The 72,089-nt window shown below is 43.5% G+C and overlaps 2 protein-coding genes across 2 annotated transcripts; one reads left to right on the plus strand and one right to left on the minus strand.

Moving 5' to 3' along the window:
• The first annotated feature begins 2,554 nt into the window (after positions 1 to 2,554).
• On the plus strand, positions 2,555 to 4,717 carry LOC147886602 (uncharacterized). The gene is made up of 8 exons (XM_087395676.1): positions 2,555 to 2,954; positions 3,122 to 3,242; positions 3,373 to 3,560; positions 3,644 to 3,721; positions 3,905 to 3,980; positions 4,067 to 4,168; positions 4,393 to 4,434; positions 4,571 to 4,717. The coding sequence occupies exons 1-8, from the start codon at positions 2,646 to 2,648 to the stop codon at positions 4,615 to 4,617; spliced, it is 963 nt and encodes a 320-aa protein (XP_087251802.1). The 5' UTR covers positions 2,555 to 2,645; the 3' UTR covers positions 4,618 to 4,717.
• A 5,223-nt stretch (positions 4,718 to 9,940) lies between these two features.
• Positions 9,941 to 44,224, minus strand: LOC147886603 (MOB kinase activator-like 1A). Its single transcript, XM_087395364.1, has 7 exons — positions 43,921 to 44,224; positions 26,802 to 26,850; positions 26,127 to 26,235; positions 17,937 to 18,030; positions 10,922 to 11,055; positions 10,526 to 10,689; positions 9,941 to 10,387 (listed from the first exon to the last, which is right to left on the minus strand). The coding sequence occupies exons 1-7, from the start codon at positions 43,941 to 43,943 to the stop codon at positions 10,307 to 10,309; spliced, it is 654 nt and encodes a 217-aa protein (XP_087251490.1). The 5' UTR covers positions 43,944 to 44,224; the 3' UTR covers positions 9,941 to 10,306.
• Between the last annotated feature and the right edge of the window lie 27,865 nt (positions 44,225 to 72,089).

Here is a 72,089-nt window from a genome sequence, read left to right on the forward strand (position 1 = left end):
AGGAGGAGGTGCAGGTTGCGTTGTGTTTCACAATAATTTCAAGGGAGAACTTATACTTAAAGAAAGTGATTTCGATGACATAAAAGGAGCAATGGTGGGGAGTGAAGGAGCTATGAAGATCACAACCCAAACTCAAGAAAATTGTAGAAATGCAAAAAGTTGACAGAAGCACTTCATGCGATGACTACGAGAACGAAAGGTAGAGGGGGAGGAGGGTCTTATTGGGAGGGGAAGAGCTAGCAATTCGACCTATGCCAAGAGCTACAAAATCCCAAAACAGAAATCAAACGAGTTGGTAAGCATTACACAAGAATCACCGGTTCACGGCTGTCACCCACATCCATCACGCGCTTCTAGCTACATCCACCTGTTGTTTGCAAGCAAGCTCTAAGCAAGGCTATGGAATGAGAAAGGAGGCACTAAAAGTTGAGATTTTGTTAGTTGACCTTGGAAGAAGCGTGCTGGTGGATGGAGTTGGCAAAGTGCGATAGAAGTAAGTAGAAGAAGAGAAAAACATCAGAATTAATGGCTGCGAAATAAGAGGAAGAAGAAGTAGAAGAGGACGAAGTGTCAAGACAAAGTCGTTAAGAGCAAAGTAGAGTAGGATCCTAGTTGAGGAGATGGAGGGCACGAAGGCACAATTGGTTGTGAGACATGAAAGAAGATGAAGAAGAAGAGCCTGGGGATATGAAGAGTCGAGAGCTCAAAGCACCTGATTACAAACCAATAGCAGCACTGCCACATGGGGGAATTATATTTCATGAACAACAGGAGGCAGAAGAGCTGGAGTCCGTCGATTAGGGTTTAGAGAAGCAATGATCGTGGATGGATCAAGATATAAGTACGAGCAAGATTGTAGAGCAGAGGCACATGTGAGTTCTGCAAGCAAACTTCAAAGCAAGCCTACAACAACCAATGAAAATAATTCTTATTTTTATGGTTGGTAGCGTAGAGGAAAGTTTTCCTTTTCTTAGCCCTCATGAAACCACGTGTCACAATTGTAGATGCTGGTCTAACAAGCTATATTTCTTTTCTATAAATATGCTTCTCCATACTAAAGCTTGACTAATGGTAGAGCAAGAGAATTGCAGTGAAAGCAAGAGATGATCTCTTAGGTCATAGCAGAGGTCAACCATCATCCTCAATCATTCAGTGCTCCTCCCCTCCTTGTCCACTTCCTTTACCTTAGAATCCACCCTTTCTCCTTAGGACACCTCTTCTCCTTGCCCCTTTCAATACCTTCTCATTTCCATCACTTTCCAAAACCAATTGTCCAGGTGCAATGTCTTGGCGAGCTCTAGCAACTTCAAGAGTGGCAAAATTTGGAGATCAAAAGTATTCTCCAGACTAAGGATCTAACCAAGAATCCTTTACTGCTCTGATAAGCACATTTAATACTTGGTTTGGTGGACAATCTATCTTTGAATTGTTTTGGAGTTGAGGGAGACCAGTCGTCCAATTGGTTCATCATTTGAAGCTGGAACCTCACAATCAGTGCTACGGACCTCCATGTTGAGATGCCAAAAACCATAGAGATATCTCTTCTTCTGCACTCTTCTACAATTTGAGCGAAACCTCTTCACTCTTTTGCCAGTACTGCCCATGCTCAAACACTCTACAAACTCTTTGGCAGCCTCTTGTTCTTCCCTTCACACTTCTACTCAGCCTTCACATCCACGCACAGCTTCTAGGCTCTGTTTCTTTTGTAGCCAATGACCTCTTGAGGCAGGCCTCTTTAATGATTACATCATTCACCTTGTTTTTCTCATACTGAAATTGAAAGTACCAATGGTGCCTCCATACGGGGTAACCAAGATAAAATCCTCAGCTGCCCCTGGGACTTGAACTCAAGACCAACACATACACACGTTTACTGCCTTGCACCCATCTCTCTCTTTTGGAAAAGGCCATTTTCACCCTCCCTAAACGTAAAGGTCCCAGGTCATCTTAGATCAAATCTCAACCTCTGATCAAGCCATTTTCAGAATAGGAATATGGCTGGTCTTATGACTGGCAAGTACCTCCCAAACTCTCAGAACACAATTTTTTTAAATTCCAACTGCCTCCCTGGGACACTCTATGTGGGGGAATGGCTCATGGTTGGCCATTTCCGGGTCGGAAAGTATAGGGGAATGGGTTGGGGGAGGACTTTCCGAACAATGGAGATTGACGGCCGCGAGCCATTGGCTGGGCACTTTCGTTCTAAGGAAAGGCCGACTCTGACCCCAACCATTCCCCCACGTGAAAGGCCTCCAACTCAAGGTAAAATTGTTCTCTAAATGAACTAAGATCCTAATTGTGGACTAGTTAAATTAATTGTGGGCTGGTGAGTCATTCGGAGGGAGATTCCGATTCCTGATCTGACGGCTTGCTAGTAGATCATGGCAGACCGGGGACTTTTATGGTGCTCGACGACGAATGGCTCGTGGCGACCACTCGCCGGGCACTTTCCTTTCTTTCCCATTCTCTCTCTTTCGGAAAAAGCCACTCTCTCTCTCTCTCTCTCTCTCTCTAGACTTTCTCTCTCTTTCCCAAAAGGCCATTTTGACACGGGCTAGCTCATTTTAAATTTCATTTCGACACTTGCCCTCTGAAGCTCATCTCTCTCAAGGCATTGTCTCTGCTCTGTTTCCTGTGAATCCAGCATGCATCCGGGCGATCGCCCCGGCTATGGCCGCCGACGCCCCCCTGGCTTCCCCGCAGGTTTCCCTGATTTCCCCAACCCCTTCGGAAACTCGGGCATCTTCGGAAGCTCCGGTTTCTTCGATGATTTCTTCTCTCGTGACCCTTTCGACGATCCCTTCTTCAATCGCCCCTTCGGTAGCATGTTTGGGTCCTCTGCACGCCTCTTCGGTCCCGGCGGTTTCACGGGCATGGGTCTCGGGGGCGGTGGCCTCTTCGGCCGCCCTGATGATGGCTTGCTCGATGAGAGACCCTTCCAGCCACCTCAAATTGTAACCTTGTTGCTCCATATAATTTTGCAAATGAAGCTAGATGGGAAGCTCTTGTACACAATGACTTTCTTATTGTGCGTCTTTGGGTGTGTACTAGTACTCATTTGAATTTGTGCAGATGGTTTTGGTTTTACACACTCAAACCCTGCGTTTGGCCTTATGTACAGGAAGGCAGAAGGGGTCCTGTGATTGAAGAACTTCCAGATGATCATGAAGAAACTCCTGAAAGCAACCCTAGAGACAGGCAGCAGCCCATTGTTGAACATCCTGACGATGACGTTGGGTCAGGTATTTTGAATAGGTTCAAATCGATCATCATGGAAGCTGCCGTTTATAGGAATCCGTGATTTATGATGTTTCATGTCTTTGGGCGCTTCTCAGAATGACAATTTTACTTGGTGATTATCTCGTTGCATAGGGGGCACAACACGCCATTCAAGAAACCAACCACGCCAGGGCCAGCTTTTTCAGAGCCCGTCCAACAGCGGCTACCAACCGAATAATGGCTATCAAAGTTTTAGCTTTCAAAGCTCTTCGATGACGTATGGTGGATCGGGGGGAGCTTATTATACTTCATCCTCATCCCGCAGAGTAGCACCAGATGGGGTAACAGCATTCACTCATAATCAACATTCCTTTGTATGATTCTTTCTGAGGATCTAGACTCAAAAGATGTGCATGCGCCGCAGGTGATGGAAGAGGAACATTTTGAGAAAGACTCATCTGGAAAAGAGAGCAGGAGTACAGTAAGGGGACTTCGTGAAAAGGTCAGACGGGGCTTGATCCCCTAGAGTATCCTCTTCTCATGTATTATTTCAGTGCTGATACCAGGCCATTTTTTTGGAGTACGATTTACAGTTCTGATATTTTTTTCCAGTAGGCTATCCTTTCTTCCTGTAGGAGTTTCAGTTTTGAAACTTCTGTATACAAATGCTTGTGATGTCATATAGGTGCATGCAATTACAAAAAAACGAAATGCAACTTCTCCAGAGACAACATTGGAGACCCTCCACAATTTAACTCCAGGTATGTTGTGCGCAACATCTCTGTTTCAATATGTTTATCTCGATGCTCCATTTTCTAATCCGTGCTCCGGTTTTAATTTTGGGCAGAGGAAGCCGCTCATTTTGATGCCCAGTGGGAAGGTCATGCAGCGAGAAGCCTTCCGGGTTGGAACAGAGGTCGTTCACAGATGTTGGAAGGTGGCAGCACTAGTAAGTGAAACCTTTTGCTGCTATTTTCTGAGAAATTGCACCTTGACTAATCGTGCTGTGTAACATTTCAACTGAGGAATCGGTACTGTCATTTCGGTCTGTTCGTAGGATGCATGAGTGAGCTATACTTCGCTCAATCAAACAGCAACTTGTAAACGTAATCATGTCTTTCAAGTTGCGTGAACTTATTGTACGTCTTCATATTTGCTTTATTGATATTGCAGGGTCAACTTATCAACCATCACCAGCTTTGCTCTACAATGAAGGTTCTTAACATACATATGGCCTGGAGCTAAAAGAGCTTTAGGTTCTTTTGAAGTTTTGTCCATTGTACATGTGCATTGGTGCAATGCAACACAGGGTGTGGCCTGTATAACAATCTTGACTTTGCTTTGTGTGCAGACTATCACGATGGGAACCAGCCACCAAAGAAGCAGATTAGAAATTAATTAGTATCCTGTGTATTTTTGACAACCATGTAATAAACTGAGCTGTATAGTTGATTGCTTTCGACAATTTGTCTAAAGGTCCTTTAAAAGAAATTGTCTTAAGCAACTCAATTCTTTGTCTTTGGTCTGTTAATATGTTGTATTGCGTGTATCTTAAATCTAGTAGAACTTGTGTGATGTATAGTGCAACTCGGGAGAGAGGAATGGATAGTGCATGTAGTTCAACTTTGTGGTGTGGGAGGTGGTACTCTTCCATGGTGATGTGTTGGGCAAGGTAACTTAGTGAAATGAGAAAATATTTCAAATTTTAAGATTTCATGTAAAGATCTGTATTCTTTTGGTAGATTAATATATACTCCTAAATTTTTTGTGAATGTAATTGTACAAAAGGCAAGTCGCAGTATTATTGATATTATTGATCCTTATTTAGGTATAGCTATGATAAATAGCAACAGCCACCTTGAACATCAGAAGAATACCTCACATTAACTCAAGTATTTCTAAAAGTGCTCAACATGGACGGAGTGCTTATTTCCCAATTTATAGGTTGTCTCATCTTTGTGCAAGTAGGGGTGATCTCATCTTTTAATTGTCATTGAATCTTCAAACTCTTTGCAGGTTGGGGGTTTGAGGGGTGCATACATGCACACATGTATGTTGTGCATGCACATACAAGAGTGGGGAGGCAAGCGGGAAATGCATCCAAGTACATGTGTGCACATATGCCCATTCACGTTTATCATGATGTACATGCACATACAAATGCGTTATGTGCACACACGGGGTTCGGTGTGTAGGTGTGCAGGAAGGTGTGCATATTTAAGAAAGTCGAATAAGAATGCGACAATTTTGGTCCTACAGTGGTGTTCATGGGCTGTCTTCCCATTTACAATGGAAATGAGTAAAGCTAATTAAGTATGTGGTATGTACAATGATTAAGGTAGCATATAAGCATCCAATACATGATTTATAATATATTTAACATTCACAATGCAATAATTTTCCATGTGCATAGGCTCATCCCTCTAAAGCTTATCTACTAATGCGGCATATCTTAGGCAACCATTGTGGTGTATACAACCATTAATATATTAGCATCAAAATATCTTGTAGTGCTTTATGTAACATGTAGCTAAAAAGTGTCTTTTTACATGTGCAATGTGGTACAACTTCGAGGCATGGGAAAATTTCCTTGTGTACAAACCACATGGTATCTTAAAGTGGGGCTCATCCCATTGAGCTTGGGGGACCTAAATATTATATGTGTTGATGTGGTGGAACTTAGGTAGCATGTGAAGCTTGAATCTTGTCTCTTATCCATCTATTGGAGACCCTCTTACCTCCAAAAATTTTGTTAAAGGATGTGAATTCATTTTGCAATTCATCATGGATCAATTACCACCTATCGAGTTGGGCCCAAAACTGAGAATGGGCATTGTGATGAAATGTAAAACCTTTGTCATGGGGGTTTGATAGAACCCAAATATCAGAAGCATGGAGGACAGACAGCATAGCAGGCCAAGAGGTGTGTTCCATAGTTAGCATGCCAAATTGATGCATTGTTTTGTCATCAAAACTTGGAGCATTATTGAAATCCCCACAAAGCAAAGCATTTTCAAGTCATAGGTAAGCTACAATCTCCGACCACATACGTGTTCTATGAGCAAAGTTTTGTGGGGCATAAACAAACACAAACTCATGTTTCAGGCATTGCATTACTAGCGATCTTCCCACTAGGATGATTGAAAGATAGGCACGAATTGAGATCCAGTTTAACATTAGCAAAGTGCCAAAATATCCATCTAAACCAACATAATATATACCGTAGTATGCAAAATGCCCATGCTTTCTTACAAGCATGTGTTGATTATGCTCTTGTAAAGACACTCCATGCGGTTGTGTTTTATATACATAAGGCCAAAAAAGCCTCTATTTTTTTGGGTCATAGAGACCCTATAGAAGACAAGCACTTAAGAGGTATATACATGGAGGAAAATATTATATTGTATGACAGAAAAAATAAAAACATCAAGCACATCATGTTCAAGCTGACGAGTGCTAACCATATTGTGCTTCTCTTTAATGATGTCAATCCATAGGGCACCAACTACAATAACATCACGGAGTGTAGCAGATTGACCCTATGAAACTTCACACTTGTCCCATGCTCTTGATATTTGGAGACCTCATAGATGTCGAAGTTGGTTTTTCAAGGTTGTGCACCCTACCTGGTTGCAGTTTTTATTTTCCCTTTTCTTTACTATTGTCTCTAACATTGAGCATTTGCTCAAGTGGTGGCCAAAGGTGACATGCATTAGCGATTTCTCCTTTGCCCTTCTCGTTAGACACCTCAATAGTCACTTCATTGAATGGAGGCAAATCAAATTGCAGCACTGCCACGGGAGGAGGCAGATGCAACAAAAGAGAGAACTTTGCAGACACATGGCCTAACTTTTGACATTTGTTACATGCTCTTGCAAATCCCTATTTAAGCTAAAAATACTTGCCACCCATGTTTACGTTTTCAACCTCTATAGCAATAGTAGGCTTATCTATGTCCCATAAAATGCAAAATCTGTTCCAACTCTGTCAGACAAGGATGGATAAACCACTTTGCCGTGATGCTGCAATGAAAGGGAGATCCTTTTGCATATATTCAAGGAGATTGACCATCTCCACCCACACTTGGCATCTATGGCATATGAGATCCTAATAATCTTTGGTAGGAGATGCCTCAAGTAATACATTCCAATTTTGAGGCTCAGTAAGGATCAATTCATCAAACCCTCGGTGTAGCAAAATACATGTCCTCAACTGCATGTCTCTATAAGAGAGCTTTTATCCATTTTGCAACATCATCTGTTGAAGGCATCTTCCCTAGGAAAAAATATGATAATTGCATTCTCTAAGTACTTTGAACACGAGAAACAATAGAATGCAAAGCAATCTTGAAGGTCAAATTTGGTACAAGCTTGTCCCATCGCATACGAGCATGAGGCGCATGATTCTCACTTTCAACATCCATATGCAGAAAGTTTTCACTTGAATCAACATGTCTGCGTTTAGGTTCTTGAGAAAGATCATGACGATCGTGTACATGGTCAATCAATAATTGGCAACTATAGAGGAGGAGACCATAATGTCACACTTGTAGAAAAGATCACATAGTAGAGATAGGGAGCATGCAAGGGGCCCAAAACCAAAAAAAAAACCTAGGACAAGGGATACACGCAAGACATCAAGGAAATATTTGAAGAGCTAAAAACCATCAAGGAAAAGCTTAGGAGAAGGATCACAATGAAAAGGGGAGGGTAAGAAAGCCAATCACTGCTCTTGTGGATAGGAAGCTAATCATTGCTCTTATGCATACCATACATGTGTTCACAAAGCCTATGAAAGAAACCCAATGGAGCAATGACAAACAAGTGAGGCCAAAACACCAGAATCCGCACCACACTGCAATTAGCAAAATCCACCAACAAAACCCAAAAGGACAAGCCCGCTATTCTTATGGAAATCAAAAGGCCATGCCAAAATGAAAAAACCCACACTGCACGGCAATCAACAAAACAGAAAGCGCTCAGCAAAACAAAAGCTACACTGTGACAACCAAGCCACCGGTGCCTCCTGCACCTCCGTCAATGAGCAAGTTGCTCTCCTCCACACGCACAAATCCAAGTGGTTATGTACAATATGTAATAGTAGCAGTCATAATGCAAGAACCAAAAATGATTGAGAATACTTTGATTGGCGCATCCAAAGGTGTGAACTAAGAACTTCTATTGCAAAGATCAATGCCACAGGGGTTGGATTTCAAACATTGATTTGGGCAGTACAAAAGTTTGCCGAATATCTGAAGATTGATTGCTTGAAATTTTCACCTTGTATTTTAAGGATGGGGTCAGAGATGGTGCACTTCAATTTTGGTAAACAAAGTTGATTTAAACTTGTGAGACCCTCGAGCCTTAAGAAAAATGTGCCTTTGCCCAACTAATGCAATCAAGGAAATGATGAAAATAATGCAAAAACCACATCATAAAACACATTTAGGGAGAATAGAGACATCCACCTAGCTAGAGTCGGTCAAAGCAACTTAGGAAGCCAATAGCAAAGATGTGGAGTGGAACAATTGAGGGCAAAAATGTTGACATCATGTGATAATGCTAGGATCCAATAGTGCAAAGTAATTTATAATGTTGCATTACCAAAAAAGTGAAAGTGGTAAAGCAAAGTTTAGAAACCAAAGCTACAAATGCTTTCATCAATTGTTATTCTTAGGAGATGTTGGTTACATATATGAAATAAAAAAACAAAAAAAACACACCATGAAAACATCTAGCTTGTCCATGGTTCAACAAAAATTTAGGCATCTTGCTTGACACAAGAATACCATTTTACGCAAACCAAAACATTGCTTGGAAAAAATCTACTGCCAATTATTCATTCCAATTAAAAAGTGACAACTGCACATAATGCCAAATATGTGGACAACTAAGAATATGTGCATCTCTTGAATTCATCATCTTGATTTTGCAAGGATCAATTCTTTAACCTTTTGAGTTTGAATGCCTTGTACATAATGCTTAATATTCCCACGTGGTCTATCTCGAAGAGGGTCATATAATTGTTACTTTGTGTTTATACACTAACCATAGGTTTGCCATGATCCAGGCTGGCCAAGACCTAAGCAATCAAAGGTAGGTTTTATCACACGTCATCAGCTTGGAGCTATTTTGCTCTTTGTTGAACTTTTTTCTACTACAAAGAAACTTCTTTCTATGTTTGCTTTAGTAAGGCTCATTATCCTTAAAGATAACAATGAGAAGAAAGAAATATAGCAATGAGGATGAGGGAAACGTAAAGATACACTACTTTTTACAACCAAAAGCACAAACAAAACACCTAAGTGACGAGTTGCGACTCTATTTCACAAAAATAACATACTAAACAAGACAGACCAAACAAAAACGGGAGCTCTATAAGTCCAAGACTTGAGAACGATTTACAATGGAAGAGGTTAAGTCTCTATAGTCTTGGACTGCTTTCATCCAAAAGAAAAAAGTCATCTACCTAAGCCAGAGCTAGGTTGCAAGGTAGTATATCCCTAATAGTCCACCCAAAACCTCAAGGTATCCCATAATTCACAGAGTGCATTCTTATTTTCAGGAAGATGATCTGATAGGCATATTTCATCGATAATAAATGGGATCAAACATTTTTGGACAGATATATCATGTTTAGGATAACAACTGAAACTGGCAGCATACTTTATGTTTCTTGCCTCTCAATTTCACAGGAAAAGGTCATTTAGATATTATGCACCTCCCTAAAAATTTAAAACTTAGAGCCAGTCATTTGACAAGGCCTATCAAAAAGAAGAAGACACGACTGCTTTTAACTGGTTACATAAATTGTTTTCACGGAATAGATGAATACCTGGAATACATATCCCTACTCTGTTTCTAAAACTTTGTCTCCTGAACTTTAAACCAAAGGCTTGGGACCACAAAGCAAGGTGCCTCTACTTATTCCGCAAGACCATACACAACTTATTTTTACAAAGCCTAAGCCATATCCAGAGGCAAGACGCATTTTAGGGGAGTGTTATTTGAATTCTTCTTGTATAATAGAATTGTCATTTGAAGTACTTATTGTGTAACAGAATCAGTCGGAACCAGTTATGCTTGAATTAGATTTGATATGACACCATGATGGAGTCAATCAGCTCCTGCAGGGGCGCAAGCTCTTTCTTGTCTACCAATCCAAACTCCTGCACAAGCAATGACTAAAAGCATCAGAAATGGAGACCGGAGCTTGTTTTCTTACAGCTTTCCTTGCTCAGTTTTCCTGTATCCTCATAAACGAGTCCCTTACTTCATATAAATTGAAGTTTGAAAGCCAAACTTACATAGGTGAAGAGGATGAAGTGTTTGAAGCATGTGTTAAGGTGTGCTTCTTCATTGAGGCTGACAATCTTCTGGAAATGTGAATGATAAATATGAGCATAAACTCGAAATAATCTCTTGAAGATAGTTTTAACAACATCCCTGAAGTTTTGAGGAAATGGTGCACCTGCAAGATAGTAAACATTGCTGCGTTTTCAATTTGTGGAAACCAAGAGGATCAAGGCAATAAACCATAAGAAGGAATTCATAGAGAAACAAGGAGTAGAACAGGGAAGTAGGCCACAAAGGGATGGCAAGAATTAGCCTTCTTTGAGCTACGTTTAGCGCCTTTTATCTTGCATACTATCATGTTTCCCCAAGTGAGTACTACAAAGATTGTCAGATAGTAAGGAAGGTACCGAGCCTTTGTGGAAATACTGACTCGTCGTCCAGCTGAGCCTCTATCCATCCCATTAAGTACTCCACATACTTTGGAGCAGAGACCTCTATAGGTTTCTTGATCTGTACACCATCAGCCCATCTGTATTCATACCTATAACATACAGAAATATTCAATAAAAGACCACTCTTATTTCTACTGTCTATTAGTCGCAATCAGCATGACATAAACATGAATCACGAAGAGCTTCCCGTCTTTAATATTTAATTGTTATAAGACAGTAGCTGGATGAAAGTGAATGTGTATGATTCATGTGGCATGAAGAAAGAATTGAGAGAGGACCGAAGAGGGGGAGGGACAAACGAACTTGGCAAATGTGTTTTGGGGTGAGGTTAGACAACCTTGCAGACTCATAAGCACCTACGAAGTTTAATGTCCCAAGTATGCATAACAAGTCAATGAAGTGGCCTGTAGGTCACAGTCATCTTACTCAGCGAACCTACGAAGTTTAATGTCCCAAGTATGCATAACAAGTCAATGAAGTGGCCTGTAGGTCACAGACATCTTACTCAGCGAAAATTTGTAGTTGCATGTTACAGCGTGAGCTGACTGTTTTCAGTCCAACCAGTCCCTATTCGCTTCGTCGTATTTTGATGCGAGTCAATATTCCAATTGAAAAAATTGTACTTCAATCTCAAGAATTCGTTTTTATATTGCTTCTCTGTGCAGGTGTATTTTGTTCTAGTTTGGTGGAAATTTTACGTATATTTGTTGCTTATGATTCAAGGTACAAGAAAAATATCTTGAATGCATTTAGAAAGCCATTTCATGGAACTTTTATAAGAAATTTGGCCATTACTTGTGGAACTACTGTGTTTAAACACGCATATTGTTATGGCAAGTGTTTCCAATGATGATTATCATAGTGATCACGAATCTAATAGTGAGTTGTGGTATTCCAAAGTACTACCACAGCTAGCCATAAGAAATCCCACTAAAATTCGGACTCTCAATCCCGTGGAATATAAAATGACATATATGAGAAGATTATAGTATCATTTTCTAATGGGTTCCATTTATATTGTCCATTGTGGCAATGATCATGGCTTATAATTGGGGAGGCCATCATCGTGGCTTACAATTGGGGAGGCTGTCACTCCCAAATCCATCAGCAAGCTGGCCAAAAAGAATTGAATTAAATTCAATTAATAAAAAAAGAGTTGCATAACAAGAGTGTCAGAGAAACCGGCATTCCACCTCATACTTCAACTGGGTGTCCAGTTGGCTGGTCATTATCCCCAAACTCCAACCCAACGGGCTCAACTGACCAGCTGCCAATTTGGTTGGCAAGTGGTAATCCGTTGGTCAGCTACTTAACGACCTAGATCTGCCGACAAGTGAGCTGGTTGGCCATATGATGGAGTGCATGATCAGCGTAGGTAACCAACCTATAGTCAGCCATAGGCAGCCTCCTGGCTTTCTAGACAGGTAACTACCACATGTGTAACTAGTAGGCTACATGCAGAGAGTGGCAGGCTCTATATACAAGGGCCAAGACCCCTACCTACTCCAAGGAATTTTGAAGCTCAATGAAGGATGTATGGCAGTTTTGGACTGCCTTGGTATCTCACAAATTTAGAAAGAGTGGTCCTACCTAGAATCTTTCTTGTGCACACAGATAATCTTCTATGTGACATATGACCAAGAAAGTCTCTAAAGGACACTCAGATCTTAGACAGTGAACAGCAGTAAAGGACGGCACAATACCTCAATGTATATTGCACCAAAATGCAGCAGACCTGCTGCCAAAACACCTCATTATAAGCCTTAAATATAGCACCTGCTCAGCTATGTGCTCCCTTGTGAAGTGTCAGTGACCTCTGCAGTGAATTAATGGCAAGGGCAAGGGGCTAGTGCCCCTATTGAGTAAGGGGACCAAGTCTTCCTCCCTTGTAGAGCAGGATCGACCAGGCCACTAGCCCTACGCTCAGCCTGTCCCCAGGTCCTGGCCCACCACCCAGCCCCTTTACCCTGGCCAACCAGGTTCTTACGTCGACCAGGAGACCCATGTGGTATTTCTGCCCCGTCCCAAGCCCTTTTATTGCCACCATTGTTGGCCTTTAGTCTCTGCCTACATTGCCCTATGATCTGTCCATCTCTCTGCCACTCCTGCAGTAGATCTGCTAGCCCTCCATGCAGCGCATGATCCAAACTATGCTTCCCATGTTGCAGTCTTTCTAATTACAAGGTGACAGCCCTAAGCTGCTACACACTCCTTCATGCTGCCCAATAGACAGCCATGTAAACATATCAATATGCTGCTCATATGTCATCCACTAGCCCTCCATGTAGCCCATGATCCAAACTATGCTTCCCATGTTGCAGTCAGTGACAGCCCTGAGCTGCTCAATACTCCTTCTATAGACAGCCATGTAAACATATCAATATGCTGCTCATATGTCATCCTTGGTGCTGACCATATCAGCCCACATAGGTATCCTCCAGTTCTTTTTTGGGCAAAAAAAAATAGTTTTTTATATTATGTCTCAAGAGACTGATAATCACATAGGTATCCTCCACTTCGATCTGCTTGTGTGGGTATCCTCCACTTTGATCTGCTTGTGTGGCAGACATACTTTGCGCCTACATGGCAGTGTCTCATTCCTCCCAATCCTACACGGGTGTCATGTCCCTCTGCTCCTCATCATATGGGGCTAGGTGGGACAATGACTTTTCAATTCCGACAGCTTGGACAACCTTGAAGGATCGATATGAGACAATTACCCAACAAGAATCATAAAAAGTTGGAATCAGCTGATGTCAATGTAGACAGGAGAAGATGAGGCCAGAGGACTTCTTAACAAAGTTGAAGGTTTCAAAGACGAACTTCTTGCTGTTGATAAGCAGTTTGATACAAAAGCTCTTGCATTGATGGCGCTTAGCAAATATCCTTTGAGTAATCAACCGCTCTTATGATAGGGCAATGAAACGTTCCAATCACACTACTGGAGAGTGTGGGGGAACACATTTCAGGAGGAGCTAGCCTGAAGATATACAATGGTGAGAATGATGAGATTAAGGGTGGGGAGAACCCTTCAAAGCTCAATCAAAGGGCAACAGGGAACAACATGGAAAAAGGAAAAGGCAGAGCAAGATTGGCAAACCCAATAATAACACTTCAAGTTCTTTTGACAGTAATGATGTCAAGAAAATGAAAAAGTGAAAAATCTTTAACTGCAAAAGGCAAGGCCCTATGCCAACAATTGCAAGAAGGCAGCGCCTTATGCCAAAAATTGCAACAAGGTGGCCAGCAAAAGAAGCACTAATGCTAATATAGCACAAGTTGACCAACACTTATTGGATGTTAGATGGGAGCACTTTGACCAATGCAAAGAAGACACCCTATAAAAGAATGAGAATTACCACAAAGATACACTAGGATAGGCATTGAGAGCAGATCATGTTTGATCGAGCTAAAGGCATGGGTCGACTACAGGAGCCGCACTAAGAACAACCAAAGTACCGGTGTCAATGTGGCAAGCTAGGATCGTAAAGGTTCAAGATAGATCCAGTGTAACTGCTATTGGAGTTATAGAGCAAAAAACGCAAGGGGGAAGGATTGTTACATCACCTAAACTTGGAAACTTCACAGATTAGCTACCACACTCACCACCTAACCTACCATATTTCTTCTTCCCTCTTCTGTCAAGCTAGAAGTAAACCTAGAACCTTAGTTATGTACCATACAGCATGCGTGCCGCATGACCCCATACAACCATGCAGATTTTAAGGCTCACCATTTATTTTTTTTGCTGCTTTTCTGCAGCTTCCTGTTTGCATCTCCTCTCCCTAGGCTCTCCTCTCCTATCCTCTCCCAAGGCTCGCCATTCCCAAAAGCAATCCACTCCCTTTCTTCACCGCTCCACTCCCAAGGCCAACTTTTTGAGGATCCGGTCTCCCCATCCCCCACTCTTTATCCTCAGCCCCTTTCCTTCTACCAACACCCCCCCTTCTTTGCATCCCCTTCTCAGTTCAGGCCTCTTCAACACAGTGCACAGCCAGCTTTGCATTCCTATTTCAGCCCCCTCTAGAATCCACACAGCCCCCTCTTCCTTCAGTTGCTTCCTTCAGTCCCTCTAACTTCAACCTTCCTCCACAGTCCACTCAGCCCCCTTTTCCTTGAAACCATTGTATTTTGTATGGATTGATCCACACAATAGACTCAGTACAAAGCAATGTGAGAAGCTGCAATATTGTTGTGCAAATGGGAGGCAAGTGCAAAAGTTAAAGGATTTAACGGCTCCCATGCAAGTAAGTGTTATATGACATGGCACATGCTTGATGTCTCTTTTTGAGTTGATTTGCAAGTGCCGATTTCTAAATAATACTCATTGACGTATATCATGTAAGTCTTGACTCTTTCTTGGGATCTGCATGTGGAAATCTCAAAGCACCTGCTTATGCTATTGCCACTGGCAAAGAGTCGGCATTATATGCTTCCCTATATCAGAGCCGATCACGGTGGACAGACAAGTGACGAGGACCCAATCTTGTGTGAGGTCATGCAGTGAGTCCACTGCAATTACGCAAGCCCGAAGTAGACGCAGGGCTAGGGGACATGCTCTGGTTCAGACTATTCAGCAAAGATACGCACGTTAAGGTAGCTCCTCGAGAGGAGAGATTCAAGAGAAACCTCTACCTCTAGAGGATGCATTCTCAAGGGATGAGGATGAGCAAAACTGGGCAAGAGATAGAGATCCATGAGCCTGAGTCTGAAAGTGATGGCAATACCATCACTAATCAATATTTTGCCTCCCCATCCTTTTCTTAGGAAAAGGAAGAGGAGTCTTTATTCATGATTTTTGAGTTTTAGTCAAGAACTCGACATGATCATTCGTATATTAGATATGTGACATATCACATCATACATGATACATTATATATCAATTAATCATCATTGATCAATGATTCACTTGTGTTAGATTTTATGTTTTAACTTTCTTCATTTTGAATGTTCAATCTTTATATAAACATGTGGTCTTAAAGTTTAAGCTATGCATTGGAGTAATATGACAGATCTGTGGATTCAAAATTATAGGTGCTAAAATGCTGTCTCGCATGCCCCCTTCTTTCTCCCCCTCCCGTTCCTCTCGCCCTTCCCTTCCATTTCTTTAGGGGGGTTGTATCTTAACATTTTTCCCATACAACACAATATACCAGTACTCATGCCATGCGTATAGTACCTAATGTATGGTGCCACCTTGCCCAATGGTAGGTTAACCCATCACACTAGGGATATAAACTACTCTAGGGATCCTCACTTCAAAGATGACACCTCGTTTAGAATTACTAAGCCTAATTCCCCCATGGGAACTGCCCGATAGTTAAACTATGAACTAAATTATCTTCTAGCCTTGTTTCTACCATTGTCTTTTATTTCAAGGTCCCTCTCCCTTAGCAGAATATACTTATTAAGGGAGATTGTGCATGTTATACGCGACTCTACATTCCCTTTCAATTAAAGTTTGCTAATGTCCTCAAAAACAATATCAGTTGATCTTTCTTGCATTCCCTTTCACTTAATGTTTGCTAATGTCCTGAAAAACAATATCAGCAAATCTTTTCTTGAGTTTGCTCACACTTTCTCATAAAGCGTTTTCTTCTATAGATCTAAAGATTTGATAGCTAATGGAATTCGAGAAGGCATGACTAAGTTCTTAACAGGCTTGAATAATTTAAAGAAGGATGTTAACAGATTGATGGTCTTCACGAAGGGATTGGTGTGACAATGAGGTATACTCTTACTTTCCTCTATTGACACAAGGATAATCATTTGGATTTCTGTCAACAGAATGGTCACTATGTTACAAGTTAACTATGGTCTACAAGAAAGGACTAGAAATTTGAGAACGAGTCCACAAAACCAACAATATAGGTATGTGGTTTGCACCCCTTCATGAAATTACAAGTCCTTTAGAGTTTGAAAAATATTTCGTCTGTTTTATAAATATTTGTGATTGTTTGAACACTTTAATAGAAAAGCTGGAGCACCCAAATGATTACGAGACAAGATAATGAAAAATGAGAAATATTGGACTATCATGAGATTGAAACTGCACTATGTTGTGTTTTTAGAGGATGAGTTTGGGAATGTTCCCGGATTCATCTAGGTATATACAAACTGTTATGCCAGGATAGTTCAGCAATGGGGTGACAGATATGCAGGTTTACATCGTGGAAAAGATATGATTTGTTATATGCTACCACGAGTAATATGAAGACTTTTTTTGACTGGCTAGTAACAATCGGTAAGCTGTCAAAAGCAATATAAACTTCATTTCCGGTTAGTTAGTGAAAATCAGATTTGGACGTTGAGGTAACAGATACTTTATGGTGACAATGTTTGCCTACGTTAAGCTTTTCTGTCCCTCTTACAACAAAAGGAAGAGCCTGTGAGCATTAGGAATGTTAGAAAATTTAGGTACTCTAAAGTACCCGTTGGGTACATTGGGTTTTTCACCCCAACAACCCCCCAAAAAAAACTGCCCTAAAATCACTGTATGGTCATACGGCGCCTATTTTGCAAATCTGCTCCCATCATTGCTGTCTAGTCCTGCCCTCGTCCGTACCCCGTTCGCTTGTGTGGGTAGGCTGCAAGTATTTACAGCTCTGCAATAGATGCAAACTTTGACAGTGCAAGGCTGTAGGCGAGCAGGCTGCAGCGTTAGGCTGTAAGAGGGCAGGCTGCAACCAGCAGTGCAGAGTGTGGAGTCTGAGCAGTAGCGCATTGGAGTGCACATATTATGCTAAAAAGTACACCTTGGGTCAATTGGGAAAAAAATGTAAGAAGCAACTACGGCAGTCATCAGTTTTGCAGCAATCATGACAATCAATTTCCAGACGCAATTGAAAGGCTGCAAAAAAAAGGTACAAAATTGCCTAAATTTGATACACTGAAGGCCCTCTGAAAATGAGGAGTATCAAGCTTACCTAAAATAGCTCAAGAATTATAAAATGAAGCTCAACATACATACTTTGGTCCTGCAGACATTGTGGGGCAATTTTCTGGTGTACAGAATTCTGTGAGCGTTCCATAGAGTAGGTTGCCTTGATTGAAGAAGTCCACGGCTGCACATTAGATGAAAGCATCATATTTGTTAATTATTGAAACCTCAAACTTGAAAACCAATCAATTAGAATGAATCCCTTACACAAAAATCAATTCCACAAATGTTTTAAATAGAGCTAGGTTTTGCTGCTGTTAAATGGAACCCATCATTAATGTAGGTATGAGAGTTAAGTGGATATTACATCAAGTAAAACATAGAAACATAAGATTTCATATTAGTTTTGTAAAAGAGCATTATACTTGGACGAGCATCGTCTTCTTCCCCTTCTACCCCCAAAAAAAGTCGCTCTGCTGTCACTCCTTCACCGCCTCCCCTCTTGACTGACCACAGCCTTGTACAACATCTTCCTTTGGGATGCAGCTCTCCACTCTCTTCCAACCCCCTTTCCTGCTGAGCACACACAGCCCAGCATGGCTGCACACACCCCCTTCTTCATGCTGTACAGCTTCCATGCATGCATATGCGTGTGCGCGTAATTTCTTTTGTTCTTTTTCCCTCCTTTTTCGGGAAGCATTGATGGGGGAGGAGGGGAGCAGCTGTGCAACAGGAAGAGGAAGGTGCAAACTTGCTATTCAGTGTGCACACAGGAAAGGAAGGGACTGAGAAGGAAAGGGGGAGAGAGAGAGAGCTGAGCATCCCCTTCTTCATGTTGCACAGCTTCCCCTGTATGTTATCTGCTTCACAGTCTCATCCCACTTCTCCCTCAGCATTTTCTACTCCCCTACTCCTCCTAACTCAATGTTGCAGCCCATCTTCTCTTCTCCTTACCTCCTCCTCAAGCTGATTGCACAGCCCTTTGCCTCCCCAACTCCTTCCTTTCTCCTGCTCTTGCAAGACACCTCTTTCTCTTTGGCTCTTTCGATGGCTTTCTCCCTCTATCCTGCTCCTTCTATTCCAGCTACCTCTCATCCCCCTCTTTCTCTTTCGCTCTTCGATGGCTTTCAATTCCAGCTAGTTATTTTCCTGTCCCCTTTCTTCCTTCCTCCCTTCTTTTGCCAGTTATCTCTTTTTCGTCTCTTCCCCATTCCTCTATTTTCAGCTCAACCATTGCTCCCTTTCTTTTCCTTTCCCTTCTAACATTCTTCCGTGTGTTTTCACTCTCTTCTCCAAATAGATTGTTTTCTTCTTACTCAATTTCTCTTCCACCCACCTCTTTTTTCATCCTTTCTCCTGGAAACAGCTAATAATGCTTCTGGAGCTTGGACCTTTGCACATGGGACTTAAATGGAAGCCATATTTGAGCATTTTTTTTATACTTGGCAAAACTAAAAAATATTAGTTGTGGAGCAAATTCAAGGTCATGGAAACACCAAAGAAGCCATCACTGAAAAATCAGATCCTTGAGTTACAATCTTCTTGCGAGCTCTAAAAGATAAACATAGTTATAAGATCTCTGTCCGCAAAAACCTGGTTATTTTAAGTTACATTTTTCCTCTCTGAATTACGCCAATGTGTTAAACAGCCCTGCCGTTTTGGACTGCATCTAAGGAGAACTTTTGTGAATCTGACATAGCTCCAGACACTTGTGGAAATGTTGACTAGGGGAGGTGAGACGACAAAGAAAACTCTTACCAAGCTTTTGAATCTGGCTCTAGAGGAAGGGTTCCCCTCAAAATGGCAGCTTGGTAGGATTGTACTATGGCACTATCCTTGAACAGAAAAATCAGCAAATGCGTCGAGGAACAGGGAGTTAGAGCACCATCCCAAGGAGGGTTTCATCCCAAACACTTGACGGTTGATCATCTCATAGCAATAAGGGCTGCAGCAAAAGGAACCAAACATAAGAAAGAGGTCGTCTACTATTGCTTTGTAGATTTCAAGAAATCCTGCAACACAGTTCCACCTAAGTAGTAGTGGGAAAGACTAGAAAAACTTTTAGTCCCTCTAGAACTCAGAGAGGCCACATACCGACTCTATGAGAGAGTTTTAGCATAGTTAGCACAACCGTTGATAGGATAAAATCTGTAATGAGTTTTTGAGCACTGTTTATACTGGAGGGTAGGCACATAGCTAGTGGGTGGTAGTTTTGAGTTTATGGACACTCTCATCAAGAGACTTATACTGATGTAAATATATTTTTTAGATTGTAAATGCTTTTACAAGGACTTATGGGAAATGATGATGTGCAATGTGGTTGCACCAGGGTAATCTAGAGCATGATATCCAGTGTGTGATGGTGTTTTGTTACAGGATGACATGTGCTCTTCATGGTTGTCCCGAGAAATATGAGGGCATGAGTTTTTTTGTCGTGGATGCCTTGTATCCAGTGTGTCTGGATTTTATTCATCGTATGTGGATAGTCGGTGGGCAATTAGGTACTAAGTGCTTGTGGCATGCCTAGTGTGCGCTAAGTCTATGGTTTGGGCATTAAAGCTTGGGTCTAAGTTTTTAAGGAAAACTTTGAGAGTGGTAAAAAGGTAAACATGAGGTGGCTAATCAACAAGGGCGTGGCTCTTGTCAAAAAGGCATGCATGCAAATGTGGCTATGTGAGGAAGAAGGGGAGCTTCTCGATGGCAAGGTGGCAACTAGGAGCTAAACGGCGGGAGCTTGCTGGAAGGATCGTTTTCTGCACTTGACGAGGCGCTTCTTGGAGAGTTGAAAATGGAACGACTATAGAAGTTGGAGAGGCTCACAATTGATGAGAGGTCATGCATGAGAGGGAGGCTGAAACCTGTGCGTGAAGGCCATCGTGGGTGACGGTTTTCTAGAGGTGGCGTCTCTACTATGGAGGGCTAAAGGCCTTTTGATTGAAGAGGACATCACATGTGAAGAAGAGAGCTTTGTATGCAAGGGAAGCTGCGGTGGTGACTGTGATCACGTGACGGGTGTGGGATTTCGACTTTAGGAGCTTGGAGTAGATGGACTCCAGGACCCAGGTGCTTCGTGATAACAACTTTGTGGCGTGCCGTCGGCTCTTACTGGTGTTTTGTAGAGGATTGGTTGTGGCAGTTATTCAAGGTGTCTCTGTATTGGGCTGGAGGTTTAGAGCGACGCAAAGGCCTGTGAGCGACAGAGAGTATGCACCGTGCGCTTCTTGGTTTCGTAGAGAAGGCGTCCCTACTATGCAAGCCACGAGGATCTCAATTGATGGGAGGCAAGAGCTCCGGGATGAGGAGAGTAGCGTGAGATAGCTATCATTGTATGAAGGTATAAAGGGGCGACGCTTCTGTGTGGGCTTGTACGTGACTTGGTAGTGGGCAGTTTGCTTTGGAAGGAGCTATATGGCTGTGACGTCATTTCTGCTGGCTGGAGGACCTTGGACGGAGGTTGTGTGTGAGTAGGAGGGAAGCCGCAAAGCAGTGGTCACCTTGTGAAGACAGAGAAGGGCGAGGGGTGCTGCAATGTGCGCACAGGGTGTCTAGTTGTGGTGTGAGCACTAGGTTGCTTTCAAGCTGGAGATAGTGAGGCCTTTGGCCACAGAGCGGGTGCCAGGTGTTGCTACAGAGACCTCAACTCATAGAATCTCTAGAGATGGCAGGCTGCATCATTTCTAGTGCTCGATGATGATCTTGGGGAAGATATGATAAGACTTTTGACCGTGGCCAGCTTGTGGGTTGATATTTTGAAGAGTCACGAAGATAGCCTTCATGTGGGCTGTGAGTTCGAAGTATTTTGAGGCTGTTTGTTTCTTTGAGTTGTTAAGGGAAGTTCATGTCTGAAGTCTACTTGTCTCGGGCTGTTTAGTTCTTGGTTTCTCTTTGAGTTTGTGTGATCCTTTTTCAGTCAGTTTGTGAGAAGTCTTGTTCTTGGATACATGCTTTGGAGCCCGGTGCATAAGCTCATCACTTGGAGCCCACACTGTTCTGATCCTACTTGTCCTCGTTTCAGTTTGCGTTTCATAAGTACTCTTTGAAGTTGAGTATGATTTTGTCCTTGGAGTTTGACTCAAAGGTACTTGGAGTTCTTTTTTATGGTTTCCAGGTTGAGGTATTGTTTAGTGAGGTTCATGAAAATTACTGGTTGTTGCTGCTACGAGTCCAAGAAGAAGCAATAACTCTGTTAGATGAGGAGGATCTCCCTGAATGTATCTTGCATCTAGAGTTTTGTGAAGAAGAAGACTGCATGTGAATGGGCATTGAATCTCTCGAAAAAGAGCTGATAGTCTTCTGAGCTTTTCTTACAACCTTTTTTTACCACTTCTCTATCTTCCCTCTTCTTGTATCACCGCTAGTAGATGGATCACGCTCCAAAGGAAAAGCTGTCATAAGCAGTGATATAGGGATGAAGCAAGGCTGACCCCTCTCACCAACACTTCTTGGCCTCTTTATCAATGATCTACGAGAGTGGATGAGCATACATAGCAAGGAGGGTGTGCAGATTGCAGGATATGGTTTGCGAATGCTTATCTACGCAGACAATGTGGTATTCTTTGCAAAGAGCAAGGAGACCTTGCAAGCACGTTTGGATGCACTGAAGTGTTCTGCAAACACTCAAGAACGCCGGTCAATATACATAAGAGAAAGGTAATGGTGTGTGGGACGTGTAATGAACAAGTGAATGTCACCTTCGAAGGAGAGCTTTTGGGAACAATCAACACATAAATAAATGTCTAGGAGGATTTGACGGACAACAAATGGAATGCGTTGGAAAATGAGAAAATTTCTATACACTGTGCTTGTGCAGACAGTAATCCTTTACAGATGTCCAGCTTGAGGGTCCGGACCACCCTCTAGGGTCTATTGGGAAAGAATAGAATAGGGGAGCTTGAGGTTAAAGCCCAGACACCCTACCCCATCCTATTGGCTGAAACAGGTATGATAACTCTACAAGGGGAGGCATTATGTCAATTTATGGCTTACCTCAACAAAGTTGGGAAGATGGATGCTAGTAGGATACCACTCAAGGCAATCGAAGCTACACAAGTCATAGGATGGCACAGACAGGGGATCAAATGGCTGGAATCATGGTGTATAACAGCGGCTGATATTCCAGAAGATGCACGTGAAATTAGGGAGATAGTGATGCAAAAATTGCTAGAGAAATTATGGCAAAACCCGGGGACAAAAATGCAGTTCTACAAACAGGAAGGTAACCCAATGGACAGCTATGGCATGCAGAAATACCTCGGGGAAGACATATCAATGTTCAACAGGCATCTAATCTGCAAAATCTGGACCAGTTCACATTCTAGAAGTGGACAAGGGTAGGTGGGCAGGACCTAGATCCCCAGAGAAGAGAGGACGTGCAAAATCTGCCCCATGGGGAGGTGGAGAATAAATAGCATGTATTCTAGAGACGCAGAGCATACACACACATCAGAGAATGTTATGGAGACAGCAGAAATAGTTTTTAAAAATCTGCTAGAGCAGCCAGTCTAAAAGCTAGGAAGCTACTAAAAAAGGTTTTGGAACACTGCCACAAGGTACTAGGGCTAGCACACAAACTAGCCCAACAAGTTCACTACGTAGCAAGTTTTGTGATATTTTCTTTCACAAGAGGTATGGGATCACTTTTAGTTAATAAAGATTTCCAATTCCATAGATCCTGAAGGGTCTCACCACGCGGACTTTAATACAATCTTATCATATCATATTATATCATCTCTCTCTCTCTCTCTCTCTCTCTCTCTCTCTCCATCATGTACCTGCCCAGATAGAGGAGCACTTCCTATGTACCTGCCCAGCCTATTATGAAATCAGGGGACGATACCATTGCCTCTTCCAAGAGAGGAGCAGCTTCGGCCCACTCTCACGACTGATCCACTTCCATGACCAGGTCTGCATTGGCCTATAACTACTCGAGATGCGCCAACACAGGGAGACTACTACGACATATTAGAGAGCAGCAGGAGGCCCAGACCATAGGATATAGAGGCTGACAGAGCACAGCAGCACGTCACAAACTTCTATGCATTTGAGTCAGCTCCAAGACACAGCGGGATAGAGGAGGAGATAGCTGACATGCGGGCAGCTTGGATCACTGAGAGAGGGATGCAGAAACCACCTGCAGCACAGAGAGCGACTAGAGCACACTCTATTGAGGTTCAGCCTATCACAGCTTTCCTCAGAGGAGACCACCCGAGATGAGGGGTCACTCAGAACATAGCCAAGCGCGTTCAGAGATCAAGGAGACCACGCCCTCCCCCACCACCACAGCGTAGGACAGCCCAACAGACGCAGATCTGAGACATTTTTGCTGCCCACAGTCGAGCCACCACAGTGCCAAGCTTCGGCTTTTAAGTCCCAGCTCTCAGCTTGTCTCATCTAGTCTCACTCTAATTTATATTCTTATATTTATATCTGATTTTGTTCGAGCTGTTGAGCTGCGTAGATCAGTTTAGACTCAGCAAGGGCCCTAGCAACCCCTTTGCTCCAGCCCATTGAGGCTTGTATGAGATTTTCCTTTTTGGTGTACTTTGTACCTTGTCCCATAGGCCTCTCTCTCTCTCCCTCTCTCTATTGTGCTAGAATGATAAGTTCCTTGGGCGTATTTGGCAATAAGTCAAGAGACGAGATTCGAGGATTCTGTCAAATGTGCCAAAGGGTTTAAGTCAACGAACACCAACAAACATTAGTGTACCGTGTAATCTAGGTGTTGTGCACCTTACGAGATGATAAAGAATGATGATGCCTACCGTTAGAGCTTCCAACAAGAGCAGACTTCTAGATGATGGATACATTCAACTTTCGGACTTGTCGAATTATATTCCACTTGAACCAAAAACAGTTCTAGATCAAAAAGCTAAATATTCCAAGAGGAATACTTAAACATGAATATTTGATTGAGTGAAAGGCTAGGTCAGAGGATGATGCCACCTGAGAGACCAGCTGTAGCCTCAAGAAAATATTCATTTATGATGACACAACTGTTCTTAAAGGGGAAAAGCAGATTACGTCCCAAGCTAGCTAGGATTAGCTTGTACCTAACGAGGGCTGTGTGGAACCCCAAGGATCCGTTAGGTATCAGCTCAAGTTAATAGACTCAGAGGGATGAGGATAGCCACAGGCTGAGACTATATAAGCAGGGCATGGCCTCAATAGTGGCAAATGATCATCTAGCCTAGATGTGACTGTGACCCGTCAAGGATTGCTTCAAGTGAGGACACCCTCTAGTTGATTCTTGGTGGCATGGGATGCCACAAAGTCTCACACCCGGGTGTCCTATAGCCTTGGTTTTCCATCTTCTCAGTACAAGAGGTTATGAACTAGTATGAGATCGAATACTTGCCTAGCCTAGAGGCTGCCCATAAAAGGTGGCTTCTATGGTTGACTAGGCTGATCCTAGAGCACCTCTAATAGGCTGCTTAATCGCTAGCTAACAATGATGGCCCGTGACCTCTTTCATTCCCACCTCTGGGCTCACAACATGGGCAAATATAACCTAATGATGCAAGCATATTGGCCCACAGCAAGTTCGTATGCAGCATAGAGTGGATTGATGTGATGTAACTAACTTCCCCACATAGTTGCATGGCCAGTGTTTGGCATGGACCAATCCCAAAAAACAGCCTTTGCTAGCCTTATAGAATCTACAATCACAGAACTAAAGCATTAATCATACCCAGATCCAGTAAAACAGACCATCTTTCCCTACCACGGATTGAGTATGTAGAGGACTCGGGAACAAGTTTACACCTCTATAATTTGAAGCAAGAGAAGGATGATAGCTAAGGGGAAAGATCAACTAGAGGAAAGATCAACTAAGTGCCACATCGTTTTGAGTCAAAGAACTGTAAAGAATCAAGTTTGAAAGCTTTTGTCCATAACCCTCACTATTTAAAGCACCCGAAGCACCTAGCAAGAAGGTTCAATAATGCAATGCTCAACTAGCATGTAAACCTGGACAACTCATTAATCAATATATCGATTAGAGCAGATAAGGCTTTTCCTATGACATGTTGAGGCCTCCTCATTACCTTGCATACTGGGAAATATGTGATCAAGGATACCAGAAAATATGGCTAAGCAGAAACTCAGAATGTATAGCTTCATGATTGCTAGTGTCGGTAACTACATGAGACCATACTCATAGACATTTTGGTGCTCAAAATACTCAGAAATTTATTTCCTAAAATTTAGATCTAAACCTAAGAACAAGAATACAATAATGTAAACAAACTCAGTCAAAATATGTGCTTGAGATAGCAAACCCACTGTTTACTGCAAGCCATTCGTATAGGTCTTCTCCAGGAGGAAGGCGGACAGCTTCCCTCAAATTCCCACTCCCTAGAGTTGCATCAATATGTTTCCGAAGTTGGGCACCCTACAAATGAAAGGAGAAAAATAATGAAATAAGATGCAGGCACCTTAACATTTTAAAGCATTCCAATGAACCCAATCATTACCATAGATGCACATACCATGGGAAGATGTGCACGGCTGACCATGAAACCAACAAATACAATGTGTCCCTCATCTCACTAACACGATTCAAAGCCCCCAAATCTTACTTTTGGCATTGAAATTTTATGTTGACTCTAGAAATCGGACCCCTTCTCATTGGCCATTAATTTGTGGAACTTCAACTACTTTTCAGGTCCACATCTGCCTGTGCCACTTGGCACTCTCCTTCAGCCTTGTTAAAGTCAGTAAACACCAAAGGCTTTCGTTCTCAAATAAGCACACAACTACCCCCTTAATGCCTAGATGTTCACAACATACACATCGAAAGGTTGATTCCTGAATATGCATGCCTTAGGCTGAGCACACATGCATGCATGTACATGCAAACTTTACATGTATAGAGACATACAAGTCTTATACATTTCTAACCCCCTCAATCAAAGGAAATTGCAATAAATGGCTATTGGCCAATTTCAGCCATATTACCTTGCTCCCTGATGGAGTACTTTTTTTGGGGCGGAATGTCCGTTGATTCCTGCAACCATGATCAAGCCCATGAAAATAAATGAGACACATCCTTAAAGAGATTGAGAAACACAAATTTGCTCTCATATGCAAATCTCAACACGTTATTATAAGATTCTTATAAAACATGCCCCAAGTTCAATATATCCTTCAAACAAAAATTAGAGCTTTTATAAGGTTCTTAAATATTACTCAAGTTCATCCAATTACGAAGTAGTATTATGTTTGTCCCTAAAAACCCACTTCCATGCACCAAAAAATAACTGATCTAACTCTCAAATTTAACCACTACATAAGACATTTACTCCCCAAGACACCAATCAAGGAGTTAAAAACTAGCATGCATAGAAGTTCGCCAAGCTGATATGAAGTAAAGACACATTTACTCCCTAGCAACTACTTCAACAGCTCTACAAATTGAGCTACAATCATCACATGCTTGTTGCTAAGGGCCAAGAAAAGAAAAAGCCATGAGGTTCCCATTGGGCATAGAAATAAGACCGACACGCACCGAAATATTTAAAGCACACGCTACAAAGATGCTACACAAATATGTTGGGGCCAAACACGACATCTTCCCTAAATGCCGCCTTAGGGTTGTCGTGGGTGGCCAAACAATTCCATCCAAGCATCTAGAGTAAGAAACCTAAAGATAGCTAGTCTAGTAAGGAAATTTAAAGGGTCCATCTAATCTTCCCATCCAAACATAGCCTTCCGAGGGGGATGCCCAAATGCTTCCTTGAGAAATTGCTACAGATCCCCTAGTATTTGGCACTAACTAGTCTTAGTCATAGAAACAGGAGCTTAGAAGCAGCCACTCATTTGACACCCAAAGGTGCGGGATCAGGAGGAACTTAAGATAGAGCCCAAATAGATCCTCGAGACATGGAGACGCCTTCTCGTAGAAGCAAAGACACGAGGTCAGGCACTTTCTCATCTGAGAGGAAGATGACGGAGATTGAGGCCCCGATCCTTGAGGCATAAAGTTCCCTTGACAACCACCTTGGTCGCCATCTGGCAGGATATTATCTACACTCTGCCCGCCATATGGGAGCATGGCACTTCTAGGTGCAATGAGCTAGCACCTTCATGATCAAAATTACTCAAAGCAATCCAAGATAATTCGAGCCTTCACAATTGATTTACACGTGACGCTCAGCACACACTCTAGGGCTCTAACCAAAACCGGTCTGGACCCCCCTGAAGGTATCGTTATTTCATGAAAGCTTGCTGAGTACAAGCCATGGACTCAGCTTTGTGTTTCAAATTCATGAGTAATCAGATTTTTACAACCGAGGTGGGAGAGGTCAATGCCAAAAAATAGCAAAATTGCCTTGTTACCATGTCCTAGAACTGAACTGACTACATGATAATAGGTGGCATGTTCTAGAGCCCTCTAAGCCCATGGTCACATGCAGTAGGTGACTCCTCCTTTGTAGCTGCGCTCCATTAAAATAGGGTAATAATCCACTCTTGGAATCACCAACAATTAATTAAATGCACATAGCCATGGCACCTGTTAATTGTTAGCTCTTGCAAATCTTAGACTAATCCTAGTCTCTGTGATTGTCCCCACCATGCAAACTAAGGCACATAACATAAAAACCGACCAGTCAGCCCTAGTGGCTGACTGGCTTGCTGGCCGACTTGGTTGGCTGGTCCAACCAGTCCTATATAAGGGCCTCTGCCAGGCCCTTTTGGGCTGCTTCCTTTTCACAGTCGGAGCCCATTGCAGGCCTTTTGCCTGCCCAATGCCCCCGCCTCTTTTGCAGCCCATGTGCTGCCCTTTGCAGGCTTTGGCCTGCCATGCTGCGCCATGTGCCAGCTCTGTTCTGCCTCCTGTGTGCCTCTGTCAGGGGCCTGTTCCAGCCCGTACATTCATGCCATGCTGCGCCTGTGTCAGCCCACTAGCCCTGCCTTGACAGCTGCCCACATGGCAGCCTGTGTGCTGCCCATGTGGCAGCCTCTGACTGTCTTGTCCCTGAGAGGTGCTGTCCATGTGGCAGCCCCCTCTCCACCATGAGTCCCCTGCCCACATGACAGCCAAGATGCTGTCCATGTGGCAGGCCATTCCACCTATGGTCCACCCCCCTGATGCACTCCTCGTTCGCAGGCTCACAGATGGGGAGGTGACCATTCCAACACCCCCTCTCACCGACACATCTAGGCCCAATGCCTACACATCGATGACGATGCTCCAGTAACTCCCTGGTCGTAGTCTTCTTGAACATTTCAATGTCGAAATCTTTTCCTAGCTTTTCATCCAGTGGCTCCTGCTCCACCAGGCCTGGTTCTGCTTCCGCACACCATCCTGGTACGTAGGTCCATCTCTGATAGCACCTCATGGCACCACCACCTTCAGCGTTCGTGACTGCTACCCTAGGTGTGGCTGAGCACAGGATAGAGAGGGCATGGCGGGTATGGAGAGATCCCAACCGAGAGCAACCCCTGATCATACGATTTCATGACAGTCAGGCACAACTTTCAGCTCTACGACGCAAGTCAGTCCTTCGAGATCAGCCAGCGATCTCTATATATGAGGACCTCACACCTCTACAGGTTGAGGAGAGGCGCTCTTTGCTGCAGCAGCGGGATCAGGCCCGGAAGGAGGGAAAGTGGGCAGTGGCACGAGAGGGACGCCTTCTTACAGGCCCCCGTAGGACACCTACCCCCTCCCCTACATAGGGAAGCGGGGTCTATGAGACTCAGATATCCGAGACCCTGTCTTGCACCATTTGGAACTGTAATGGTACCTTATGGTCATGACAGGCCATGACATAGTCTTCTATACAGAGACACATTAGAGTCCAGAACGCCCTCTTCTAATAGTCAGCGGATATACATGGGAGTCTACCTACAGAGCTGAGACGAGGGGTACAGGAGGAGTTCGAGGTTCAGGTGGAGTTGTAGTCCTTTTCAGATCCACACTTCGGGGGATCATTTCACTAGAGCAGAGAGATACACATTCCAGATTTCTTTGGATCCAGATATGACACGTGGACAGCCAGGATCTGTTTGTCGCAGTTTGCTACTTTCCCCCGGAGACCTCCCACTTTGCCAGAGATATTCGAGGTGATGATGAGACATCCCCATTTGCTGCCCTTTATCAGTCCATCGTTGACTTTTATAGCCGCGGAGAAGTCCTTCTAGTGGGGGACTTCAACACGAGGAAAAGGGCCCGTCAGGTACCACTTCTTGATTTCAGAGATGATTCCACTCTACTGGCAGATGTTGACCTTGAGGAGGCAGGTATGCTATGGGTTTCGGCTGACAGGCGAGGTCCATTCTCATCCTATGGGCAGGCCCTATTAGACCTAGGCAGGATAAATGATCTCATTGTCTATAATGGTCTTGACAGATGGCCCGCTTCAGGTGGTTTCACATGCTTTCCACATGGGGGGGGGCTCCAGTGTTGTTGATTATATCATGGGATCCCCTGTCTTCACATCTCGCATTACTAACTTCACTGTAGCACCTCTCCCCCCAGGGGCTGATCATACATACCTTTTCTTTCGCATCTCCACCTCCCTTCGCACAGCACCTTCCACCCCACTCAGTGCTTACTCCACTTACCACGATATACACTTTGATTGGGATCACTCACCTTCTTACTCCGGCCGTCTGTACATACTTCTCGCTTATATTGACTTCATACCCCTTTTAGAGGATCGTGCTGCCCTTGTCACCCGCTCACTACACGAGGCTGCCATTCACGCTTTTCTCCACACCACCCGTCCACCACCCCCTGGAACCGTACCCTGTAATAGTGTAGGCCATCTTCTGGTGGTTCTAGTGATGCCCTATAGGCCATGGTATGTGCCTTGTAGGCATAAGTGTAAGCACTTATAGTGTTAATGCCTTTTTAGGCCACATAGGACACTTAGTCCTATGTGACACCTAGGACACTTAGTCCTAGGTCTAGGTACAAGTACTTTGTACTTGTGTGTTATCTTTTATCCAAGTTTTGACGTGACTACTCAGCAATCGACTCGTTACGTACCTGCACTCTCCTTCGCACCGTACCTTCAGTGGTATCAGAGCGCTATTGGACCTGTTCCCCTGCCTCCGAATCTGCATCACTCACAGATTTCAACAGCTGCGCTCCATCCGTACAATCCGTACGATTGTACGGACTTCCGTACAGATTTCGGATTCTGCCGCCCAGCTACGTCGCTAGCCTTTCTGCCCGTCGCACCTGCTCCATATAACAGCACCTACATTGATAGATCCGCCGTACAACGGTACCATCGCCGTACAACCGTACCTTCAGGATAGTCGTACGTTGCACCATATCTTCAGTAATTTGTGGAATATTGTTTCTTGGACTAATCTGAGGCCAGCCAATGCTACAGTGGTTGTTTCTACTGCTGGTCCTTCTGCAGGGGGTACTCCTCATGATGCCTCTTCCTCTAGCACTCCTGCTGCTGCTCTTCCAACTCAAGAACAGTCAAGATGAACAGTCAAGATGGGATGCAAGAGATGCAAATGCACATTCATGCATTGCTTTATCATGCAAGAGAATCATTATTCCACACATCCGGTCTTGCAGAATAGCAAAGGATGCTTGGGGTGAATTGGCTTCTCTCTATCAGATTCGCAATGAAGCTCGTGTTGCATATTTGTGAAGGCAATTACAGGAAGTGAATATGAATGAAGGTGAGCCAATGGATGCATATTTGACAAAGGTCAAGGACCTCATGGAACAGCTTGCCAACATTGATGAGGTGGTGCCAAATTCACAGCTTGACAGTACCACATTGAATGGACTGCCAGATACATATCAAGGGTTTGCTACAACCCTTCGATTAGTGGCCATGGGTAATCCAGACCACTATTCTTTTGACTAGCTAGTTACTTTGCTTTTACAGAAAGAGCAAAGTAGAGCTAACAGACAAGCCATTATTCCTGCTCATGCATTTGCTTCACAGCAGACAGGAAGAGGCAAGGCTTCCAAGCCTATGGGCCAACCAAAATCTGCGCATAGAAGCTGCAATTCCTCTACGCATAGCAGCTGCAATTCCTCCCATGCATCTAAAAATACAGTAGATAAGGGAAAGAAGAAAAGATGCACCTATTGTCGCAAGCCTGGACATGACATTTCAGAATGCAGGAAGCGCATTGCTTCGGAGAAAAAGAAAGCAGGATTGACAATTAATGCCTCACATGCCATTGAATCCCATGAGCCAGCAGATGCTTCACATGCACATGCTCTTCAGGATGATTGGGCATGGGCTGTCCATTGCTCATTTGATCCCTCCAAAGCTGATGCACTCTTTACTGCTAATGATGCTCAGTCCTGGTACTTTGATAGTGGTGCTTCCAAGCATGTCACATCTTGCAGACAGTTGTTTCATTCTCTAGCTGATGCACCTCGAGGGGGGACTGTTACATGTGCTAATAATGCTTCATATGCTGTAAAAGGAATTGGAGATGTGCAGCTCACATCCATTTCCAGCCATCCTGTCACTCTGACAAATGTTCTTTTTGTGCCTGGCATTGAAGTCAACTTGATTTCAATTTCAGCAATTGCTACTTCAGGTTTCAGAGTAATTTTTGATGGCTATAGATGCCTAGTATATGATCTTCGTGATGACAATGCCATAGTTCTCACTGGCACTTTGCAAAAAGGGCTTTATCACCTTGATCATCATCCAGCTGCACTTTCTATTGAAGCATTGGCTATTTCAGATTCACAGCTTGCTGAAACTCATCTTTAGCATGAGAGAATGGGCCATCTCAATTATAGAGCTCTTGCAAAGCTACATTCACAACAGATGGCAAATGATGTACCTTAGACTCACACAGTTTCCAAACATGTGTGTGAGGGTTGTCTTTTGGGTAAGATGCATCGATTTCCTTTTCAAAAGAATTGTCCAAAACTCTCACAAAGGAAATTGCAGCTAGTACACAGTGATGTCTATGGCCCAATGAGGACAAATGCCATTGGAGGATACAAGTATTTCATGACTCTCATTGATAGTTTCACAAGGTATTGCTGGGTATATCCTTTAAAGGCCAAATCTGAAGTTTACTTATGCTTTCAGAGATGGCTGAATATGGTTGGGAATGAATCAGGAAACAAGCTTGTCACCCTCAACACAGATAGGGGGGGTGAGTATATGTCAAAGGAGTTTGATGCATTTCTATCCTCACGCGGCATTATTCACTCATGCACTACTCCTTACACTCCTCAGCAGAATCCTGTTTCTGAAAGGAAAAACAGGTCCACAATGGAGATGGCCAGATGCATGCTTATGGCCAAGTCTTTGCCCAATAAATTTTGGCTTGATGCCGTAATGTGTGCCAACTATGTGCTGAATAGATCACCTACACAGGCATTAAAGACTATTACACCTTATGAAGCATGGAAAGGCAAGAAGCCTTCACTTTCACACATGAAAGTTTTTGGGTCTCTTGCATATGTTCATGTTCCATCTCAGCTGAGACATAAGCTTGATGACAAGGCAATCAAATGCATATTCATTGGTTACAGCCAGGAGAGCAGAGGGTATCGGTTATATCAACCAAATACTGGGAAGATTATTGTCAGTAGAGATGTGATCTTTGCTGAACATTCAGCTTCTCCTCTTGTGGCCTGCAAAGCAAAGCCAGATGTTGACATGTTTGATGCCTTTGAATCTTGGTTACCTCTGCCATCATCAGAGGAGGATTTTGAGCAGTAACATGAGCCTCCTGCAGGCCCTCCACTAAGCAATAATCAGCCACAACCTCATGCTGATTTGCAGGTTTCTCTTCCGGCACAAAATGATCCCATTACTCATGATGCAGTCATTGAAGAAAGAGCTGTCAATAGACAGCAAAGGCAAGTTCCCAGATGGCTTCTTGATACATTGAGGGACAGCAAACAAGATCAGCTTTTTGCTGCCCGGACAAGATCAGGGAATAGACAGCATGGTCACTTTCTTGAGTTTGCACTCCTTGCTACAGCTTGCAATGAAGAGCCTTTGTGCCATAAAGATGCTTTTGACAGCAAAGAGTGGATGGATGCAATGAAAGCTGAGTTACAATCTATTGCCAAAAATGACACATGGGAATTAGTAGATCTCCCACCTGGCAAGCATGCCATTGGAACGTGGTGGGTCTACAAATTAAAAAGGAAATCTGATGGCAGCATAGATCGATACAAAGCCCGTGTGTTGCAAAAGGGTATGCCCAACAACAAGGCATTGACTTTGAGGAGACATTTGCTCCCACATCCAGGATTACTACCATTCGATGTGTCAGCCATTGCAGCCCTGACAAAGTGTGGATTGTACTAGCCTAATCTATCACTTAATGAGCATAAAGATCACGGAGGATCAAACCAAATACGAAAAGCCATGGGGAGAGAGACAGGAAGTATGAAACACTCAATCTATTGCAAATGTGTATTCTCAACAATACATGATAGGCTTCTTATATAGAGAGAGCCTTTAGAATAGTCAAACCATGTGGGATCCTCTCATCCACATCTCTCCTTGTGGATATCCTCAATCCACATCTCCACATCTTGTAGTCCACATCCTAGGGTGGCTACTTTAATTCTTTCCTATACCATACCTTAGTCCTTTAATCTATGTGCTCATGGCACCATATCTCAACAAGCCCATCATCATTGGCAAGTGCACCAACTTGACATCAAGACCGCTTTTCTTCATGGGGATCTGCAGGAAGAAGTCTATGTCACACAACCTCCTGGCTTTGAGGTTGTTAATTCTGAAAATAAGGTATGCCGGCTTAGAAAAGCCCTTTATGGTTTGAAGCAGGCACCCAGGGCATGGTATGCCAAAATTCATGCACACTTACTATCCCTTGGTTTTCAGAATAGTCCCACAGAACCCACTCTTTATGTCCGTGGGAGTGGATCTGATTTTTTAGTGCTGATTTTATATGTGGATGATATGCTTATCACGGGCCCAGATACTCAGCAAATTGCAGCTTTCAAGGCTGATTTGCAGCAGACTTTCGACATGGGACGGCTCCATTATTATTTGGGCATTCAGTTTGCTCATGTTGAGGGGGGTATCATGATGTCTCGGTCCAAGTATATTGGACAGCTCCTTGATCGTTTTCAGTTTGAGGATTGCAAGCCAATCTCTACTCCAGTGGACCCTGGCTTCAAATTCTCAGCTCATGATGGGAGCCCACCATGTGATATCACTCTTTATCAGCAGGCTGTTGGATGCCTTATTTATTTATGTCACACAAGACCTGACTTGCAGTATGCAGTATCTCAGCTCAGCAGATTCATGCACATGCCCAATTCACAGCATTGGCAGGCAGTGAAGAGAGTCTTCAGATATCTCAGAGGCACTCAGGATTTAGCCCTCTTCTATGGTGATCAGGGTTCACTTACCATGCATGCTTACACGGATAGTGACTGGGCAAGATGTTCCGACACCAGAGTCTCAAATACTGGCAATTGTTTTTTGCTTGGCAATTCATGTATTTCTTGGCTCAGCAAGAAGCAACCGACAGTTGCCACGTCTAGTTGTGAGGCTGAGTACAGGGCAGCTTTCACCACAATAGAGTGTGTTTGGCTTCGACAGTTACTTACAGATCTTGGTATTTGCCAGACATCCTCCACTATTGTCTACACTGACAGCCAGAGTGCTGTGGCCATTGCGCGTAACCCAGTGTTTCATGCACGTACCAAGCATATTGAAGTTCACTATCATTATGTTCGGGAGCGGTTGTCACTAGGAGACATAGAGTTGTCCTATCTTCCCACAGAGGACAACATCGCAGATATGTTTACAAAGGCACTTCCTCGTCCCAAGTTCGAAGTCTTCCGACAGGCTTTACACTTGGTTCCCTTTGTTACATGATCTAACATTCCTTGTACATTCATAGGTGGCTATATCCTTTTGGATGAACATGTGCCACCATGACCAGAAACTACCAGCTATTCTGAGACGTTTCCAGAGTACTTCAGCCCATCCCATGGAGGGGGATTTGTAGGCCATCTTCTAGTGGTTCTAGTGATGCCCTATAGGCCATGGTATGTGCCTTGTAGGCATAAGTGTAAGCACTTACAGTGTTAATGCCTTTTTAGGCCACATAGGACACTTAGTCCTATGTGACACCTAGGACACTTAGTCCTAGGTCTAGGTACAAGTACTTTGTACTTGTGTGTTATCTTTTATCCAAGTTTTGACGTGACTACTCAGCAATCGACTCCTTACGTACCTGCACTCTCTCCTTCTTCGCACCGTACCTTCAAATAGTTGGTACGATGATGAGTGTAAGGCCTTACGCCATCAACTCAAATTCGAAACCAAAAACAGTCTTTCGAGCGCACCAGATACGCTACGTGAATACCATAGACTGGTACGGAGGAAGAAACTAGACTTCATTCGTCGAAACGAGGAGGAGCTAAGGACTTCTGGCAGAGATTTCTAGAAGGACGGTCCCCTCCACCACTCACTGACACCCAGATCTGGTTTGATTATGCACGCACACTTTAAGACATCCCAAATCATCCAGTCCCTAGCCTCTCACACATGCCTCATTCCACATCTTGCACCCTCTTAACTAGAGGAGGGGTAAAGGATGCTGTAATGAAACTTCATAATGGCCGAGCGAAGGATCATGAGGGACTATGCACTGAGTTCATTGCATATGGGATTAACCTCCTAGCCCCGATCTTAGCAAAGCTTTTTAATGAAGCGGTTTGTTTGGGATTTCCACACACTTGGACCATTAACACTATCTCACCCATCCACAAGGCAGGGGATCCATGAGCCCGGAGAACTATAGGACCATTATGATTGGACATGTCATGTCCAAGATTTATGCATCAGTACTTGACTCCGAGGTTAGCAGACTTGCAGAGTGTCGAGGACTCAGAGCAACACGACAGGCCGGATTCCGGCGTGATCATAGAACCATGGACCACATTCTGACGCTCAGATGTATCATCGAGGAGGCGAGGTCACGGAATCAGAGGGTTTATTGTTGCTTTAAGGATTTTCGCAAGGCATTTGACATGGTCCCAAGAGCCCGCCTCATACGGCCCCTACAGGACTTGGGTTATGACCAGGAGATCATTTGGGCTGTCATGGCACTTTACAAGAGAGTCTCTGGCAAAGTTCGATCAGGCAGGATCCGGGTGGACAGACGAGATCATGAGTACCATCGGGGTCAAACAAGGGTGTTCTTTGACGCCTACCTTGTTTGGCCTCTACATTGACAAGCTTGAGACAGTGATGCAGACACAAGAGGGTGTAGGTTGCTCTCTTGCGAGCACATTGATCCAGATTTTGCTCTATGCAGATGACGTGGCTCTCTTGTCTTCCTCAGCAGAGGGGCTTCAAAGACACCTAGATGCACTACAGTCCTTTTGTGAGTCTCATGATTTGAAGGTCAACCTGGGTAAAACCAAGGTCATGATCTTCAATACATCTCGAGCCATCATGCATCAGTAGCAGTTCACATTTGCGGGGTCATCTGTTGAGATAGTTTCATCCTACACTTATCTTGGGGTTATCTTCTCCGGACCGAGCTTCACTATGAGACCCGCGATGCAGGCATGCTTGAGTAGAGGGTATGCCTCATTGGCCAGGCTAGAGAGGCAGTGATTCCGCTCACACTTTCAGATCCACACACCAAGGGGTTGCTTTTTGACTCCTTGGCTCGCCCAGCGAGGATGTACGGCAGCCCTTGTTGGGGGCTAGACTTGTCAGATACAGAGTGGGCCCGTGTGGAGCCGCTACAGGTTCTCATGCTATCACGGATGATTCATGGTAAGTCATACGTTCCTCACCAGATCATTCAGGCTGAGTTTGGGTCACCCCCTTTATAGCTAGATGCTGCATTTCAGGTCATCACATATCGGTACCGAGTTAGGGAATATGGGGATTATACCTCAAGGCGTAGCAGGCTACCATGGATAGCTCTATCCTCTTCTATGGCACTTGCAACAGGAGGAGATCACAGCTGCTGGTATGCACGTACAGAGAGATGGTTTGAGCAACTGGGGCTCCACATGGATAGACTACCTCCCTTCCAGTATAGCATGGATGCTCCGTTCTCTCCCCTCTTATTACACGAGGTCAACCAGGTTATCCGTGAGGATCTACTACAGCTACACACTTTTCAGACCTGGTTGGAACCGAGTGAACTCCCAATGAAGCTTAGCTTCTACAGAGATCACTTCTTACATATCACAGCGGAGGGTTTCATTAACCCACCAGGATACACACAGATTCACCTACCCCACTCGATGAGGATCTCTCTTGGGCAGTTCCGGGTCTCTTCACACAGACTTCGCATCGAGAGCGGCAGAGCAAAGCGACTACCTAGGGAGCGGTGCATATGCACACTATGTGACATACAGGAGGTTGAGACAGAGGAGCATTTCATCTTCAGGTGTCCTGTGTACTATGAGATCCGAGGACGTTTCCACTGCCTCTTCAGAGATAGTTATGGGATTTTAGCCCATTTCCTCTCCTACCCAGACCAGCGATGTTTGGCAGGTTTCATTCATGAGGCACTTAGACACCGCGACAGGATACTCCGAGCACGGAGACAGGAGCAGACTTCTTCCTCGGTTGATCCCTCTCAGAGCTCTATCGGATTTTCACAGTCTCATAGACCCATCGGTCTTCCGAAGACTTTCTTTCTTTCTTTCTTTCTATTGTATAAATGGTACACCCACGTCAAAAACAGGGGAGGATGGAGAGTGGAGTGAACAAGAGTGAAGCACAAATCAAGTTGTTGCTATTACACAAAGAGTGAATGACTCACTTAGGGTTATGAACCCTCATGCAAAAACAACCACCCCCACCTGGCCCCAACTAACCCACGGGGGAAAAAACCCCCATCTAGGAACAAAAGTGACCCTTGGATGAGGTCTCCACACTAACCCACAACTAACATCTTACAAATCCCTCCTATAGTGATAGTTGAACATCACAAGGTCATAGATCAGTCACCAGATGGAAGTAATCCTAAAGCTTTGCAGAAAGCCCGAGCCTCTTCTCTAGGGAGAGTCTTGGTTAACAGACATGCAACATTCTGATGTGTAGGACGGTAGATCAAGCTGACCTCTCCTGCAGGCAATCTCTCTTTGGCATAGAGATAATGCATCTCGATGTGTTTTGTGCAATCATGAACACAGGATTCCGTGCCACTGCACTAGCACTTTGACTATTAGTAAGAATAGAAGTTGATGGCTCCAAACTGCCATGAACATCCCCCATCAATTTCCTGAGCCATACACATTCTACCGTAGTATTGAAAGCTGCCCTGTACTTAGCTTCCCATGCTGATGTAGCCATAGTGGATTGTTTCTTGCTCAACGAAGAAATGCATGACCTGCCAATAAAGAAACAATTGCCACTAGTGGAGTGAATGGTGTCATAATCACCAACCCAATCTGAATCCCAAACCACGCAACTCAGCCACCCCCTAACATAGAACACACCAAACCCTGCAGATATCTGAAAGCACGCTTTACAGAATTCCAATGTTGTTCTTTCATATACGAGCTCATTGCAGAGATACGAGGAATCAAATAGCCTGACTGTATGTAATAGTCAAATGGTTCACCTGCATCATGCATGGACAGCCTCAGCCCAAGCTCCATTTGGGTAGAAATGGGCTTGCCGTCCTGAAAAGTGAACCTGGCAGTCCCTGTATATACTTGAACCGTCTGAGAACAATGCCCTCATTTGATTGCATAAACTGAACGCTCAGATAGCAGTGTAATAGCCCCAGATTAAAATGAAGCTTCAAGATCTTTTTAAGAATCTGCAGTTTCTCTTCACGTGTACCTGTGAGCCAGCATATCATCCACATAAAGGATGACCATCAGCAAATATGAATTGATTACTCTGTAGACCCTCGCTGGTCAAATTTGTATGCATGCCAAGCCGATGGGGCTTGTTTGAGCCCATAAGGTGCCTTAAGCAACTTGCATAACTTGTCTTCATGACCAGGCACTTGAAAACCAACAGGAAATGAAAACCTTTGGTTGCTCCATGTAAACTTCCTCCACCGCCTCTCCATTTAAAAACATTGACTTCAGATGCACTCGGAAAATGGCCCAATTGTGATGTGCTTCAATGCTGTGATCATTTGGATTATTTCCTGCAGTGGGAGTAAAAGCCTCATAAAAATCAAGACCTTCTATTTGTGATAGCACTTGGCAAAGTGCCATCGAATCTATATTTGGCCTTGGGGCTTGGTGCCAATATTCTGTTTTAGCAGTTTGTCAACTAAATCCCATGAGTGATCCTCCATAATGGTTCACAATGGACTCCATCCCTGCTCTCCCTCCGTGGCAAGTCTCCACTATGGCTTGCTTGTCACAGACCTTGGCTCCTTCATCTCCTTGTGCTCAGCCATCAATGCATGGACCTAAGAATCTGAAAGCTTGTGGCTTCTTGGGAGCATGATAAAGGGATGTTGTAGAGCCTCAAGTCCTCCACAATCATCAAGCGCTACCTTGAAAAGGCTCTCCATAGACTGCAGCTGGAAAAACTCTGCTTTACTGCTGAGAAAAGACCACTTCTAGAAGATACAATAAAGGGGCAATAGTGCGCCCTATTTATAGGAGGGGTGCCTGCTGGTTGGTCTGCTCAGTCAGGCCGACAGCACCGACTTCAGCCATTGGCTATTTGGTCGGTTTACTTGACCGAGTGGTCGGGGTGGTTAGCTGGCCTGACTGTCCCCAACCAGTCCTGCAGTAGCTAGCAGTCTCCAACAGCCACTAACCAGACTCTGTTTCCAGCCCTTCATCCAGACTACATACCTGGCAACTAAGCCCCCCAACTACCAGCGGGATAGGGAGAGAAGAAGAAGTCTACTAGTACCTCAGGCAGGCACACCCACATAACAGCCCTCACTCCCTATAGAGAATTCTAACACCCCCTCTCAGCTCCTGGATGTCGAACTAAACCCAGGGAGCTAGAATGTTGATGGGGCATCTGCTGTGGTAGAGGCTTCGTGAAGAGGTCCGTCGTATTGTCCTTCGTCAAACAGTAAGCAAGCAAGATGTCACTATCCAAGATCTTCTCATGAACAAAGTGATACTATATCTCTATGTGCAGTGGAGCGATCAGAAAATAGACAATACTCAGATACAACTGAAGAACGGAACTCAGAGAACATAGTGCCTGTCGGTAATATGAAAAACTGAATACAAGAACCTCAAGCCGTCGTGTCTAAAGGACCGTGGCTGAGGTGAATCTGTAGAGAGATAGTAGAAAAGATAGCAGCAGAGGGAGCGTCACGCAGTCCTCCGTGTAGCTCAATGATGACGAGGATGATGGGAGCTGGAGCTGCCCTAGGAAATGGCTGAAACCAGCATGCTCTGAGGAAGGAACCTTCAGGCTATCTGGAATAGCAATATGATGAAGAAAAGGAGCTGATCTAGGGCAGAAGGAGCTGATCTGTAGCAGAGGAGCAGAAGGGGACAGATCTGGAGTAGGATGGGACAGATCTGGAGCAGAAGGAGCTGATCTGGAGAAGAGGAGCTGAAGGGGACAGATCTGGAGAAGGATGGGACAGATCTGGAGCAGAAGGAGCTGATCTGGAGAAGAGGAGCAGAAGGGGTCAGATCTGGAGTAGGATGGGACAAATCTGGAGCAGAAGGAGCTGAGCTGAAGTAGAGGAGCAGATCTGAGCAGAGGAGCAGAAGTTGGGACAGATCTGGAGGAGAGGATGGAGCAGCCAGGAGGCAGGAAGGAGAGGCAGTAGAGGAGGCAGCAGAGGAGAGGTAGATGGAGCAGGCGGGCCTGCAGCAAAAGATGGAGGAGATGAGGAGCAGCTGCAGGTCCTGTCCTGTCACCGGAAGTGTGAGGGCAGAGGCCTTTTATAGGCCAGACCTAGCTGGTCGGCCAGCTGGTCGGTGGGCCTGCCAGCTGGTCGGTTGGGCCTGCCAGCTGGTCGGCCAAGTGGTCGGCCAGATCTGGTCGGCCAGACCAGCTGGACTTTCTGGCCATTTGTTTGGCTGAGAGAGCTGGCCTTTTGGCTGGCCTGTGAGCTATTTGATTGCCCCGTAAATTGGGGATTGCTCAGTTGCTGAATACTATGTGCTTGGTCCGGTCTGATACTGGATTCGGAGCAATAGCTATACAGCTTTGGTTGTCGCACTGGATGACCGTAGGTCCCTTCTGCTGGAACCCTATCTCACCAAGTAACCTCTGCAACCATGCTGCCTCGCATGCAGCACCACAAGCAGCCCGATAATCAGTTGCATTGGAAGACAAGGCCACGGTTGGCTGCTTCTTGCTGCTCTGATCCAAGGGTAAAACTGTATCCTGATGTAGATCTTCTCCCCAACCTTGAAGCCAGACTCTATTCTTCGCTCCCACTCCAGCATCATAACAAAGTCCATAATCCACCGCAAGATCCGCAATCCTGCATCCCAATGTGTCTTCAAAGGTGTCCACAATATTGGGATCAACAGCCCCACTAGAAAATTCAAGTCCAATCTGGTGATGCCTGGTCCTCTTCTTCCTGGATTGAGACCTCCCCTTACGGTCGTCCTTTCTCCTCTTCTGAACCATTTCCTTAACCGGAGGCATAGGAACATCATGTGATGGACTCAGCATGCCAGCTGTGGTAAATAAATGCTGGTCCCTTTGGTATTCTTCCAGCTCCTGCATTCAAGTCTTGACTATCTCCTCCAGATCCCTCTGAATCTGACTATACCCAGACTGAATCTCAGCTGTACCTGGGATCTTTGCTTTTCCCTTGTCCATGGAGAGAGAGATCTTTTCTTTCCTTTTCTTTTCTTTACTGAGGGGCAACAAGGTTGGAGCAATCGGCATCCCCACCAAGAAAACCAGTGGTTTATCGGGGTCAACTCTCTTTGACCGTGGTTAAGAACCTTGACCGAGGTCAAAGTACTTAACCCTAATCAAATCTCTCTGATCGTAGTCAGCACAAATGCTCTGGTTGACCCTCCCTCCTTGGTCGACTCCTTGACCGAAGTCAAACCCCATTGACTAATGTTTTGACCAAATGAGAGAACTCTTTGACCATAGCCAAATGAAGGAAAAACTCTTGATTATTGTCAAATACAAGGTCAGCTTTATTATTTACTTAGGATATTTACAGCTTGGTAACACATCCAACCTATAAACTCTAGCAACATGCCTTGGCTAAGCCCCCAACTACCAGCAGAATTCTAGGGAGAGAAGAAGAGAAGTCTACTATTGTCCTCAGGCTGGCACACGCACATAATAGCCCTCACTCTCTATAGTGATACAGACGGGAGATGGCCAGAATTCCAACAACCACATCCCTAGTGAAAGGCCTCCCATAAAAAAGACAAACAGATACTAGTCTATGTACAAAAATCAGATAGACAACATCTATGGAAGAGTCCTCAAACAAAAAAGCAGCAAATGGGCAGCCAAATCACCATCCCAAGTAGGTGATGGTGGACTGTCTGATCACCATAAGACCTATGCCAGAAGGGGTAAAGGTAGGAACAATGCACTATACTGCTCCTTCATGGACGCCAAAAATGCCTTGGCCTTTGGCGGTAGGGAACAAGGGCTAGTATACAGCATGGATAGAATGGACTGAATTTGACCTGACATGGACAAGGGCATTCACAAGAGAAATCAACCCCATGCCGATCTATGTGAGACAAAGATATCTATTTTCATAACTCAAGATGAAGCCGGCAAGTGGAAACGCACCCAAGACAAGAGACAGTCTCTTAGACATGCCAGGGAGGAGCACCCATGACTACTCACCTATAAGTTGGTAGCTTCTCTCTCAGCCATGATTTTCTAGCAAAGCGAACATTTGAAGAATTCATGTTTGATGCGAGTTAATAATGTGCTCAAAAGTAAGGGCTCTCGAGAGCATAGTTGTCGTCAAGATACTCCTTTCTGGTTTTTTTCTTTCCTCTCTAAAGTATGTATATAGATGTGATGGTCTGTCTATAGAGACCAAGTCGGCTTGAGAAGCTAGTGTCTTAACGCAGTCGGAATGGCGGTCAAAGGACAGCGATTTCTTTGAGTAAACGTTTCACGATCCCGTTGGGCACTAAGCGATCCAAAAGGATTGAAGCAGGAGATGATGCAAACAGGGGATCTGGGCAAAGAAATAGGTGTACCTGCCCAGCCCGAAGAGGCTCATGGCGCGTAGAGCGGCCGTGTCGGTAAGCTTGATAGGCCAAACTCCGCACTGGAAACGAACTCGACTTGATTTTCCCTCAATTGGAGAGGGGAAGAGGACGGTTCTTGCTCTTCAAGCCCGGAAGTGTTCACGGGTAGATTGCACACATCCAATGATTATGTCTTACAAAATTCTAGCCCTTTAAATACAACAAGACTGCGCACGTGTAGTTCTTCACATAATAGCGTTGCTTATATAGTACTTTATGTGATCAAAAGGAGATAAGTCGAAGGAGCATTTTGCTTTGAGATGATGCCCTCTACACATTGACATCCCATGTTGCTATCATTGTCTCTTTTGAGGATACTGGGTGGGACAAGAAAGTGGAGGAGACGGCTCAAAGATGCCTCATGACTTTCATTCATGAGGCCGCCCGACACATTCACACAGACGATTCAGCATTTTTTTCCTTTGCAAGCCGGCCATGGAGGAAGAAATGAACCTGACGGATCGCCATCGTGTGTTGTGGTCTACACCACGCGTGATTGGTGTAATTGTCGGGGCAAAACGTCTGGATGAAGTGGCATGAGTGCGAAACCCAATGAGCACACTTGGTGGGAAGTTTTGTTAGTCGACCATGGAGTGTTTGGCCTCTAGGTGTCAAACACAAATTTTTTTTGTCATTGTCCATGGTTCTCCCTCCTATTGGGCCACTTAAAATGGTCGCCCTTCACCTTACCTTTTCGGAGCATGATCATCGAGTGGTGTGAACCCAGCCTCAGGTGAGTTTCACACTCATCTCAATGCGAATCGATGTGATGCTATCTCCGCCAATGAGAAATCCCGCTTGTAAAAAAAATCCTTTCAAATGCATCTACCCTCGTTATAAATGAGCTGGGAAGTGAATCGCGTCCAGACGTCCAAACGAGAATCTAAAGTATGGCAACATCAATATCTTCACCCAAGAGAGTGTCCGCTCAAATCTTCACCCAAGAGAGTGTCCGCTCAAATCAAACTAAACATTGCTAGCATTAGCTGACAGTGGAATTCGATTCTCGGCCCTGACAACTACCATCTTGAACTCTCTCATAAAGGAGCATATCTTCATAGTTAAAATATTATTGCTTGTCCAATTGTTGTGAAAAGCAACACAAACGGACTACTGTAACAAATGCTTAATCTTGTCGACAGCCATCACAAATGCTCAATCTGACAGACAACCATCACAAATGCTCAATCTAACAGATAGCCATCACAAATGCTCAATCTAACGGTCAACCATCACAAATGCTCAATCTGGCAAATAGGCAATCGCGAGGATCTCATGTTTGATGAGTGAGTGTGAAACTAGCTAAGCCTCGTGCCTATTAAAATGCTAGTCTTTAGAAATGATATGATCAAGTAAGCTTAATTCATGAATATGTCCCCCTAGCAAACTTTTGGGGGGAAATGTAAATAATCAATGCCTCACCCTCCCACGGATTAGATATTAACCTAAGCTTAAGCTACCAAAATGCGAATTACTAGGCCATAGAAGCATCTATTATTGAGTTGCACCACACCCTAAAGTTAATGTCGATGCTTCTAGAGGTATATCAAAAGCTCATGAAATTCGCCTCAATTTCTAGCTTTCCAACACCTTCTCTTCCACAACTCTGCCACTTCTCCCTCTTGCTCGCTCCGCTAGCCACTTTTTGTTAGCTTGTTTAACTGTGTCTTAGGTGGAGTACAAGAAGGAACTCCCGAGAGGGGAGCGACAGAATTCTGCTAGGAGCAATAGTGCTAGTTCCATGTCAAGAGGTCTAAGTAGGATTAAGAAGTCAGGAGCTCACGTGTTAGAGAAGAAGCCGAGGTCACCAATATGTATGAGCAAATCACCTGCTCCAAAGAGATACTTGGCTTTAAGTTGTGGATGCAATGCTTCAAACAAGAAAAAAATCCAAAAAGATGAACAAAAGAGACAGCCATATAATGTTATGGTATCATTGTAGAATGTGCTTGCAATTTCAAGGTGTAAACAATTTTGTTATGTGCACTGATGGTAAAGGTTATATAGTTTTTGCTCTTTCTTTTATCATCAATGGTGGCAAAAAATTATTAGGAAAGACAAAAAGAATGAGCTACCCTGAGACAACGACCGCGTTGGGTTCATCGCTACTACTGGCTGGACAACAACGTCACGTTGATGGGTGAGGAGTTAGGACAAAGATGGAGAAGGGGTTGAGCAAAGGGAGAGAAGGGGGGCTAAGCAAAGAAAGAGAGGGGGAGGGATTGGCAACAAAAGCTGCCCTTCCACTCAACTTGTGCTCCTCCTAACTCCTTAGCTCAGCTTTAGAACATAAGTAGGTCCACATGCATGCAAATTGCTTCCTCCTACTCCATCTCTATTTGACCTTTCGTTTTGTCTGCTTGTTGTGAATTATGTCACACCCCTTTTTCAGACTTTCTATATCTTCTTGTTAACCAAGGCATGACCTCGAGGGGGGGGGACTAATTAATTTGATTTTCTATTAAAAGTTGAGAAGGGGAACAGATGTCTCTGTGCTTCTAGATGACTTACGTGATCCTCCCCTTACAATCTTGCATGATTTTTGCACAAATCCTTTCAGCTTGTGCCTTGTAGAATTAATAGAAAACCACGAAACTATGAAACTTCAAATTTCTAAGTTTATCAAATAGATATGCTTTTTGGCCTCCCCTTTGGTGTGTGGCTTTGATTGTTTGCCCCATCAAGTGGGAGTTAAGTGCATTGGCAGTGCGCATTCAAGACTTAGGGCCCCTCATTTTAATTGGCATTCCATCTCTCTCTCCATTCTACCTCCTTTGTTTTACATGGGTAGGCCGCTTGACACATTCACGCGGACGCCTCAGGGGCAACAACCCAATGGTAGAGCCCCTACCTACTTGGACAATGGTGCATTTTTTTTCTGTGCAAGCCGGCCATGGGGGAAGAAATGAACCTGACGGATTGCCTTCGCATGTTGTGGTCCACACCATCCAGCACCCATGTCTTATATTGTAGGCTGCCATTGAATGTCACCAACACGTGATTGGTGTAATTGTCGGGGCAAAGCATCTAGATGAAGTGGCATGAGTGCGAAACTCAATGACCACACTTGGTGGGAAGTTTTGTTAGTCGAACATGGAGTGCTTGGCCTCTACGTGTTAGACACAATTTTTTTTGTCATTGTCCATGGTCCTCCCTCCTATTGGGCCACTTAAAATGGTTGCCCTTCATCTTACGTTTTTTGGAGGATGATCGCCGAGTGGTGTGAACCCAGCCTCAGGCGAGTTTCACACTCATCCAAATGCGGATCGCTGTGACGCTGTCTCCGCCAATGAGAAATCCTGCCTATAAAAAAAGATTCCTTTTAGATGCATCCACCCCCATCATGCTCCAATAAATGAGCTGGGAGGTGAATCATGTCCAAGCGAGAATCGAAAGTCTGGCAGCATCAACATCTTCACCCAAGAGAGTGTCCGCTCAATCGAACTAAACATCGCTAGCATTAGCTGACAATGGGATTCAAACCTGGGCCTTTACAACTTACATCTTGCACTATCTCATAAAGGAGCATATCTTCATAGTTAAAATATTATTGCGTGTCCGATTGTTGTGAAAAGCAACACGGACGGACTACTATAACAAATGCTCAATCTTGTGGACGGCCATCACAAATGCTCAATCTGACAGACGGCCATCACAAATGCTCAATCTAACAGTCAACCACCATCACAAGTGCTCAATCTTGTGGATAGCGATTTCTTTGAGTAAACGTTTCACGATCCCGTTGGGCACTAAGCGATCCAAAAGGATTGAAGCAGGAGATGATGCAAACAGGGGATCTGGGCAAAGAAATAGGTGTACCTGCCCAGCCCGAAGAGGCTCATGGCGCGTAGAGCGGCCGTGTCGGTAAACTTGATAGGCCAAACTCCGCACTGGAAACGAACTCGACTTGATTTTCCCTCAATTGGAGAGGGGAAGAGGACGGTTCTTGCTCTTCAAGCCCGGAAGTGTTCACGGGTAGATTGCACACATCCAATGATTATGTCTTACAAAATTCTAGCCCTTTAAATACAACAAGACTGCGCACGTGTAGTTCTTCACATAATAGCGTTGCTTATATAGTACTTTATGTGATCAAAAGGAGATAAGTCGAAGGAGCATTTTGCTTTGAGATGATGCCCTCTACACATTGACATCCCATGTTGCTATCATTGTCTCTTTTGAGGATACTGGGTGGGACAAGAAAGTGGAGGAGACGGCTCAATGATGCCTCATGACTTTCATTCATGAGGCCGCCCGACACATTCACACAGACGATTCAGCATTTTTTTCCTTTGCAAGCCGGCCATGGAGGAAGAAATGAACCTGACGGATCGCCATCGTGTGTTGTGGTCTACACCACGCGTGATTGGTGTAATTGTCGGGGCAAAACGTCTGGATGAAGTGGCATGAGTGCGAAACCCAATGAGCACATTTGGTGGGAAGTTTTGTTAGTCGACCATGGAGTGTTTGGCCTCTAGGTGTCAAACACAAATTTTTTTTGTCATTGTCCATGGTTCTCCCTCCTATTGGGCCACTTAAAATGGTCGCCCTTCACCGTACCTTTTCGGAGCATGATCATCGAGTGGTGTGAACCCAGCCTCAGGTGAGTTTCACACTCATCTCAATGCGAATCGATGTGATGCTATCTCCGCCAATGAGAAATCCCGCTTGTAAAAAAAATCCTTTCAAATGCATCTACCCTCGTTATAAATGAGCTGGGAAGTGAATCGCGTCCAGACGTCCAAATGAGAATCTAAAGTATGGCAACATCAACATCTTCACCCAAGAGAGTGTCCGCTCAAATCTTCACCCAAGAGAGTGTCCGCTCAAATCAAACTAAACATTGCTAGCATTAGCTGACAGTGGAATTCGAACCTCGGCCCTGACAACTACCATCTTGAACTATCTCATAAAGGAGCATATCTTCATAGTTAAAATATTATTGCTTGTCCAATTGTTGTGAAAAGCAACACAAACGGACTACTGTAACAAATGCTTAATCTTGTCGACAGCCATCACAAATGCTCAATCTGACAGACAACCATCACAAATGCTCAATCTAACAGATAGCCATCACAAATGCTCAATCTAACGGTCAACCATCACAAATGCTCAATCTGGCAAATAGGCAATCGCGAGGATCTCATGTTTGATGAGTGAGTGTGAAACTAGCTAAGCCTCGTGCCTATTAAAATGCTAGTCTTTAGAAATGATATGATCAAGTAAGCTTAATTCATGAATATGTCCCCCTAGCAAACTTTTGGGGGGAAATGTAAATAATCAATGCCTCACCCTCCCACGGATTAGATATTAACCTAAGCTTAAGCTACCAAAATGCGAATTACTAGGCCATAGAAGCATCTATTATTGAGTTGCGCCACACCCTAAAGTTAATGTCGATGCTTCTAGAGGCATATCAAAAGCTCATGAAATTCGCCTCAATTTCTAGCTTTCCAACCCCTTCTCTTCCACAAATCTTCCACTTCTCCCTCTTGCTTACTCTCCTAGCCTCTTTTTGTTAGCTTGTTTAGCTGTGTCTTAGGTGGAGTATAAGAAGGAACTCCCGGGAGGGGAGCGACATAATTCTACTAGGAGCAATAGTGCTAGTTCCATGTTAGGAGGCCTAAGTAGGATTAAGAAGTGAGGAGGTCATTTGTCAGAGAAGAAGACGGGGTTACCAATATGTATGAGCAAATCGCCCGCTGCTGCAAAGAAATACTTGGCTTTAAGTTGTGGATGGAATGCTTCAAACAAGGAAAAAATCCAAAAAGATGAACAAAAGAGACGTCCATATAAATTTATGGTATCGTTATAGAATGTGCTTGCAATTTCAAGGTGTAAATAATTTTGTTGTGTGCACTCATGGTAAAGCTTATATAGTTTTTGCTCTTTCTTTTGTCATCAATGGTGGCAGAAATTTCTTAGGAAAGAAAAAAAGAATGAACTACCCTGAGACGACGGCCATGTAATACTATGATATTGAGCTGAATGAAGATCTATTCTTGTTTGTGCAGACAAGTATTAATTGCCTGGCCGCGTTGGTTTCATTGTTGTTGGCTAAACAATAGCGTCACGTTGATGGGTGAGGAATTAGGACAAAGGTGGAGACGGGGTCGAGTAGAGGGAGAGAAGGGGGGCTAAGCGAAGTAAGAGAGGGGGAGGGAAAAAAGCACTGGTGAGAGGGGGTTGAGTAGAGGGAAGGGAGCTGAGCGATGCAAGACAAGGAGACGACAAAGAGCAATGGCGAGACGGTGGGAGGGGGCATTGAGCGGAGGGAGAGAGGGTGAGGAAGAGAGGGAAGGATAAGTGACATAAGAGAAAGGGAGAGAAAGGGAGGATAGAGCGAAAGGGGGAGGAGGAGAGCAAACCCGAGGAGGGAGAAGACAGAGGCAAGGGGGAGGACACTATCTTAGATTAATTGGGCTCTGAGCTTAGGTTAATAAAGTTAATGTGTGTGCCTTAGAGAAGTAATTCATAGAATTTTGAAAGTTAAGCCATTATGTCCCCTTAGTAATGTTTTACAAAGAGAAGGAAACCCTCCTACTGAATGATGAGTTCTTTGGTAGAAATTTAGTCGTTGAAATAATTTAGGAACAAAAAAATTCTCTAAGGAAGTATTTAGAGTTATTCTAGTTGGGCAAAAGTGTGTACATTGTGACGCCAAAATTTGATATTTTTTATTTGGCATTGTTATTGTTTTCTTCTATGTTTGATAAGAGTTTGAGTATCAAGTGATAGCCTAGCAGCTCTCATTTATTTCTATTTTCTAAGATATTGTATGGGATTAAGAGGATGAGTGGAATGGATCATTGTAAATACCATAGGTATGAATTATAAATACCTTGGTATGGGGTGAGAGTTATTTGTGTATGGGATATTATGGGGTTTTTAGAAAATAGGAAGAGTGAGTCATATAAAGAGGTGGGCTCATGTCCATGTGTTCCAATAATATAAGAGAGGCCACATGCCAAGCATGTGGAAGGCATGTAGAGGAGTGTGGAGTCAAGAGGAATCCTTCCAGAATTCCCATGTGGAATAAGGAGGATGTGGACATATGGAAAAGAGAGGGTCCCTATGGGCTCCATGTGGGGAGACTCTTGACTTTCTCAATATTTTAAAAGTTTTGAGCATCTTTTGATGGGACACATGGCAAGAGCAGCAAAAAAGGACATGGATGGTGACATACAAGCTTATGTGATTGATGGGGAAAGGAATCTACAGGTAGCAATTGTAAATGGGTGAAGGAGGGTGACAAAATCTCTATAAAAGGAGCCCTCCTCTCCCTTGTTCACCATCTCTTCCACCATTAGGCCTCATGTTGCTGTAGCTCTAGTCTCCTCAAGCCTCTTCCATGAACCTTCTCTCCCTCTTGTAGATACTCTCTTATGTAGACTCTTGAGTCCATCTCTCTCTAGTTTATTCTCTCTCTATGAGTAGTCTTGGAGCTTCTGCTCCCTCTTGTACGTATGAAACCTCTTCTTCTTCCTTGTGTTTATAGTATTTTGAGTTGCATTGGAGTGGAGTCTCACTCTATTGGTAATGAAGGTCACTTTAGGTTCTCTCTCTTGAGTGTCTCTTCCCTTTTTCCATTGTTTTCTCTTCCAAAGTGCTCGAAAGTTTGGCCTTTTGAGATGCACAGGAGGATGCTTTAGTTTTTAGTGTGCAGGATGGTGGCAAATTGCTCAGGTCCATAGAGGACATCTTACTTGAGTCTGCTTTTCAGCCTATCAGGGTTGTAGGTCTTTTGGTGTAGGGATCAGATTTAGAGTGGTTCCTAGACCCAGACCCCTATCTCCACCGGGTCTTGGAGGCTTTGGCTCTATGGGGGACCTCCCATCAGGTATTTGCAGTGGGACCCCGGAGAGTGGGAGTGGATTGACGCAAGGCATTGAGAGAAGAGCATCCCCTTCTTTTGTTACACGATCAGTAATGCCAAGAGATTTCAGCTCAGTAGTAGAGGTTGGAGACCTTCTAGAGTTCCTCATTGGGAGACATTTGATATCACTGCGGATCTGCAGAGGTGCTTCTGGAGGAGACTCTGGAAATCCCACAGGAATAGAAAGATCACTATCTTCTTTTAGCTCTCTATCCATGGTGGGATTGCAGTGAACCTTTGGAGATCCAAGTTTGGAGCTGACCCTACTTGCCCTCATTGCCTCTCTGCTTCAAAGACTATTCAGTATTGCTTATGGGATTGCAGACAGGCGAGGATGATTTGGATGGGGGTAGCCAGGATTTTTAGTCACTTTGCCCACTCCCCATTCTTTATGACATGTGGCTCAGTGGCTTGGCTTTCTCTTATAGGGCCTCAGGTATTCTATGAGAGATTTGACTCCTCTCAGGCCATTTCGGTTCGACGTCATCAGATTGAGTCCTGTTCATTGGATGTGGTACCACCCCTTCCTTTTACAGCTGTACATGCCTTTGTGGATACTTCTTGGAGGGTTCTAGCGAGCATAGCATCTTGGCATATCTGGAGAGCCAGATGCACAAAGGCTTTGGAGGGTACTCAGGTTCATCCCTCGCACACATTGGCTAGTATCTGGGCAGACATCTGGGCAGACACCGTACATACTTTAATGGCCGTATGGATGAGTATGCAGGGAGACTCCCGTGCAGCCTTAGCTAGGAGGGCTTCTTTCTTCAGGGAATGGAAGGATTCTCCTTTCTTCTCTGAGACTACTACAGGGTTGAGGTGGCACTTTCAACCTCAGCCTTAGTTGTTTTCCACCTCACTCTGAGGGGGTTTTATTTATCCTCATGATTTCATGATGTATTCTGCTTTGAGCTTGCTCTCGTGGGTTTTTTCTCTTACTTAATAGAAGTCTCTTTCTTGAAAAAAAAAAAGTGCTCGAAAGTGTTGTCTATTCGGCCACTCATTGCGCATACATGGTTTATCTATTTCCCAAGTCACAAAGGTTTATCTATTTCCCAAGTCACAAAGGGAACTCTTCCTTCCCTCCTACGCGACCTCTATGGGACTTGGATCGTTGATGAAGTCTAATCATGGAGATAGTATTCTCCCAAGTCAGCACCAGTAGAAGGAGTAGGTGTTTTTCATGATAGTCTGACCCCCTGCCAATATTTTGCTCATAACTTTTCACTTGGTGGTCCGATTTGGACGAAACTTATATCAGCGTGAAGCTCTCTTCAAGGAGCATCATGCTTGTCTTCAGTTATTGTATTAGATGTCAAACCAAAAATCTATGACTCTTTGTGTGTGATTGTTTTTTTCCAGACAGTTTTTACCCCCGTCCAGTAAACTACCCATATCTTTCCAACCGCTTCTCTGTTTCTTATGAAACTTATATCAGAGTGAAGCCCATTTCAAGGCGCATCTCAATATGTGATTGAGTATTTTATATCATGTCTTTCCTGAAAGTTATGGGTCTCTGTGTCTTATGACAATTTGGAGAGTGTTTTGAGCTAAGTGTAAAGGTGTCTATATGAAGGAGTTACAATGTTTCCTCAGAACCTACCCATCCGACCCAATCAGCCCCTTCAAACTCCTCGATATATATCAGTTCATGTCATGTTGAGCCGCAAGATCTTCTTTCAACAACATATCGCTCTTCTCTTTGGCACAGACCATCTTGTTGAGATTATGGCCTCCGCTGATCCTTTCCTTCTCCCTATGCTTGAGTACAACATCACTTGGGATGTTACCATCTTCATTCTCATCTAAGGGAGGAAAGTATGGTGTGGTCTCTTGGTATAAAAGCTTCTTTTTAATGTCCCTTTCCCAGTGATAACTATCTCTATCACTCAGTTCGAAAGTAGCAGGAAGTGAAGAGGTGCGTGAAGTTTATTACCCTTAACTTCATGTCACATCTTTTTGGTGGAAACGCCGGGTACATTTGGTATTGGATTCATCCCACCTTACTAAATAGTATCGAGTGTACTTGATTGCATGTTATGCCTAGTATAGGCATGTGTTTTCTGATGTCATAAAGAAGATGCCTGGAAGAACTTTGTTAGAAGAGATTGTAGCCTGTATAAGAGAACCAGAAGATTGTGAATGTGATGCTCAAGCTATTCACACAGTCATCATGATCATATCCTTTATGTTTGCACTCTTGAATATGTTGGTGAATTGACAATGTCGGCAGCATGCACAATGATAGATTGAGGATTGTTTCATGCACTAGCAGCTTGGTGTGAAGAAGAGTTGAGTCTTTGGGTAGTTTTTTACTACAATCGTGGAGTCGTGATTCTCAATGCTTTCAACTTCTTTTGCTATGCAAATGATGAAGAGTACTATGTGCACTTCCAATTGTGAGAAGGGTGATTCTTAAATGCATGTATACACAATGTTTTCAAGGTGCTGGTTGGTCACTTATTTTTGAAGATTTTATTAAGGATCACATTGTGGAGGGTTTTCAACAAGTGGTTATGCATAATAAGTTGGTCTTGGTATACAAAGGCTCTATGGGATCTTGTTTGGGATATTATTTAGATCTTGGTGTTTCCCTTTTTTATTTCATCATGGTGAAGTTTCCAGTGTTTCGAGGGACCCAAGGGCAAGACCCGAAGTCCTATCTTTGGGATTTTGTTAGAGGATGCCGGCTTTTTGGATGGTCCATGAAGGATCGGGCGGAGATTTTACCTGATTTTCTTGAAGGTGTAGCCTTGAGTTGGCATGAGGCCTTGCTGGACTCTACCAATGAGGACTGGGACCAAGTGGTGGCTGCAATGAAGCATAGATTTGGGGCAGTGGAGTCGCCAAATGCTTTGATGCTGCAGTTGGACCGGTTCTATCAAGGAGAGGGTGAGATGGTCTCTGCGTTGGTAATCCGATATGAAACTTTATGGACAAAGTATGAAAGGGAAACTTTGCGAGCTGTGGCATCTGCATCATCGGCCCCTCAAAGTCTCGTAGGGATGGAGCACTTAAAGATGAGCAAATTTGTTATGGCTTTGGAGCCTCGTCTTTGCTCAAAAGTAATCAACATACATGGAGACACTTTGCATTGTGACCAAGAAAGAAGCTTCTCTAAAGATCGAATCCTCTTTTGTGTCTTCAATAGCTTCAACTTCTAAGGTGGAGGTAATGGGCACTCCTCAGGTACCAAAGTCCTCTGAGTTAGATCATAATATCTCCCAATTGATGGCAGAGTTTGCTGATTTGAAATCGCATTTGGTTAATGCACGACAACCTAGAGCACCAAAGAGTGAGGATAGGTCTCGAGATAAGAGTGGGGTCACTTGCTATGAATGTAATGAAAAAGGTCACTATCACCTTGAGTGTCCTAGATTGAGAAAGAAAGAAGAAAAACAAATATCCTTGTTAGAAGCTTCTTCAGGGGATGAGGATGTTGAGATATCGAGCTCTACTCGTGATATGCCAGGGTGACCTTTGTGCATTTATGTCACCGACTTGTTAGCTGCAGATGCAGTTGGTACACCGCCCATGAATAATAGCTAGATGACAGCTATCTTTATGTACTCTAGTTAGTGGCTCACTTTTTGCAGTGACATAATATTTTGTAGTGTTCTATAATGGCGTCTGATGCTCTTTCACAGATTGTCACTGAAAAGATTGACAAGAACAACTTCCAAGCATGGAAGTTTAGAATGACGAATTTCCTTAAGGGAAAAGGCTATTGGGAGTTCATTACTGGAGCTGAACAAGAACCAGTTATTCCTAATGTTCCCAATCAACAGGAGTTACAGGCATTTAAAGGCTGGCATGAGAGAGCCAGAAAAGTTATGTACTGGCTATCTATCAGTATTTCAGATTCTATGATTGTGCATATTTAGGATGCAAGCATGTCGAAGGAGTCATGGGATACTTTGACAAAATTGTATAGCACACATATGCAAGCCAGGGAAATGCAGTTCAAGCAGGAGTTGCATAATGTGCAGAGAGAAAATATGAGCATCAATGACTACCACATGAAGGTGAAGAAGATTGCAAATGCACTTGCTTCTATTGGGTTGCTAGTGGAAGATGATGATTTAGTTTCTGTGACCTTGAATGGTCTAGGAAAGGATTATACACAATTCTAGACATCCATTGTTGTCCATGAGAATTTTCCTGATTTTGAGGAGTTGATTGCTCTTCTAATTTCTGAAGAGCAGAGAAATGGTGGTGCATCTTCTTCAGGAGAAACTTCAAAAGAAGCTGTCTTCTACTCAAATGTTGGAAGAGGTAGAGGCAAAGGTAGAGCAGGCCGATTTGGAGGCTGTGGCAGAAATTAGAATATGCAGCAAATTCAAGAAAACCAGTCCTATGGAGGAGGACGTGGTAATTTTAGAGGTAGGGGGAGCCAAAGAGGTCGTGGTGGATGGCAGAGAGGCCAAAATGCAAACAACAATGTTGAATGCTACTACTATGGTAAAATGGGTCATATGGTTAAAGACTGCTGTAAAAAGCAAAATGACATCATGACTGAAAAATTGCAGCAAGGCAATTATGCATCCTCTAGTAGATAGCGCGATGACAGAAATGAGCATCTGTTTATGGTGCAGCACATGACCAATTCTGCAGAAGAAAGTAATGATGTGTGGTATGTTGACTCAGGTGCATCAAACCACATGACAGGTCATGCAAAATGGATGTAGGATGCAAGGAAAATGGAAAGCTTAGGATTTGTGGAGATTGGTGATGATACTGCACATCCTATTGTGCAGATTGGTAAAATTCCTTTGTCTATGCAGGATGGAAAAAAGAAATACCTGTCTGATGTATTTCATGTCCCAAATATCACCAAGAATCTGGTTTCTATTGGTCAAATGGTTGAGTAGGGCTTGCAAGTTAGATTTTAATCCTCATGGATGCTTTGTTGAGGATATGAAAAATAAAGGTCACTTGATAGCAAAAGGGAAGAAGAAGGGCAGGATGTTTACGTTGGATGCGGACATGCCTGAATTGAGTGCAGCAATGTTTGCACATCGGACCGGTGTAGTTGCAGATATTGATATCTAGCATAAATACATTGGTCATGTTAATGTACAATGACTTAAATGAATGTAGGCCCAAAATATTATTGAAGGATTGCCTAAGTTCAAGGTTGCAGAAATGCATAAGGTATGTGAAGCTTGTCAATTTGGAAAACAAGCAAGGAAACCATTTCCTAAACATGTTCAAGAGAGTAAGAGGCCATAAGAATTAATCCACTCTGATGTGTGGAGTACTAGAGCTTCATCTATTGGAGGGTATCATTATTTTGTCACTTTTATTGATGAATACAGCAGAAAAGTTTGGGTGTATTTTATGAAAAAGAAAAGTGAAGTGTTTGGGCATTTCAAAGCTTTTAAAGTTATGGTTGAAAAAGAAACAGGCCTGTAAATAAAATGCCTGAGGTCAGATGGAGGGGGAGAGTACCTCTCAAATGAGTTTGCAAGTTTCCTGCAGGAGCATGGCATAAAGCAGCAATATTCATGCAGTCATATCCCATAGCAAAATGGACTTGCAGAAAGGAAAAACAGGCATATTGGAGAGGTATCTCATGCCATGCTCAACGAAAAAGAGCTGCCAAATTATTATTGGGCTAAAGCAGTTGCTACAAAAGTCTACATAATGAATAGGACTCCCACTGCAGCAATACATGGCATGACGCCAGAGGAGAGGTATACTGGTAGGAAACCAGATACTTCTCATTTGAAAGTTTGTGGTTGCATTGCCTATGTTCATGTGCCAGATGAGTTGAGATCCAAGTTGGATCCAAAGGCTAAGAAGTGCATCTTTATTGGTTATTCTCTATAGTAGAAAGGGTATAGATGCTATAACCCTTCTACTCATAAATTTACAATGAGTAGAGATGTTGTTTTTGATGAGTTGAGCAGCTGGTATAAACCAATAAATGTGATTGATGATGTAGATGCACAAAATGGTAATGCTGCACAGAATTCATGATAGTAATCACAAAATATTAGTGGACCTGTAGTGTCCTCTAGCAGTGGTTCACATACTTCGCCATGGATAGGCAGATTGAGATCAGGAGGATCTCTTCAAAGCAATGCAGATAGTGGTATGCAAGTATCACGAAAAGGAAAAGAGAAAGTAGATCAGCCCATGGTTGATGTGAATGCAGGTCACTCTTATGTGGATGGTGAATCCAGTGGCTCAGAATAGAGCCTTGATGATGAGTTGGGTATTCCTTTTATTGTTACACCTGGAGTAAGGAAAACAAGGGATGTTTTGAGAGCACCTGGTAGAGAGCCTATTTTGCACAGGTCTAGTAGAGCTAGGTATCCCATGGATAGGCTGAAATATGATGGATTTATAGCCATTCACTATGCCTATATGGTCAAAGTGATACATGAACTAGAACCCACTTCTTTTGAGCAAGCCATGGGAAAAGAAAAATGGGAGAAAGCCATGGATAAAGAAATGGATGCCTTGGAAGCAAATGCTACATGGGAATTGGTGCCTTTGCCTAAAGATGAATGCAATTGGCTGCAAGTGGGTTTATAAGGTGAAGCACAATGCAGATGGTTCTGTGAATAAATACAAGGCAAGATTAGTTGTCAAGGGGTATGCACAGACATATGGCATTGATTATGAAGAAACATTGAGTCTGGTTGCAAGGATGGCAACCGTAAGAGTAGTCATTGCTATGGTTGCATCAAAGGGATGGTCTTTATCTTAGATGGATGTAAAGAATGCTTTCTTGCATGGTGATTTGCAAGAAGAGGTCTATATGGAGCAGCCACCAGGTTATGTTCATGCTGTTCATCCTGAGTTTGTTTGCAGGTTGAAGAAAGCCTTGTATGGCTTGAAGCAAGCACCTAGAGCATGGTCTGACAAGATAGGACAATATATTGTCACTATTGGCTTTTAGATTTCCAAGGCAAATTTCTCACTTTATGTGAGAAAAACAGAGAAAGGCATTATGCTGCTTGTCATTTATGTTGATAATTTGATCATCATAGGTGATAGTGATGAAGATATCCTTCATGTGAAAATGCTATTGAAGCAAAAATTTGAGATGAAGGATTTGGGAGAGTTGCGTTACTTCTTGGGCATTGAGGTGATTAGATCCACAAGTGGGATATGTCTCGTGTAGAGGCAGTATGGATTGGACATTTTGTCCAACTATGGGATGACAGGCTATAAGCCTATTTTGATTCCTTTGGAGCGAAATGTGAAGTTGAGCGCAGATGCAGGTGAGCTTCTAGAAGACCCTACTAGGAAGTTTGATTTATATGACTATTACTAGGCCAGATTTGAGCTATGCTATTGGGTTGGTAAGTCAGTTTATGCAGGCTCCAAGAAAACTGCATTTGGATGTGGCTAGACACATACTGAGGCATGTGAAGTCCACATTGCAGTATGGACTATTTTATGAGACTGGGGTTCAGATACAATTGCATGGATACACTGATGCTGATTGGGCTGGTAGTATTTTTGATAGACGATCTACAAGTGGATATATGTTCTCTTTTGGGAGTGCTATAGTCACTTGGAATAGCAAGAAACAACCTACAGTTGCCTTGTCGACGAGCACAGAGGATGAGTACAGGGGTGCATCAATGGCTGCATGTGAGGTAGCTTGGTTGCATAAGCTACTTTATGATATGCATCAGTCTATAGAAGGGCCAGTTGTCATTTATTATGACAACATGAGTAGTATACACTTGGCAAATAACCCAGTCTATCATGCTAGAACAAAGCACATTGAGGTGCATTATCACTAGGTGTGGGAGTACCTAGTCGGGAGCACATTGAGGTGCATTATCACTAGGTGCGGGAGCACCTAGAATAAAGCACATTGAGGTGCATTATCACTAGGTGCCTTGTCGAGCACAGAGGATGAGTACAGGGGTGCAGCAATGGCTGCATGTGAGGTAGCTTGGTTGCATAAGCTACTTTAAGATATGCATCAGTCTACAGAAGGGCCAGTTGTCATTTATTATGACAACATGAGTAGTATACACTTGGCAAATAACCCAGTCTATCATGCTAGAACAAAGCACATTGAGGTGCATTATCACTAGGTGCGGGAGAAGGTTCTAGTAGGTTTTATCGATCTAGTTTATATCAACAGAGAGGATCAGGTAGCTAACATATTCACGAAGGCATTGGGTGTAGAGAAGCTATGCAAGTTCAGAGACCTGCTTAGTGTGCAGGAATTGGGATTGAGCTCGAGGGGGAGTGTTGAGATATCAAGCTCCACTCGTGATATGCCAGGGTGACCATTGTGCATTTATGTCACCGACTTTTTAGCTACAGATGCAGTTGGTACACCACCCATGAATAATAGCTGGATGATAGCTATCTTTATGTACTCTAGTTAGTGGCTCAGTTAGTATGCCACCTTAGTTAGTTGAGTTTGGTTTGAGACCCAGATATAGAATTTACCTATTCTTTTGTACTTAGAGTTCTTTTGGCTTTCATAAATAAGAAGAGGAAAACTGTTTTCAGCCTCCACCTTTGTGTATATTCCCCCATTGTGTATGTGAGAAAGCTACAAGTGAGACTCCTTCCTCTCTCCCACTCTCCACATTGGAAAGAGAGGTAATGATGGCTAAACGGGGTCGTGGTAAAGCAAAAGAAGAAGAAGAAAGTAAGGAAGAAGTAGATGAGGAACATCAGGAAGAGGAACACTGTAGTAAGAAAAGAAGGCATTTAGAAGGAGAATTAGCCAGTCAAACTTTCTTTTAGGACAAGGCATTGGAAGCTATGACTTGTTGTCCGACCTTAAAGAAAAGGAAGCTCATATCACCTTTGGTCAATTACTTGCTTTGTCTCCAAAACTACGGAAAAAATGGGGAAAGCTAGCAAGCACAAGAGTGTTAAAGAAGAAAAAGAAGAAAAGTGCCATTCCTGTTGTTCAAAAGGTAGATATAGATGTTGGTGATGATGTAACTGTGGTTGATGTGATAATTGATGGTCAAGTGATTTCTAATGCATACATTGATGGAGGTGCATCAATTAATGTCATGAGTGAGAAGACCATGATAGATGTTGATTTAAAATACTCTAGTACTACCTCTCCTTATCGCATCAAATTGGCTGACCGCACTAGGGTAAAGACCTTGGGAGTTGTGAAAAATCTAGAAGTGGATGTATGTGGAATTTCTATGCCGACTACTTTTCAGGCGATCCCTACCAAGCCAGATGCACGTGCCTATCCATTAATTTTGAGAAGGCCTTGGCTACATAAGGTGAAGGCTGTTCAAAAGTGGGATACTAGAGAATTGATTTTTTAGGGAAATGATAAGAAGGTGCGATACAACATCAGAAGCCACAAAAAGAAGTTGTTAAGGAGGAGTCTTTAACATCACAGAGTTCAAGCTCTGACTTAACCGATGAAGAAGAAGAGACAAGGCATGGCTCCGAGGAGTCCAGCTTAGAGGGTGAGGTGGAAGGAGTGGCCTTTGGTCTTTGTCTTGGTGGAGATTGGGATGAGTCACGAGAGAACAAGGTGGTGGTACAAGAAGATTCTGTAGAGACAATTCATGTGAAGGATGTGGAGCACACTAAATGATGCCAACGCAATGAAGAGCTTCTTGGTGATTCTCTATCAAGTAGTGAGAAGCTCCAGTACTTGGATATGTTAGATGATTTTCCATATCTCTTTGCAACAAGCTATTCATAGGTTCAACCAGTCTCTCTTGTGGAGCACAAGATTGAGTTGAAGCCAGAAAGTAAGCCAGTTGTGCAATGCTTAAGGCGATTGGGAGTGATCCAAGCTGAGGCACTAAAGAAAGAGGTAACACAACTACTTGAGGTGGGATTCATCTTTCCTGTTGATGATTCAGAATGGATATCTCCTGTAGTTGTCACACCAAAGAAAGGGAATAAGTGGTGGGTTTGTGTGGACTTTCGTCCTTTGAATGCATGCACTAAGAGGGATCATTTTCCTTTGCCATTCCAAGATGAAATACTAGACCAAGTGGTAGGGCAGGATATGTATTCTGTTTGTGATGGGTATTCTGGGTACTTTCAAATTCGTATTCGGGAGGAAGATCAAACGAAAACATCATTTGTCACACCCTGGGGAGTTTTTGCTTATAGAGTGATGCCTTTTGGGTTGACCAATGCACTAGCTACATTTCAAAGGTTCATGAATCAAGTGCTCAAGCCTTACTTGGGAAAGTTCATAAGGGTGTTTTTGGATGATTCTTGCATTCATTCTTGGTGCATAGATCACATGGAGAAGTTAAAGATGGCCTTAGCTAGGATTGATGAAGCAAAAGGGTGTCTAAATCCTAGCAAGTGTCATTTGGCTCAAACAAAAGTAGTCTTGTTGGGGCATATTGTGTCTGAAGAAGGCTTGCAAATGGATCCTGACAAGGTTCAAGAAATCATGGCATTGCCAAGTCCTAAGAGTGTCACTGGTGTTCCCAAAATTCTAGGAAAGAGCAAGTATTATCAACGCTTTTGTGATGATTTCATAGAGATAGTGCATCCCATGAACTTGTTGACAAGAAAAGGAGTTTCTTTCCAATGGGGTGTGGAGCAACAAGAGGACAAGAGCTTCCAGGTATCACAACTAACAATGTAGCTGGGTATAATGCTTTGATTCTTGGTTTGGAGGGTTGTCTTCAAAGTCAAGTTAAAGAATTGGAAGTAAGAGGAGATTTTGAGCTTATTATAAAGAAAATGCAACGGCATTACAAGACAAGAAGTCCTCATTTGAAGGAGCTTAATTAGAAGGCTATGGCACTATGTAGCCAGTTTTATTTTTGCAAGTTTTTTCATATAAACAGAAAAGAAAATCAAAGGACAGATGAGTTAGCTACTCAAGCCATTGTAGTACAAGACTGGGGGGTGGTTTCTTTGGTAGACACTGGATGGCTAGAATTGCAAGATGTTCAGCAATATGTGGAAGAAGGCATGTTTCCTCGAGGGTTAACTCCACAACAGAAGCAGAGATTGGTAAGGAAGGCTTGTCCCTATACTATTGTTGATGACATTGTTTATATTAAATTGGGAAAAGATAAGGTGCTCCATTGGGTGGTCCATCCCATGGAGACTAGGAGAATCCTAGAAATGTGTCATGAATGCTCCGGTCATTTTGCTGCAGCGAGCACAACTAGGAGAATTCTTAATGCAGGTTACTTTTGGCCACGCCTCCATAAGGATGTATATGAATGGTGTCGAAGTTGTAAAGTATGCCAAAAGTTGGGAAGGCGACAGTTGATTCCTGGGCCCTTCAAGCCTATTCCAGCATATGGACCATTTGAGAGGTGGGGGTTGGACTTTGTGGGACCACTCCCTCGCTCATTCAAGGCAAGCATTATTTATTGGTGGCCATAGATTATGCGACTCAGTGGGCAGAGGCCAAGGGCCACAGCCAATAGCAAGGCAAGCACAATTGCAAAATTTCTCTTTGATCAAATTTGTTCACGCTTTGGTTGTCCTTTGGAAATTCTCACTGATGGAGGAACCTCTTTTAGAAATGAACTAATTGAAGATGTGTAGCATAAGCTAAAGATAAATCATAGCATGTCCATGCCATACTATCCCCAATGTAATGGCTTGGCTGAGAAAACAAATGGATTGTTGTGCAATTCAATGGGAAAGCTTGTAGACACCAAGAAAAGGCATTGGGATAGGCACTTGGCAAAAGTTTTATGGGCTTACAGAACCACACACAAGCTAGCTATTGGGTTTACACCATTCCAACTAGTGTATAGAATAGAAGCCATTTTGCCCATTGAAATGGAGATACATAGTCTTCGCATTACTGTTGCAAGAAAAGAAGGATAGGAGGATGCCTATCCTCAACGCTTGGTATAGCTAGAAGCCATGGATGAATGCAGATAATAGGCCTTACAAAACTTGGAAGCTTCTCAAAAAAGGCACAAGGCCCATTTTGCCACCAAATTATGCAAGAAGAAAGATATTGTAGAAGGAGATTTGATCATGAGATTTGATAGCCGTCTGGTTAAGCGACTAGACAAAAAGTTTATCCACCGATGGGAGGGACCATTTTGAGTCAAAAAGAAGTTCATGAATGGAACCTATCAGCTTGAGGATGTTGATGGCATGGTGATTGAGTATTGCCTTAAATTCTTCTATGCTCGACCACCTTGAGGGCCAGTAGTCCCTCTCTATCACTAGAGAGGATTTGCTAAGGGGGAAAGATGTGATGCCAAAAATTGATATTTTTTATTTGGCATTGGTATTGTTTTCTTCTATGTTTGATAAGAGTTTTAGTATCAAATGATAGCCTAGTGCTCTCACTTATTTCTATTTTCTAAGATATCGTATGGGATTGAGAGGATGAGTGGAATGGATCATTGTAAATACCATAGGTATGAATTATAAATACCTTGGTATGGGGTGAGAGTTATTTGTGTATGGGATATTATGGGGTTTTTAGAAAATAGGAAGAGTGAGTCATAAAAAGAGGTGGGCTCATGTCCATGTGTTCCAATAATATAAGAGAGGCCACATGCCAAGTGTGTGGAAGGCATGTGCAGGAGTGTGGAGTCAAGAGGAATCCTTCTAGAATTGAGCTAGAATTCCCATGTGGAATAAGGAGGATGTGGACATATGGAAAAGAGAGGGTCCCTATGGGCTCCATGTGGGGAGACTCTTGGCTTTCTCAATATTTTAAGAGTTTTGAGCATCTTTTGATGGGAGACATGGCAAGAGTAGCAAAAAGGGGCATGGATGGTGACATACGGGCTTATGTGATTGATGGGAAAAGGAATCTACAGGCAACAATTGTAAATGGGTGAAGGAGGGTGACAAAACCTCTATAAAAGGAGCCCTCCTCTCCCTTGTTCATCATCTCTTCCACCATTAGGCCTCATGTTGCTATAGCTCTAGTCTCCTCAAGTCTCTTCCATGAGCCTTCTCTCCCTCTTGTAGATATTCTCTTATGTAGACTCTTGAGTCCATCTCTCTCTAGTTCATTCTCTCTCTATGAGTAGTCTTGGAGCTTCCGCTCCCTCTTGTAGGTATGAAACCTCTTCTTCTCCATTGTGTTTGTAGTATTTTGAGTTGCATTGGAGTGGAGTCTCACTCTATTGGTAATGAAGGTCACTTCAGGTTCTCTCTCTGAAGTGTCTCTTCCCTTTTTCCATTGTTTTCTCTTCCAAAGTGCTTGAAAGTCTTGTTTATTCGGCTGCTCATTGCGCATACATGGTTTATCTATTTCCCAAGTCACAAAGGGAGCTCTTCCTTCCCTCCTAGGTGACCTCTATGGGACTTGGATCGTTGATGAAGTCTAATCATGGAGGTAGTATTCTCCCAAGTCGGCACAAGTAGAAGGAGTAGGTGTTTTTTATGATAGTGTGACCCCCTGTCAGTATTTTGCTCATAACTTTTTGCTCGATGGTCTGATTTGGACAAAACTTATATCAGCATGAAGCTCTCTTCAAGGAGCATCATCTCTGTCTTCAATTATTGTATTAGATGTCAAACCAAAAATCTATGACTCTCTGTGTGTGACTATTTTTTTAAAGACAGTTTTTACCCCTGTCCAATAAACTGCCCATATCTTTCCAACCGCTTCTCTATTTCTTACAAAACTTAATCAAAGCGAAGCCCATTTCAAGCTGCATGTCAATATGTGATTGAATATATTATATTATGTCCTTGTTGAAAGTTATGGGTCTCTGTGTCTTATGACAATTTGGAGAGTGTTTTGAGCTAAGTAAAGGTGTCTATGAAGGAGGTGCAATGTTTCCTCAAAACCTACCCATCTGACCCAATCAACCCCTTCAAACTCCTCGATATATATCAATTCATGTCATGTTAAGCTGCAAGATCTTCTTTCAACAATGTATCACTCTTCTCTTTAGCGCAGACTAGCTTGCTGAGATTATGGCCTCTGCTGATCCTTTCCTTCTCCCTATGCTTGAGTACAACATCACTTGGGATGTTACCATCTTCATTCTCATCTAAGAAAGGAAAGTATGGTGTGATATCTTGGTATAAAAGCTTCTTTTTAATGTCCCTTTCCTAGTGATAACTATCTCTATCAGTCAGTTCGAAAGTAGCAGGAAGTGAAGAGGGGCGTGAAGTTTATCACCCCCAACTTCATGTCACAACACCCTTACATGAAGCCATCTATTTTTGTTAGGTATAGATTGGATGGAGTTGGGGGTTGACTAAAGGTTTTACCCAAAGAATAATCTTGAATGTGTGCGAGACACCTTGGGATATATTATACATCATGTGGCATGTTGTATCCAACTATGATGATTGAAGACAAAAAATCGTTGACTTATATGTGTGGAAGGGAATACTATGGATTTGTGTATTTGGTGACATATACATACTTTTTGTCAAATTTAATGGAAATAAATTATGCCTTAGATTGAATGGCACATAATCCTAATTAGTTCCAATTTGTATCATATGATCTATTACCCCCTAATGGGTCTCACCTAATTCTTTATTGGTTTGCTCATATATGCATCGTATTTATCTATTTTCTAAAGGCCCTTAATTTGAACATGTTATTTCATACATATAACTTAACCTAAGGAGAACAATGAAAAGGCCTTTATTTTTCAATTGAGAATTTAATTGATTTCTTATGTGAAAAGGTGGAGTACCCCAATTAAACTAAGGTAAAAGGGATCTTCAAAACTCTATGCAAAGGTCTCACAAGGTCTTACCACTAGGCTAAATGTGAGAGAAGTAGAGTATAGGGTTTTGAAATTCTTCATAAATGTGTAGTCAGTGAGAAGAAACATGGAACTACTTAGGAGTTTCCTTCCAAGCTGGATGAATTGAAGTTCTGAGCTACCTACTCCCCTCGATGTTTCCTTCCTTGCTTCCCATCGCTCTTGCTTCCACCATCCCTCCCTCCCACCGCATTGCTCTCCCTTCTTTCTCTTTGTTTTTTTTGTCTTCCCCTTCATTTTTTACCTCTTCAGCCTTAATTATAGCTTCTTGTTATGCAGTGTGGACTTGTGCATGCTTTTGATGGTGTTGCATTCATCGAAGAGCAGCTTGCAAGCTCCCCTTTGTCACATTTGTCCTTGGAGTCCACTATAGCATTGAATACCCCCCCTGCACTTGCAGGTTGCCTTCACTACAATAATCAACATGATCATCTTTAAAAAAAGAGGATACTCATCCGATATCTCCAAGTAGTTCCACTGTCCAAGCCTCAAGAACTTCGTAGGCATGGGTTGCCTAGGGCGGGGCTTCGGACCTAAAAGCTAGGAAAATAGACCACCTGACACTAACTACATTGAGGGAGCTAAATCTTGCAAAGGGGGGGCACTGGGTTGCAACTGAAAAGAGGAAGTCATAGTCTAAGAAAGGAGGGAAGGCTCAGCCTTGCCCTGAGGGCTAGGGGCCTTGACAGGGCTAAGGGGAGGGTGGGAGTGGCTAGAGCTGATGTAGAGGGATGAGGAGAAGAGGGGAAGAGGTGGATAGAGGGAGGGAGGTCGTGAGCATGACTACAATAGGGGGAACAGATGTAGGGGGGGAGTAGAAGAAAGTGGGGGGTGGGGGAGGGTGGGATAAATAGGGCAACAAAAGCCAAAGTGGTAGGAGCTCCACTATTCTACTACTATGTAAGAGCTTGAGTGCTCTAGACCCCTATCACACTCAGGGGAGATTGAAGAAGGCCTCATTCTCTCGAGTTTAGGAATGGTCTATTGGGGCACCCTTTGACTACTTCTCTGAGTCGTGGAAAGCTATCTCCCACTTTACCCTCATGCTTTCCCTGAGTCTTGGGAAGCTATCTCCTGCTTTACACTCATGCACTTAGAGAGTCTCGAACACCACCTCTACGGTCCTTCAATTCCTTCTTGCTAGGCTTCTTATGATCTAGCTCCCTCAAGATGCTCTACCCAGGGTGTCTAGGACTCAAAGTTGTTGTTTGACCAAGTGTTGCACTCTATACAAGTGTGTTGCCTTCTTATATAGCCTAAGGAGGAGCCCTACCTAGACCCCTCCAACAACCATGTGCCACATATCCCATATGTATGGAACAAAGACACTGAGTTGGCATAGAACCAATTTCTTGACTCACTACTTGAGCTCTCCACCATTGAGAGCCTCAAGAAGATCTCCTTTGCTAGGAACTCTAGGTACTCTACTATCACCCTGACGTGATAGTCTCAAGAAGATCTCCTTTGGTAGGGTCTCTGGGTACTCTACTATCATCGTGAGGTAAGGAACTCCACCATCTTCTACCATTGATGCAATTTTCTAAGGCGGATACTCAAGAACCATGCCAAAGCATGATAGAATGGTACTCCTCCAGGAGCCCTAGGAACTAGAGTCTCACCAAAAACCGTAGCACATGATGAGAGTCAAACCCATGTCATCCACATTGAATCCATGATACCACGATAACAAATAGACAAAGTGTGGGCCAAGGAAGATAAGATCCTACTCACCAAGGTTTGGACAGTGTTTGGGGAGTTTAACTAGAGGAGGAAGACTCCCCTATTGAAGATGGTGACCTCCTAAATATGGTCATTCACTAGTGCTAAGCTCACCTGGAGTCAATCATGTCCTTTCCTCCTTAAGGGCATGAGAGCCATGGTCCTTCCCATAGGGGTATGGCTGAACTGCAATTCAAACTATTGCTTGTCCTGTGAAGAAAATAGAACCTTGATAGCAGTGGGATTCAAGGGTGTTGCCACCATAAGAACTCCCCTTACTAGACAAAATGTCACTACCAAGCTTCATTCCTCCAAGGGAAATTGAACTTTAAACTGCAAAAAAGGAAGGGAGGGGTGGAAAAGGAAAAAGAGGAAGAAAGAGAAGGCAAAAGAGTGGACCAAGACCCCATAAAAAGAAATGAATCTCACCTAATACTGAGTATTTCCAAGTTGTATCACATGATCTATTACCTCCCTAATGGCTCTCAACTAAAGATCATTGAAAGGGGGGTAATAGATCAAAAGGTTGCTCCAAGCACTAAGAGGTCTACCAAAAGGCTCACTGGAAAGGAGCCTTTTGAGCTCAACAAAGCTTGAGCAAAGCTTGCAATAGAAGTCTAAAAATGCAATCTTGGGCCATTGAAAAATAGCTCAGAAACACTATTCCTAGGCTCAACTTAGAAATCCGAGCCCCATGGAGCTAGAAAATGCGCAAGAGGTTGCTCTAGGGACTTCAAAGGAAAAAAAGATTTTGGGCACCACCACTTGCTAGGGAAGTGTAGAGAGAAGGCTCCTAGGCATACTTGAAATTACCAACGAGATTCCAGAGAGAAGGCTCTTGGCATTAACACCAAGAAAGGACCGATTGAGCCCTAAAAAATATTCCAATAGGACTTTGAAAAGCCTAACTATGAGAAACAAAGTTCAAGGAGCTGCAAGACGTACTGAGAGTAGCAAAAAAGTTGCTCTAGGTACATTGGAAACCTAGAATCCTCCAAGAAAGCAAAGACTAGCAAAACAGATGCTCTAGGAAGCCAACCAAGCTATAATGCAAAACTGTAGGGCTATCCTTTGATCAAGAACAATGCAAGAGACAATCCCAAGTGACCCAAGATTGGCACAACAAACTGCAAGTGAAGGGGACAGACACGGTGCTCAATATAGTCTCATAAAGGGGGATCCATCAAAGTGGTTTGTTCCCGTACTCATCCTTTTTGGGGCTTCCACTTTGCCTCCATGGGAGAGGAGTAGTGGACCCCCATGCTATTTGATTTTATGATGAAACAACAATTTTTTTGCATGGTGAAGGAGTGGTTGGGACCCTAGATGAGGTAGCACTGGATCACCCATCATGACACAACTACCTTTGAGCTAGTTTCACTCTGGATAGGCAGGGCACATGCATTGCATTGCATTGTGTGAGGTGCAACTCAAGTAGACTATGTATAGGATGCTTAAACAATGTGCTACTTAGGGCAGAGGTCTCCTTCATGTTGTGGTGAGCCTTAAAGATAGGCACAAAGCTTGTCATGCCTTCAATATGCCACCACCACATGGATGCAGGCTACTCTCCCCCCCCCAAACCCCCCTTGAAATCACAAAATTTGAAGGTAGTTGTGTAGGTTCCCGCTCATAGGTGAGCGTTGTTCTCCATGCCCTCCTACCCATGAGTTGGACCTTGGTGAGTTCGAATGTGCATGGGCTTCACAATGGTGCATAACAACTGTAGCAATAGCATTTGATAATTTGCCAGGAGTTACATAGGGTTGTGGTGGGATGGGCAGTGGACTTTCTTTTGATTTAGGAGCATATATTTTAAGCAGTAGATGTTAGATACCTGTGCCATCTCCTCCCAAGAAGAGGCCCTAAGGTGTGGTCCCCCATAGTAGGTAGGAGTTGAGAAGTTTGCAATTCTATATTGCAAATTTGGCTATAAAGATATATGATCAGGGTGAGATTATCACAGGGAGGACAGTATGGATGGGTTTATGGTTGGGTGACTCTAGGATCAGCATCTTCAATGTGTACATGTTTGCTTCTAGATGGGAACACCCCACATTTTGAACGTGGCTGACTCATCATGGAGGCTCTCAGTCAGCCACCCCCAAAAAGTGGGGTGTTTTGGAGGTGGCTGACTGAGAGAATCCTTGATGTGGGGAGGATATATAGGACATAGCCTCTTTTTTCAAGATGCCTATGACCAAGATAAGCACATGGGCGCAGTTCATATTTGCAATTTGGGGCGGCAGGGACCTTGGTGGGAGGCAAAGTTCTCAAGACAACCTGGTAGCCTTGGCTTTTCCTTTGGATAGAGGGGGCATGATGGACTTCTAGAGAGACTAGACAGGTTCTATGTTTATGATTGGGTGATGCATAGGGGAAGCCATTAGCCTTTTGGGAGATACTATGATGTCTAAACACTCCATGGTCTTACTACACTTAGAGCATCCCCATTGAGGGCTCACTAAGAAAGGGGCTTGCCTTCTAGATGCTTTGCTCTAGAAGGAGGAGGTACAGTAGGTGATCACAAAGATTTCGCAGTTACCTAAGACACCTTATCAACAACAAGCAGACATGATTCATACAAGGAACAAGGAGCTCCAATCATAGGCTCTCTACTAGCAACATCTTCTCTAGGAGCACAAGAGAGCATTGAGATGGGACATGGCTTCCATGGAGCACCTTAAGGAGTAGGAATCAGGTTATTAATGGCTTGTAGATCAGTACAAATGCATGCAGTTTTACCTATATAGCATGGATCCCATCAAGTTTTCTATCAGTCTTCTCAAGCACAATGGGTATAGAGGGTGATAGGATGACCAGACACTTATATTCATAACATTGGGCCTCGATCATAGTAATGGTCATAGTTTTGTAGACATGGAAGGACGAGAGTGGATAGATGCCCTATGACTCATAAGAGATCCTAGAGATGACCACAAACTTCTATCAAGTTTTGTTCTACTCCAAGGAGGAGTCTCCTTAGGTTCATGTAGCTCCAAAGACACTTTGGGCTCATATCCTAATAGTGGTCTCTTTGAGTATGAGAAGGTAGGTGGAGGAGCCCTCCCTCCATAGAAGTGCCTTTGAGATGATGGAATAACGCTGTCCTTTTTAAGGTGCTTCTTGGAGCACATCCACTCCCCCCTTTGCTTGGCCTTTCAGTATATTTTTGAGCATTTGCCAACTCTAAACAAAGGAATTGAGATTTAGAGGGGATAACAATCAACCTACAAAGTGTGCAATGGGAGGTTGAGTCCACCAAGGCAATGCTAGGAATTGAACAAAGGAGGGTTTGCTACTCTCTAAGGAGCTGAAGGCAAAATAAGACAACCAAGCAAAGATCCAAACACAATTCAATGAGCTCCACACAAGTTCATATACTTTGTTGCTAGCACATTAGGGGGCTAGTTCTCTTTTATAGTCTTTGAGTCGTGGTTGAATTTGTTTGATCATGAAGGGGGGGACAGTTCTTATCTTCGTTAGTGGAGATTGAGTACAAAAATACCCTTAGAATGAACTTGATTTTCTTTCGTAACTATAGGGAACATATTATACTAAGAGTTTATGACCCTGCATCGGTTATCTGGCTCTCAATTCAATCTTAAGGAACCATGACAAAACAATGAAGAAGCATCTTAACTTTTATCTACCACTCTTCACTTGGTTTCCTACTTGTTTGCTCATATAAGGATTAAATTGAGGTGGCAAAACAAGATCTAATGGAGCATTATGTGCTAGGCCGATGGCCACCTTTGGTTGTAGGGTTGAGCATTCACCTCTTTTGAACACTCAAAACCCCACAATGGAAGCAATGGCCTACAATAAATAGTCCCTCTTTTAATTTGAAAAACAAATCT

The sequence above is a fragment of the Dipteris shenzhenensis genome, chromosome 24 (assembly GCF_047967505.1).
Source record: "Dipteris shenzhenensis isolate YYH24624 ecotype China chromosome 24, Dip_SZ_1.0, whole genome shotgun sequence".
NCBI lineage: Eukaryota > Viridiplantae > Streptophyta > Polypodiopsida > Gleicheniales > Dipteridaceae > Dipteris > Dipteris shenzhenensis.

Coding starts and splice junctions, on each gene's coding strand:
- LOC147886602 (XM_087395676.1), top strand. CDS start 2,646: ATGCATCCGGGCGATCGCCCCGGCTATGGCCGCCGACGCCCCCCTGGC. Junction 3,561..3,643: donor GCAGAGTAGCACCAGATGGG/GTAACAGCATTC, acceptor CATGCGCCGCAG/GTGATGGAAGAGGAACATTT. Junction 3,981..4,066: donor CCTCCACAATTTAACTCCAG/GTATGTTGTGCG, acceptor AATTTTGGGCAG/AGGAAGCCGCTCATTTTGAT.
- LOC147886603 (XM_087395364.1), bottom strand. CDS start 43,943: ATGAGCCTCTTCGGGCTGGGCAG. Junction 26,851..43,920: donor AGCCTCTTCGGGCTGGGCAG/GTACACCTATTT, acceptor TCATGGTTGCAG/GAATCAACGGACATTCCGCC. Junction 11,056..17,936: donor ACAATGTCTGCAGGACCAAA/GTATGTATGTTG, acceptor TGTATGTTATAG/GTATGAATACAGATGGGCTG.